The 71,927-nt window shown below is 42.4% G+C and overlaps 1 protein-coding gene and 1 long non-coding RNA gene across 3 annotated transcripts; one reads left to right on the top strand and one right to left on the bottom strand.

The window, feature by feature from the left end:
* Nucleotides 1–21,686: 21,686 nt before the first annotated feature.
* Nucleotides 21,687–34,751, bottom strand: PDIA4 (protein disulfide isomerase family A member 4). Of its 2 annotated transcripts, none has more exons than XM_075142927.1 (10): nucleotides 34,325–34,751; nucleotides 29,412–29,577; nucleotides 27,457–27,662; nucleotides 26,656–26,794; nucleotides 25,930–26,135; nucleotides 25,093–25,251; nucleotides 23,807–23,958; nucleotides 23,247–23,403; nucleotides 22,919–23,152; nucleotides 21,687–22,352 (listed from the first exon to the last, which is right to left on the bottom strand). In XM_075142927.1, exons 1-10 carry the CDS (start codon nucleotides 34,425–34,427, stop codon nucleotides 21,937–21,939), a joined length of 1,938 nt encoding a protein of 645 aa, XP_074999028.1. In that variant the 5' UTR covers nucleotides 34,428–34,751; the 3' UTR covers nucleotides 21,687–21,936. The 2 variants fall into 2 exon arrangements, with proteins under 2 accessions (XP_074999028.1, XP_074999027.1); XM_075142926.1 differs by having other exon boundaries at nucleotides 23,247–23,406; nucleotides 34,325–34,479.
* A 7,770-nt stretch (nucleotides 34,752–42,521) lies between these two features.
* On the top strand, nucleotides 42,522–56,580 carry LOC142079182 (uncharacterized). Its single transcript, XR_012672560.1, has 3 exons — nucleotides 42,522–42,611; nucleotides 45,384–45,558; nucleotides 56,462–56,580. It is a non-coding gene; the product is annotated as an uncharacterized LOC142079182 (long non-coding RNA).
* Nucleotides 56,581–71,927: the final 15,347 nt, after the last annotated feature.

Below are 71,927 nucleotides of genomic sequence, written 5' to 3'. Positions count from 1 at the left end.
TTAAGGGTGAAAACAGAGATGACTTCCAATGCACATTCACTTGCTAGCCTCTCTAAAATGGAATGAGAAGACCAGTGAAGGAGCCTGCCATAGCAATGGCACAAAAGCACTGAGACAGCTGAGAGTGGCCTAATTTTGCAGCCTTTTGAAGGAAATAAATTCCACAGTAAAACAGATTTTGAAGCAGTAGCAAGTGAAATGGGTTCCAACTGTGATATAGTCCAAAAAGATGTTGTTAGATTAAGAAATAATCTGACAAGCTTGAATATAATATTACTGATGTAAAACATGTGTGAGTGAACTGTGTCGAATAAACAAATCCCTGACCAAACATATTTACAGCATTATCAACTTATTTGACAAAGAAGAGAGGTAGCAAATAATCTTAGGGATCTTTCCAAGTTCTGTGTGCATCCCTTGCATTGCATTTTAACTGATTTTATACAATGACATGCTCTTTTTTTTTCCTGCCTCCCTTTCTGCTCAGTAGGTTTATGTAGCCAAAAGAACTCTGCAGGAGAAAAAAAAAAAATCACTTATAATTTCCTGATAAATCAGGAAATGTAAAAAGGTCCTCAGGTTGAGAAGGAAGACCAATGACAAGATCTGGCTGTTGTTGCTAGCTGGGTACTACTTTCCCATGAAAATGACACTGCTTCAGTGCCCCTACATGTGTCATACTAAGCTTTCTCCAACCCAAGTTGAACCTGCTGGGTCTCAAGTACAATGGACTGATGTGCCTTCAGAAAGAACAATTTGGATGAAGCTATGACTCTTCCTGGTTTATCTGGTTCCAGAATATAAAAATTCTGGGGGTTAATGGGTATTGGAATGAAAGCGCAGTACTATTCTGAAGAAATTCATCCATTAATCGTGGTGCCATCATGATACCAGTATTCCTCTACAATTTTCTTTTGGTTCTCACCTAGTATTATAAATACAGAGGCCAAATTTGGCCAAATAGGCCAAATTTTGAACCTCAAACATTATTCCAAATTTTAGAAAATAATTCCATTTTCTGTTCTGGCAGCCTGCTTGGTTTGAGAGCAAGAAATGTCTGTATTTTCACTTTTTATAGCCCAAAGAAGCCTGATAGATGATAGACATCAAGCTGAATTGAGCCTCTGGAATATTTTAAGCCAATCTCTCTGAAATCAGTAGGAGTGATATTTGCTTTCTTTAGGATTATTTAACCTACTCCTCAGATGAGACAGTGAGCTACTGCACACACAGTTTAAAGACAATCTAACATCAGGCTCCTGAAGATTTACCAGGGCAATTCCATCCTTTCCTTGTTTCCTCACTGCCCCTGTGCAATTGCACAATGAACTCGTTGGGCTGAAAAGGTAACATCTGAAGTGTTATTTGCCACTACATCACTTTCCTGGATTAGCTGTGTTGATGCAAGGGAGAGGGTGGGATGCAACCAGGGCATCAGGGAGAAAAGGTGTGACCTCAAGAGCTTAGACTTAGGTCAGCAGAAGAGGCTGTAGGACTGTTTGCAAGGTCTCTTTTGCTAAGCAACCAGAAAGGGGACAGTGAGAACTGCAATACAATGAAATAGCAGTGAGTGAGATGCTGAGTTTGGAGGGTAGAAGAACTTCTGCCCTGGTGCTGTGGATCATTGCCTTCACAGTTGTACTCTTTGGGGAGCTGCACTGTGAACTGTATGGCTGAGCTGATCTGCCATAACCAAAGCCCTACACATATTATATAGGGTTTTTTGTTTTTCAAAACTGAGGCCACTGTCTCCCTGGGGTGTGGGGTTTTACTGTAGAAGCAGTTATCCCAGCCCTGCTGAGGGGCAGGTGGATGTGGAAGTGGCTGGGGAGAGGAGGGAGATTCTCCTTCAGCCAATTTCATTTGCAAGCAGAGCATTTCACTGAAACTCTACCTTTTGTATGCGTTCTTTCCTTGATGCACTTTGGCTTTAACATAGTCAGAAAAAAAAAAAGAGAAAAAAAAAAATTCTGTTTTGCAAGAATAGTTTCTTAGTAGCTGTTGAGATCCAGATCTCATCCATGCCCATTTGCTACTGCCTGTCCGTCTCCCATCTGCAGCACTGATGTGCAGTGTAGCAGGGAACTGCCAAGAGTGAGAGGCTTCAGCAGCCCCTCTCGAAGAGAGAAAGGTATTTGTGGTGCTACAAGCTACAGCAGACATAACTGAAAGAATATATTGGTGTAGACATGTGCGTGAACCTGCTCGTCTGCCTCTGGAGGGCTGCAGATGTAGAAGTGTGGGTGCAGAGCGCGGTACTTAACACACGTGCAAATCCTGCACGCTTGTTAAAGATTATCTGAAAACAGTTTTTTTCTCCTATCAGAGACCATCTGTAATGCCTGCTTTGCTACCTGAAAAAGAACAAGACAACAGCACTCTTCTTCAGCAATTTTCAATTTATGGCTCGAGGCTGCTTATTTGCATATCACTTACCCATCATGCAACAGTGTCCATTGTTGCTTAAAGGAAAAGATCCACACAAAATATATTACACATTGGATTTTAAGAGAGATGCAGTGGCATTATTTTTAAAAGAGAAAACCACAAGCATTTTGTTTTGCAAAACCAGAGTGCTAGCAGTATCATCATAACATTAATGGTGAACCATTCTCAGGGATATAAATAGTGTCCCTAGAGCATCTATGTTTCGGCTGGTCCGATGGCAGTGGTATTTATAATTAATTGATCACAGTCAGTTACAGATTTCTTTGTTCTTTCTCCACTCCCACTGCTGCACTTGACTAGTCTTTTGCTGCTGAAGTCCCACATATTTTTTAATATCACTTGCAATTGAACATTATAGAAATAACGTTTGTATAGAGCTCCAACAGGCAGGACAAAGCAGTGATGCAGCTCCTCGGATTCAGGAATATTTCCAACACTGCTCACGTGTAATTCAACCTTCCTCATCCTGCTTCTGCTTTAGTGAGTTTAACATTTCCCTTTAATTTGTGAGCTGACGGTCTTTTTTGTTAGCCTCTGATTTTCTGGAATAAATGAGCATTGAGTCAAGAATATATTTTTTAATCTTAATCTCTCACGGAATATGCTTTCTTCCCCAGCCTCTTTGAGAAGCCAGTGCCTGCTACTTACTTGATTTTTACCATTGTTAACAACACCTGCACTGTGCTTCAAAGGCATTTGTGCAATGGCAGTTGAAAATGTTACTCACTGCTGGGGGCAGAGGAAGAAGGAGGAGTCACTCACCTGAGATTCTGCTTTAATTATATAGTTTTCATTTCTAATACATCATGCTTACAACTTCAAGCATGCTTTTCACAGATTAATGAAATGGAATAGTCAGAAGGATAAATAGCAAAAATTAAGTCATGACTGCCTAAACCTTTCACAGACAAGACACAAGAATTTCTGCTCTAGGTGCTTTAAGCAAATGTGCATTTGATTATCAGAGAATATAGCAACTGCGTGAGGTGGAGGCCCTCGTTTTATGCAGAAAGGTATTTAATTTTCGGTCATCATGAGCCTCAAATATTTCTTTGATGATCACTTCCCACAGGTGGCGGGTCAAACCTCGTAGCCTGGAGCCATCTCAGCCCCCTCTTTCTAGACTGGGGGGTTACGTGTTGGGTTTTTTTTTTAAAGTTAGCTGTGAGATGTTAATTGTGCTGAGAGGAACATATCCTCAGCCACTACAGATTAATTTTCCTGTAGGTTCTTTACATCAGCATTTCTCATCTATTTGAAATCTGCATTTATTGTTCAATTATTGAAGCCTGTTGGTTAAAATGCTATTATTCCTGTTTACTTTTCTTTTCCATTACCCTTTGGTTTTTTCCACTGCCTTCCTTTCAGCTATGTCTACCTTATAAATGCCTTACAGCCCCACAAATACATAGCATACAAACAAAAGGTTCCTTTTGTGGATTGAGCTGCAGAGGCAAAGTTGCACTATATACCATCTCCACAACCTCACTCTCACTGTGTCCGCAGGCCAAGCGTGCAAAGGCGGTGAGAGCTCACTTGTGGTCACACGGTGCAGCTGCACCACAAGCTCTGCAGACAGAGCTCTGGAAATCAAGAACCACATTCCCCTCCATAAACCCAAATGACATACATATACTGGTAGAAACCTGCATGCTGTCATAGATTTAAATCCAATATATATATATATTTTTCCCCCTTCAAGATTTTCTTTACCAGTTCCCGATTTCCCCCCTACAGGTATTTCACTACTACTACCCCTTCTCAAAGGGTGTGGAAGCTTTTTCTTAATGAGGGCCAAAGATAGCCTTCCAGTAACACTCCTTTGCCACATATTAATATTTAACTTAGCAGTGTTAATCAATGTGGTGGTAATGGTGCTCCCTTTCCCACCCCGGCAGTGGGTATGGTGGTTGCAAATACTCAGCTCTGCCTCCATCACAGGGCCCCAAAATCTTGCCCACCCGCAAGCCCTCCCCTCCCTACCGCAGGGACATGGCCCTTCAAAATCCCAAGGGATATGCACCTCAGAGATAACGCTGAGAGCCTGGTGGCAATTATTGGAGTTAATACGCAAGGCATACCTCTGCCGAGCTGCTGACCAGGCGCCTGCTGCCCATCCAGTCGTGCCCACCAGGATCTCAGCAGAGAGGCCGCCTGTTTGCTCAATGCTGCGACATCCACCTTTGCCTAACAGGTGTCCTGTCAGCTGTTTGGCCAAGCAGGCAAAAATTATGAAGCCAGTTCCAAACTCAATATCGTGCCTTTTCTGGGGGGGGAGGGGTTGCAAACGCCTTGGGGAAACCCTCAAGTCACCCTCACGCCAGGCCCCCCGCTGCTTCAGCGTGACCAGCCGATGCTGCAGGCAGCCATGTCTCAGTGGGCCAGCCCCACGAGTAGTGCTGCAGCGGGTAGGGTGGCAGCTGGGAGCCGACGGGAAGCAGGGCACCTCTGTGAGGGGCAGGAAGTGTCCCCCTCTTTTTTGACATTGGCTCTTTTCACTGTCATGCCTCCCTGCTTGTGCCAACAGCCCACCCATCCCACTGATGGCCCCCAGTTGCTCTTTGGCGGTCAGGCCTCGCCGCCATTTTCTCTTCTCTGCCTCATCCCAGCTTTCAGCTGCCTCCTCGGACCCGGCTGGGGCCTGCCCCATCCCGGGGTGCTGCCTGCCTCCCCACAGGCCTCTGGGCAGCGCACTGCCCGAGGACCTCCCTGTGGGGCCTCTCCCCTCAGTGCGTGGGGCTGGGAGGGCTGTGCTTCAGCTTCTGCCCAGCGTCAGCGCTGCCATGTCTGTGGTGAGAGAGGCCATGTCTGACCCGTCCCACTCCTCTGCAAAGCGCTGTGTAAAATCTGTGTTACCGCAGAGATATTTAATAAAACCTAGGCAGTATCCAGTGTGTGAGGAAAGACGCCTGCATTATTCATCACTGCATTCAGAGGAACTAATATTTTTTTTATTATTTTAGAGTATATGATTCTAGTCTGCTCTGCTTTCACAGGGAGTTTTCCTTTTCCCGCTTTAGAAACCCAGTCTTGATTCTGTTTTCTAACCACTTCTCCTCCCACTTGCCGCATCCTCTAGGCAAGCACACTCCTTTTTAAAGAAAGCCTCTTAAATAAGCGAGACCCAGCTGAATCCACCCCAGGGCCCCCGCAGCAGTCGCATGCAGGGTCAATCTCCTTTTTTGTTTCAGCATGCCGTACATGCCTGCCATCCCTCCCAACACGTCAGTCCTGTTGGAGAGAGTCATCCCAACGCACCCACGCCGGCTGCCGTGGTTGAATAGGGATCTCTAGGCATAAATAACGTATCGGTTATTTTCTTTTTGTCATCGCTGGTAGTTCTTTTCCTTCCATCCACTTTAATTGCTGTTACACTCAACTTCACAGGGATTTGGCTATGAAGACAATATACGGTCTCGTTTCTTAAGACTTACTGCTATGTAAGTGCAAGTTTCTAATGTCTTTTCCTATTGGGTGCAGGCAGCTTAAAAACCATCCCTCTGATGTCCATACTCTGTCTTTTGTCTCTTCCAGTTGTGGAGGCCTTTTTTTAAACTCAGACACATTGAGGGGTGAAAGTTAAATATTCTGCTAACTCTGTCAGCGCAGCACCCGTTCCCGCTGCGACTCAGTTCAGCAAATCTCTGAAGATACAACCATGCCAACATTGTTTTAAAAAGCCTCAACAACCCACCTTCCTTTCAAACACAAGCAATGACTAAGTTTCATTGCCATCTAGGAGGCCTGTACAAATCTTGGGGTAGTATGCATGCCCTAAATGTAGAGTTCACTCCGTTGTTTCCCAAAAATGTCCTGGAGGTCACAAATTTTGAGCGGAAGAGGCAACCACTGTAAACAGAAAAGGCTGCAGGTATGCTGTTAGAAGAAATGTAGGAAAAGGTCAGCCTCAAAGCATTTCCTTCAAAAAATAAGCTGTTGTGAATTGAGGGGGGATTTAAAATTTAAACTTTTAATTTTTAAACATTAGGACTTTCTGACTTTAATATTTGGGAGTCCACTAAGAATGTAGCAGTCAGCTCTGCTGATTACATCTCATGGCTGGCTTTGCAGTCACTGGATCAGGAGATAAATTCCTACTAAATACGACTCTCAGCTCAATGTATATTTTGGACAGCAAGTCTTTACACTGTACCTTATGTTTTTAGGTAAGAATGCCACGAAGTGTCTTATATTTGTGTGATGATTATTTTTCTAGAAAATTCCTTCTCTTCATAACATTTTGAACCTGTGAAATTTGTATCCAGCTGCTAGATTTCAAATGAAATTTTATAGACTGATTTTATTAATTGCTCAGAGTATTAATTATTAGAATATTAATTACTAGAATATTGTAAAGCAAAAGCTAGTAAACTTTTTGTTACTATGTGATATAAACTGCAACAGCTGAGGCTCACACAAATGAATGCGATATAAAGGTCAGTGATAGTGAAAGAGGTATTGGCACACACAATCATGTGCTCTTAGTTTGATCACCCAAGTGGAAATTTCATTAGGAATTTTTAATCACTTCTCCCAGACTCATAGGTCTTTTTAGGATCAGAGTAGCTTATTTACAGAGCCACTGGTTTTCTCCACCTCAGACCCATGGAGTTCAGCAGACCAAGAAAAAAAGGTTAAGGTAACTCAATTGAGACCACTGAAATTTCCACCGGGGAGAGACAAAATCCAGTTATCAGCCGTTAGTCCCAGTTCTGGAGGTGGATGCTAGAGAGCTCCTTCCCCCTAAAGAGAAGGAAATGTCCTCCCTCCTGCAGCCCCACGGAGTCGCACCACGCTGCAGTCGCACCACGCTGCAGTCGCACCACTGCCTATCGGGACAGTAACTCACCGGGGGAAGCCCTTGTGTAGCGGTGGGTGCCTTCCTCAAACTTACAGCTGATGCTTTCAGTGCATCCCTGCCCCTCTACAAAGGTGCGGTGCCTGCCCCACCAGGCACAACGCCTTTACCTTCTGCAGGACAGTCTGCCTTTGCGCCACAGAAACATTGCTATTTTTCTGCCAAAGGGTTATCTACACCTGCGCAGGAGGGAAGAGGATTGTCCCCAAAATAAGCTGCAAAAGGAAAACTGTTGCCTTTCTAGCCTCCACATCAGTCTTTAGATACTATCATAATCGTTTTGGCCACACCACCTACACTATAAGCCTGTAAGAGTCAAATGTGGTAAACAACAATATGTAAAAATAATCTTCCTCACGATATGACGAAGTTTCTGGTGAAATTTACTCAATTTCTTTTAGCTGAGTGATAGGGAAGTAGTGTAAGGCTAACGGATTACAAAATTCTCTCATTAAGGGAAAAGAAACATTTTGAACAGAACATAGCTCAAAGTACATTTAGACATAGTACCTTCTCTCTAGGCAAAGTTATCCTTTCACTAGAAGTTTGTTTTGTTGTTTAAACTGAATTCTGGAATTATTAACTTAGATGCTTAGTGTAGGAAATAATAATTGCACACATGCAACATCATTACCTCTGCTGAAAAAGTTGAGCTATTTCTTCAGCAAGCGTTCCCTAGGGAAAGGTGTTAGAAGACTCTGAATATACAAATACCTATAGTCCACAGAGATTAAATAAAGTTATTTTAATTAATTCCCAATGGGGAGAGAGACTTCCCAAACTCTAAATTGTATGGAAGCTATGCAAGAAAAAAAAGACCTGTTGTGTAATTCCAAATACTTGACAGTTTTTTTCCACCCCAGAAAACATGAAATGTTTTCATAGTGATACAGGTTCTCTCTCTTAGGACTGAAACCCTGAGTAGGGGAAAAACAAGTCTTACTTGGCCTCAGAAGGAAGTGCTGCTAACAATGTCACATGAAATCATTTTCTCTGCTGCCTTGAAAATACAGATCTATAATTTAAGAAGTCGTTCCCCACCAATTTAAAACAATGGCAGGTTAGACATCTAAAGGAGACACGCTTTAACAATGCACTGTAGTAAGTGTGTATCATTCCCTGTCACTGTCCTAGCCCTGTGAGGACTGTAGCTGATGTAAATCAGAACGCATTAAATCTCTGCCTTAAGGACCTTGCAGGCAGTGTCTCTTGCCTGTTGTTTGTACTGTTTGTCTGTACATTGGGGGTGCTGCACTGTCTGTCAGAGGGGGTGCAGGTTTTGTGGAGACGTGGGTGCTTTTTTGATGTAAATAATCTAGCTAACAGTCATTGATGTTAATAAAGCAATATTGATTTACACTTACTGAAGGTATGGACCTAATTATCAGCAAGTATGAAAATAAAATGAAATGGAAACCTACTGCACATGGTAGCTGGAATAAAACAGCTACAGTACAGTGAAACATTCCCTTGGAAAAAAACAAGTTTAAGAGAAGCAAAACAGTATGGATAAAATAAATCAATTTGCAAACAATTCTTTTTTTATGAAAATTTCTGCAGCCACAATGAATGGCACCATGGACTCCAAATAGTTTCCAATACTTTCTGCTGTTGAGGAGAGTTCTCGTTGTAAGCAGGAGGACTAGGCAACAAGTCAGACCTGATTTGTGTTCCTGTAATCGGTTCCAGAAGAGAAAGCTGGTCAGATAAAGATCTGAGTCTGTGATCTTCTAATAAGCAAGCAAAAAAAGAAACCCAAACTAAATCAAACAGACTGGAACTTACTCAGTTTGTAGTACTGACACATAATAAAGCTTTCATAGAAGAAAAGAAGAAAGAATAAATTGATATCAAAGTGCAGGAGCTTAGCATCTCAGTGATTATCTGTGACTATATTTAATTGCAGCCCATGCTCTGAAAATGCAAGATAAAGATCAGATATGAAGGTTTTAGTTTTGGATAGCTAACAATGCTGCAGCTCCTGCTCCAAAACACAAAGTCAAAACATTGCTACCAGTAATCCACCCAAACAATTAAGCACCTATCTTTTGCTAATCCTCACCCTTTTACTACATATCTTCTCTACAGATGGGTATTTTCAGCATTACAAAAAAAATGAACATTCAGGGGAAAATGCAGGGAACATTTATCATATGATTCCAAACCAAGTACGGCAAGTGTAGCCCTTGAAGGATTTCTCTCTGCTTTACCATCTTCTGTATTTCAGGTGTTACTGCTGCTGCAAGAGTTCATCTAGCTCATTTCTCTATATAACACAGAGCTCTTCCGAAAGCTGTCTTTTTGACAGTGGTGAGTTTCCTTTCCTGTTACAGTCAGTCTTACCTATCTCATGTTTCTGTCTGTAATCATGGGTCACTCCAGGTCCAAGGGAGCCGCTAGTTTTTTTAACAATCCACTTCATCAGACTTTCATACTCATTGGGGCTCCTCTCAATGGGTCATGCGATAGCAACTGCAGCAGCAGTTTGCAAGGCCACGGAAGGGAAAGAGCACCTACTGCCATGGTTCTGGGAAGGGACAAGGAGGAGACATTCTGAAAACATAGTAATGGGTAGTCAAGTCTCCTCCTGCGTATGTATTGGGAGCTTAAAGAATCAGATACTTGCGTCTTTTCTGCAGTAAGCACCAAAATCATGTGCAGCTCGGGCATGTTACATCTTACCATACACTCACCAGAGGAGGACCACTGGGATAAAACTATGTTCTCCTGCTCATCCTTTAAGCGGGAGAGATTTTCCCCAGAACGTATGCTGGCACCCGAGGAAACTTTCAAGTGTTTGAAGAGACACTTGTCTGGGAAACATTTGGTGAAGTCAATTATGGAAACACTCCCGATGTAGAACTACACCAGACCTAATGGCCAATGAAGACAGGTACCCACAGGCCTTTAGAGAAAAATCCGAGAGAAGCCCTCCAAGTCCAGGAAAACCCAGCTTCCTTCAATAATCACCGGCCTTTGGAGAGGGAAAAAGGTAGCAATTAGAGAGATTAACTATCAGTTGCTTCCACTTATGGAAGGAGAGAACACAGCTGTGTCTGGCACAGGGTTCCCCCAGGCAGAAAAGGGTCAGGTTGTGTTCCTAGAGCAACAGCAACCCTCCTGAGAAAGGGGAGAGAAACCCAGGGGAAAATAAGTTATGTGAATCAGTGCTTATTGATACTTTTGTTTGTTACATGCAGAAGGAGCTGAAAAATACGCTGAAGGGAGGCTCTCAGACATGAAATTCCTTTCTGCGGCCGAGCAGATCTAACAGCTTGCTTCTGGGAGGCGGGGTGGTCTCAGATTCGACTTGTCCTAACCGAGTGCTCCTGCTGCTGGCCTCGGGCTACCTCTGGTGCTCATCAAGTTTCTCGGTGAGCTAATGCAAATTTTCAGTATTGGGCAGTGCTGACAGGAGCTCTTCTCGTAATTGATGCATGTACACAGGCCTTTTCTGAAATACCTTTTTTGAAAACTGTGGCGCTTCCCTCCATCGGGGTGCCTAGGAGCTCCTTTCTTCCAGTCGGACATCTCTTTTCACTTAGCTGATAGGAACAGAACTGTTTTTGCGATTCCATCCATCAAACGCCATTAAAACCAGCTAGTGGAAGAGACACAAACAAGCGGCAACTGCGCACGTACGCAATTATGATGCTGGAAGCTTTATTTTCTTAAGAAAACACAGTAAAACGACGGGGGGGGGGGAAATGCCAGGCTCCTAAAACAGTTTGCCAGACTTAACAACAGAAAACCAAAGAAAGGAGAGCTACAGGCGGGTTTGGTAGCTTCCGAGCACGCGGAGACGAGAGCGCAAAGACAGAGACCACCCCGCCACCGCCTCCCGCCGCCCCTCCCTGGGGGCGGGGCTTGCGCGGCCGTGCAAGCACCGCCCCCCCGCCCCGCCCTCAGGGAGGGGCGGCGGGAGGCGGTGCCGGGAGCAGCCACTGCGCGCGGCGCGGCGCCCCGCCCCTCAGGGCGCGGGTCCTTCACGATTTGCATACCGCCTTCCCAGAACGCAGCGGGGCCGCCCAGCGGGAACGAGACGGATTTTTTTGGGCTGTTTCTTTGCAATCGTGGCTGTCATCGCGTCGTCGCGATTAGAAGCGAGAGTACATTGCCAGGGAAAAACGAGGGGCCCCGCTCCTGACTAGCCGTAACTTAAGAAGCATAGAAATGGACACAGTATAAATAGCAGGGGAGTGAGGAGAGTCTTTCGGCTGGTCCGAAGGTAGTGGGTTATCTCAATTGATTGTTCACAGTCAGTTACAGATTGATCTCCTCGTTCTCTCTTTCCCCCCTTCCCACTACTGCACTTGACTAGTCTTTTAGCACTTCGAGCAGGCCCTGCTGCATTTTTCATCCACCACTTAACAGTCTCTCCCAGTTTGATTTAGTGAAAGGGAAAGCACCCAAAAAAGTAAAAAAAAAAAAAAACTTTTACATTTATAAGAATCCAGCATCTGTTATCTCAATATCCACACTTCCAGCCACATTCTCGGTGGTTCAGTTTGCCTGGTGGTGCCTGCAGCCTCCAAAGCACAGAACATAATCTGCTAATTTAGATTAGTTTGGTGACATGCCAAAAGCACAGCAGGGTGCTCCTGACAGAGATGACCCTTGGAGACAGAACTTGCTACATGAAGCGCAACTGCACCTTACAGCTCCTGTGTTGGGATAGCTGAGTGCAATGCACCGTGGCCAGCATCGCTCCTGCCTGTCTGGGGACCAGGGTGACAGAGAAGATGGAGAGGTGCTCAGCCACAAAGGACCCACACATTTCTTGCAGCTGCTGCCCTGCCTTTAGCTGGGCATGTGAGCCAAAATGCCTGCTGGCCTTTGCACCCCTTTTCCCAGGGCTGTGTGCAGGGAAATGGGCGACAAGCAAATCGACAGCGTAGTGCCGGTGCTAAATCTGGCTCTACTGCAAGTAAGGGGTTTAATGAGCCAGCAATTGTGGGGTTTTAGAGCTCCAGGGGAAACCCAAGAGCGTATCAGGTTTGCATGTTTTAGGAGAAACTGTGAGTTTTTGTGGGAAGGGAGGGTTGATGGATGATCCAAAATCTGGGCTTGGGGAATGTGGGCACCTCGGGAGAGCCAAAGACTGAGGAATTCAGGGCATTTCTAAGCTAAGGGTGGTTTGGAGGAAGCCTGGATGGCACAGAGCACTAGAAATGTAACATTTTTTTAAAAATTTTGAAGTAATGGGCAGAGACCTGTCTGTTCTTCCTCAGAAAAAAACAAAGGATTTCTGAGGAAAATGGAAATATCTGCAATAGTTAACTTGTTTTTGAAAACTAACTCCTTCTTTATGAATACAAACACATTTATAAATACATACCATTCAGCACAATTAGAAGTATTGCTAAGTATTTTTGTGAAGCAGTATAAGAACCTCACCTTTTAAAGTATATCTGGTCACATAACGGGAGTTTCAGAGCACATTGGAGCAGTTCTAAAGGTACATTTCGTCAGGTGATGTATCTCAAATCATCAGGAATGGGGGGGCTGGAAATTAAAGGTGTCAATAGTTTTGGCATATAAGGAGGAAAGAAGGATGTGTGCTAACAGGGTTCAAAATTACTACATAAAGAGTGAATTTACATTTTAATGCAGATAAAGAAATAATGCAGATTTACAGAGGGGAAAAAAAAAACCCAAAACAGAAAATGACATTTCATTTTTTGGGGGGAAAAAACCTTGTCTTTGGAAGTTGAAGTAAGAAGTGACAGCTGATTAAGTATTGCATTACAACACTCTCACTACCTTTGTTTTTCCTAACTCTTGGTTTCTTCATCCCTCCTTACATTCCCCTTCTCACTGGTGCTTTGTTCTCTTCCATCCATTTTTTCCTTTCTTTTCTTTTTCTTGCTCTCAGCTCCGCACTGCCTTGCCTCATCCCCAACTCTTTCCTTTAAAGCCCTTTACCTTCAGAAGCTTTTCCCCCAAAGCAAGTAGCAGGGAGAGGTAGTTCTCCAACCACCCTTTCTCCCACCTCATCATGGGTAAAACAGACTCGACTTGGGGAAAACTAATTTAATTTATTACCAATCAGAGGAAGATAACGAGAAATAAAAACTAAACCTTAAAACACTTCCCCCACCCTTCCCTTTTTCCCGGGCTCAACTTCACTCCCGATTTCTCTACCTCCTCCCCCTGAGCGGCGCAGGCGGACGGGGAATGAGGGTTGCGGTCAGTTCATCACACGTTGTCTCTGCTGCTCCTTCCTCCTCAGGGGGAGGACTCCTCACCCCTTCCCCTGCTCCAGCGTGGGGTCCCTCCCACGGGAGACAGTTCTTCATGAACTGCTCCAGTGTGGGTCCCTTCCACGGGGTACAGTCCTTCAGGAACAGACTGCTCCAGCATGGATCCCCCACGGGGTCACAAGTCCTGCCAGCAAGCCTGCTCCAGCGTGGGCTCCTCTCCCCACGGGTCCACAGGTCCTGCCAGGAGCCTGTTCCAGTGCAGGCTTCCCATGGGGTCACAGCCTCCTTTGGGCGCATCCACCTGCTCCAGCGTGGGGTCCTCCACGGGCTGCAGGGGGACAGCCTGCCTCACCATGGTCTTCACCATGGGCTGCAGGGGAATCTCTGCTTTGGCACCTGGAGCACATCCTCCCCCTCCTTCTCCACTGACCTTGGTGTCTGCTGAGTTGTTTCTCTCACGTATTCTCACTCCTCTCTCCAGCTGCAGTTGCACAGGGGTTTTTTTCCCTTCTTAAATATGTTATCTCAGAGGCGCTACCACCATTGCTGAAGGGCTCAGCCTTGGCGGGTTCATCTTGGAGCCGGCTGGCATTGCCTCTATCTGACATAGGGGAAGCTTCTAGCAGCTTCTCACAGAAGCCACCCCTGTAGCCCCCCCGCTACCAAAACCTGGCCATGCAAACCCAATCCAGATGGGTAGAGAGCTAGAGCATCATCTCAAGAGATGCACATCTGAGCATTTTTAGGAAGAAAAGCGGAATGTATCTCCTTGACCTTGGGCAGGTGCTATAACCACTGTTATAAAAACATGGAGGATCACTCCTCCTGCTTAAAGAGAAATTCTTTGATGGAGCATGTCAGTCACCGGCTTTCCAGAGGGAGTTTTATGCTGAGGATCACAACAGACTGCAAGCACATTCCTGTGACCTCAAGAAATCTGCCTAAGCCTGAAAGAGGTGGCTTTCAGGCCCTTTCCTCAGCATTTCCTGCTGGCTGGAGCTTGACTGCTCCTTACTCACCATCCTGTTTGTTTTGGATCTTGTCTGAGGTGCTTAATTCTCCCCATCCAGGAGGATTTTTCCCCTGTAGGTGCATCCCAGATACCAAACTTCAGACTTACATTCCACTGCAGGGACCGGTCACCCAATTTTTAGGTACTGAGACTTTTACTAGATTTAATAAATCGTGACTTGTTGCCACCATAATGCTGGATGTATCCTTATTCTTATATCCTTATGTAACCTTATGAAAGATTAATACTGGATTCAGTTTAATAAAAGAGAAAAAAGAAAAGTTGACCTAGGAGAGAAGAAATGTCATAGACAGCAGAGAACCACATAATAACCACTTCTTTCTGGTGGGAAAAATGAGTCCAGCAGTATATTTTTGAATGCATTTGATGGATTCGCTGAAGGCAAAGTCTATGAAGCAATTAAATTTAGCTGTTAGTTTGCCTATTAGAGGAGCACCTCTTGCGTCAGGCAACACTCATTCATTCTTTTATCACCATTAAAAATGTGTGGTCTAAATTGGTTACTTATTTCAGCTAGTGATAACTGAAAACAAGAAAGATTTCAAACCAAACCTGTTTTGTGGGTTTTGGTTTTTTTTTTTTGTTTGTTTGCAAGATCTACAGTTCCCACTAGAACATCTTCATACTATGTCTATGTCTGAGCTGATGCATTTCTCAGATTAAATGTTTTCCCAGATTTTCTTGCACTCACATAGTTATTGATCTGTATTTACTAGTGGCATCTACAGATCATTAGCTGTATTGCCTGGTACTGCCTGTTATTCATGGTTACATATGTGTAGTGATCTTTATCCTAATTTCCTCTTTCTTTTCCACACAGTACGTTTTCTATCAAAAAGTTAGGTCTGGTCTTTCAAAGTGCAGAGTGTCACAGCCAAGAGGATGACTTGTTCCTTATATATCCATAGTTCAACAAGATCCTCTCAGGCTGAAGTGTTTAAGGACTGTATGTCTGATGAAGGTTGACCATTCCTGCAATTCTCAGCAAAACAGGTTGCATTGTTAGGAAAACAAACCAAAGAACCAAACACTGAATTGCTTGTACCACTGAAGCTGTTGTCACATCACTGTGACCAAATAAAGACTTTTTGATCCTTACCCATTCTTTTAGACAGCTTCCAGTATGAGGAAGTGCCACCCTTACACTCACTGCTCTGCTGCTATAAAAAACAGCATGCTTCAAGGACCTCATTAATACTTGTGGTGCATCTTGGAGGTGAAAGAATGAAAAACAAAGCCACTGTGACCTTTTTTTTTATTTAAAATGTGACTTTTCTACTTAAAGATTGGCTGCTTTGTCCAAATTGAACATTAAGCATGATCTCTCAGAAAAATAAATAGGCAGGCAGATTAGTAAGGCCACTTGCATTTCAATGGACTGGTTAGTTCACCAACACACACCTCTCTCGATTTGCATCTGCTGTAGTTAGGTGCTCTATTACTGCTCCTTCAAGCTCCTTGAAAGGATCCTGTCCCTAGACCCTCTGTGAAGATCTGCTGGTTGGGAAGAGCTACAGCTCAATTAAGACAGTAGAGTTTTACTGGCTATCCTTTAGTTGTTATACCATCTTGAGACTGTAAAATACCAAAAACAACTCAAAGCACAAAAGAAGAGCCACACCCCACATTAAAATACATGATTAAAATCTACTGTCCAAAGGCATTAGCAAAAGTAACATGAAATGTTTCGCATGGCAAGTGAATGCAAAACTGCCTTCCTTACTCAAAGCAGTACCACTTTGCAGAGGCATGTTCCACTTCCTGAATCATTCTGTGGTGTAATAATATTAGTGTAGCATCAGCACTTAACAAGTTGTGGAGCTTTGGTTGCATTGCATACTTTTTTTCCTGGAACAGGTGCATAGGTTAAATGCAAATTATTAGGCTGAATATGGAAAGTAAAGAGCTGAAAACTTGTGGCCTGATATGTAAAGCAATCAGAATAGGTGAGTAAATGGTCCTGTCTAGCCTCGATTTCTCCAACCTTGTGGAAATTTGAGTTTTCATTTGCTTTTTTGTCAGCCCACCTTCTACTGTATTTTCTTTTACTCCGCTGCTGTCATTCTGAGCAGCAGTTTACCAGGCTGTATTGCAGAACAATTCTCCCCCATTGTAGGGCAAAACATACTGAATTTCAGGAAGGCTACTGTAACTTAGACAAAGCAAGTAGGAGGGCATTAATCAAGAACAGGCTGACAAGTGTCAGCTTTCACTGTGAAGAAACAACTGGCTGTTCAAAACCCCAGCATATGGAAATCCATCAGAGGACTGGGTTACTGATTGTGATAAGGGTTTTCTTTGCATGATTGGATTAAACATAGCTTTATCTCCTTTACCTTTTTGTTAATCAAGCCACACACAGCTTGGGATTTGAACAAACAGCATTTCTGAAACTGAAACTTCCCCTTTCTAATGTAAGGATTCATGGTAATTCACAGAGCAGATCTCCTCCTCTCTATATGCAGAAATGAAATGGCAAGCAAAATGAAACTGGAGAATGGTCATGTCCTTCTAGACCCAAGTCTCACCCAGCCTCTGCAAAGACATGATAATTTAGATTTCATGATGCGTACAGAGCTTGTCCAGACATTCAGGAATGGTGCAGAAAGCAATGCTGCAAAGGTTCAGGTAACAGCACAGTGGCTTCCTATAAAGCCAGCTGTTCATGGCGCAGAAACTCCAGCACTAATGTTAACATGACATCAGTCTGTGGCCTCAGAGGATGTACCACCATGTCTAAAGGAGCTGGCTTCAGTGCAGAGCAACCTCCAAAGAAGTTGAAAGAAAACAAGCTGACTTGTGAGTTCTGTAGGATTCTGGGCACAGATGCCAAGACAGGTTGCACATGCCAGGAAAACGTTTCTCCTGCCCACGGCTGCATGGCTTCATGCAACCTACCACGGGTCCAGGCAGGAAAAGAGGAGGAGCCCTCCCTTGACAAATGCACTGCAGTGATGTGCAGCAATTCCTGCAACACCTCCGCACTTCAAGCTGTGCAGCACTACTAGCTGAAGTCTCAGAAATGCCTGGCAACTGAAGCAAAATGCTGCAGCATTTCAGTGCCTTTGGCTAGGGTCGCTCACAGATCAACCCACCACACCTGCTCTGCACTGAAAAGGGAGTTTTGCAACTTAAGTACAGCAAACCAAAGCCAAATAGCTTAACAAATACAAGGCTCTGTACCTTGACTAAGTGGGTTATATACTTGTTTGCACAGGGCTTGATGTAGTCATTATCCCACATCAAGGGCTGAGCGTAAGGACTGCAGTACTCAATCCTCTGACCCTTGTTCAGTTCCAATGCAGGCTGTGACCAAAAAGCCTTTTGGAGCATGGACAGCTTGCAGTGGCTTCTCTTGCCTACCACAAAGGAAAAGACAGAAGTCTGACCACTACAGTTAATGCTACTTTCTGAAAAGCCTTTAACCCACATCATATATTCTTATTCATGTTCTACTTTTCAGAAGCCCATTTCCTCTCATAGCCTCACGTACAAGAGGGAAGATAAACTTTGTAGAGTAATCTCTGGATCTGCAGCACCTTGCTTGCTTGCTACCAACCAGATCTTGGGCCATACCCAGGCACCACCACAATTAACAGTTTTGAAATATAAAATTGTTTCAGGTAGATACCAAGCAATAACCTTGATTGCAAAGACACATGTTATCAATCCCTTCCAGTACTAAACAAGCTAGCACTTAATGCAGTATCAAGATCCCAAGCCAGTATTTACTGTCACCTTGAATATCCCACAGACAGAGAACAGATGAACTCACTCCTCAGGGAGCACAGACTGTGCTAGAGTTGCTGCTTACCTTAGTCCTTGACCCTTCAGGAAAAGGAAGTGGCCCTGAAGAAGTCTTTAAGTATTGAGATGTACTGCACTTTACAGAAGATTTTTTATTTTCTGGAGGATGCATGCGTGGGAGATATTTACACCAGGCCAGGCTCCTTGGAGCCTACCTGGGAACGGCTGGTCCTGTGCTGAAGCATAAACTGCAAGCTTTCTTCTACTGGAAGTATAATCAGAAGTGATGCTATACGCTCACGCAGCTGTGGGTAGGTGCAAGTAAGGGGGGCTCCCTTGTTCTTTTACACTGCATGCAATTTATTTATTTTTTTCCTTCTGTAAGAAGGGGACACCAAAGCCAATCAGTGGCACTCAGGTAATGGAGTTCAGGATGCTTAGGAATGCATCCTAATGCACCAGGAAGGGAAAAGCAGACATGCATAATGCATTTAATAGAAATTCCAAAAGATGGTATGACCCGTTCCCCTTCAGAGGCATCAATCACATTAAAATCACTTTTCAGGTAGAGAGCTTTATCCAACAGAGGCCTAATGATGTCACCATCCCAGTGAGTTTCACAAAGTTGATGTGATGTTACACACAGCAGGGGATAGGATACCAGAGCTAAGGAAAGCAGTTTGCTTTCCAGTATGACTTTGCCCAAAGCTGAAAGGCAACAGTACTCTTTCATCGTCCTGGGAAGCGATCAAGATAAATACATCAATTATGGGGTGCAGATGCCAAGGTGTATGGCATAGTCAAGGACTCGCAGGAAATGCAGCCAGAAAACACCAATGTAAGGATGGATCAATTCCTCATTCCCTCTACTGCTCATACCCCAAACCCATAACCTACTTGAGGTAACACTGCCCACTCTTGCAGCTCACAGTTGTCAAGAAATTAAGTTAGCAATACTACAATTACCACATTCTGCTTCCTTATTCAGCTCTGACTAAAGCACTGCTCCTCCAGAACAAAATTTAGGTCTTTGAGCACAGCCCCAAAGTAATGTGTACCAAGCTGCCTCCACCTGCAAAGGCAGGGAAAAGAAAGCCGGCAGGAGCGCCATGCAAGCACACCTCGGACACTCCCCTGGGCTTTGTGCCTTTGATTGCCATGAGGGCTCCCAGCAGGCTGGAGAGGTTGTTTTCAACCCGGAGTGGTGTCAGCTCCTGCTGGGAGGAAGAAGTCTACAGAAACAGCACAGCATTGGCAATGACAATGTTAGTAAGTTGCAAGAAGAAAGGTGAGAAACCAATCAACTTTGACACTTATTGTCCCAAGAAGAATGGAGCTTCAGCCCTGACTGTAGTCCCCACCACCAATAAGGGACTTTTCACCATCCCTTCTACATGTTTCATATTTATCCATGTCCTCCTGTTGGTTAGACAACATCCCTACAAGCCTGCAACTAACTAATAAGCAGGAGCAATTTAGTTCCCTGCAGTATTACATGAGGTATTTGCTTAGAGATAGAAACTGAACTATGTTTAAGAACTGATTTAAAAAATCTGTGCCTACTTCTTGAAGAACTGAGTTGACCTCAAATGGTAGACAGGACAGAACTTGCTACTTGGCTTATGTATACTTTCTAAAGCTGAAAAAAGTCACCTCTAATGTAAGCTGGTGCTCAGCTAAGTCTGATCTCAGTCCTGTTGCCTATGCAGACATTTAATCACAGATCACAGCCTTCGAAGGCTCTACAGAAAATCTGCAAACAGAAATGGCAAGTGGTGGGAAAATAATGCACTTGATAAGAGTCTTGTAGCTGAGATATTGCCTAAGCTTAACACATCTGTACATTTAAAGGACAGTAAGTAAAAAGCCTTCTACTATGAAAAGAGGAGACTGACAATGCCAGGGCCCGAAGTGAATTATTACACTGCTTTAGCACAAAGCAGCAATTGAGATCTGATCCTGAATAGTTGCTTAGCACTTCCTAGCTTTTGCTGATAAATAACATGAGCTGAATGGCATTCAAGCACACCCCAGCACTCCGTGGAGATTTGATACTGTCCCCTTCTTTCATAATCTGCTGGTGAGCTCTGTTCACTAGCTTCAGATAAATTGTTAATTAGGAGAAAGCCTTCAGGTAGTTGCATACACCTCTGCAAGAACAATTCAATTACAACCTAGACAGCGAAGCGTGGTTAACAGTCAGTGGGGAACAGTCGTCTGTTAAGACAGCAGGGAGGCACATCCCTTCAACAGTGATGCAAAGTGCAGTAGGAAAGGATAAGGATTACGTACCCCTTTGCTGGCCCTTTTGGGTCCTTAGTCTATAACTTAACAGCCACCTCCTGGACACCAGTTTACCCTTGCTACACAGAAGACTGCATCTCCCCAGAAGAAAAAAGATTGGGTGGTGGCTTTAGATTTGCACACCCTCCAAAAAGTTGAAAACTAATACAACAAGGAAACGCTGAAGACTGATATTTGCCTTTTGCAAGACAGAAGACAGTACTGCTAGGAGAGAAGCACTACCCCTAACATGAAATATGTATCAAAACTGCCTCAGTGACACTCAAGTCGCACACACTGCAGCATCACAGCTCTGAGAGGAGGCAGACGGTGCTTCTGGAGTATATAAGTGTGCCACCCAAACATGTCCCATAAATTTATGGACGTATCTAAACTGGGACATTCAAGATGAAAATCCACTTTTAAATGCACATACTGCCAAGTGGAGCATAAAGTAGATGTGATCATCCTCTGCACCTGCAGTAACTGCCATAGGAATAAAGTCCATCAGAAGGTCTCGGTCTGCTTCCCCAAAGAAGAATCACTACCACTTTCCTCTGCAAAAGGAAAAGAAATGGTAACACAGATCTGATACCAGAATCCAAGCATTACCACCCACTAGATGCTCCTTCTACCACACTCCAATTACTCCAAAATATACTTGGGAAGACTAAGATATAAATGGGCCAATATGGACTAGTAAAGAGAGGTAAATTAGAAAAACTTGCTATTTTAGCATCATCCTCTCTACAGAGGGGTACAAAGCAAAAGCAGACAGGTCTAGAGCACATTTAGTTAGCAAGTCACTGTGTCTTATCTCAGTAGGACTGAATAATTCATCCACACTTTCAAAAACCTCCATTCTTACCCTCAGCAATGAATACAGTAATATAGTCACGTGAATAGGTATACAGAAATATAACAGAAGAGAGATTGGCTCAAAACACCCTTCCCCCCAGTAATGATACTAACAAATAAGAGAAAGAAGTCTGTTTGGCAGAGGTATTTGGTTCTCCCTCTCTTTTTGGTAATATCTTTTAACTTAAAAAAAAACCAAAACAGAACAAAAAAACCCCACAACAGTTGCACTGGAGTCAAAGAATCGAGCTTAAGATAGTCACAAAAAATAAAGGATGTATTTTTCTCCAAAGATCAAAACCATAACTAACGTAAGACATTCATATCAGAGAAGAAGTTCAGTGTCCAGAAAAACTTCTGCCATATAAAAAAAGATACTGCAATTGCTTTACTGCTCAAGAATCTCCTTGCTCAAACTGCTTAATTCTTCTGATACTGAAGTTTTGTCAGTAACTTGCTTTTAACTACAGCGTACAAACAATTTTTCTTCACCACCCTCATCTTATCTAAAGCTCTTCTTTTGTTCTGGAGAGTTTTGTCGCATGCTCCTCTATAAATTTGCTCAAATGCTCTAAATCTCTGTCCCCGCCTTCAAATTTAATAGGGTTGTTCTTCTTGTCCCTTGGAGCAAAGTAGATAGTGGGGAATCCCTCCACTTTGTAGCGGTCACTCGTCACGTCGTTGGCAGTAGCATCCATCTTGGCTATGACTAGATTTTTCTCATTCTTGTATTTTTTGCCTAACTCGGTATACACTGGTTCTAGTTTCTTGCAGTGTCCACACCATGGGGCATAGAACTCTATGAGAACATCATTCTTTGGATCCATTACTATGGTATCAAAAGTTTTACCCACTACCACTTTCACAGGCCCTTTGTTATTTTTTGGCACTGGCTGGGACTTCACAATAGGCTTCAGTTTTCCTAGAAGGAAGCAAAACACATACTATTGTTAGAATACAGTAAGAGCAGTCCTTACGATCTCCCCCAAGAAAGGGCAGAAGTACATCCTCCCGCCAGGGAAAAGCACCAGTAAACGACCTTACCTCTGCATGAAACATAGGCTAGCTTCCTGGTGACCTTTTAGCACAACAACTTTGTTAAATATGGGCAACAATTTGTTTCACAGTTCCCTAGAACCTTTCTCCCTCTTTTTATGGCTGTCCATCCACAATGTATTAGGCAGTGATTTATTATATTAGTCCCAAATATGAATGATCAGCTCACACTTCAAAGCTGAAGAATATTTTAGACTTGCCAAAACCGCTCAGTTTTAGAATATAGCTAGATGCCACAACATAGTTCAAGCAACAAAGTGAATGAACTGAGATTAAAAAAAAAAACCATAAGCAAGAAACGTCCTAAAGCTTTAAGGCACAGAGCACTGTAAGGTTGCACGTACGACTTTATTGTAGCCATTGCCTCAGGAAAAACTCTTGGAAGGGGAAACAAAGCAAATGGCTTAGAGAACCCTATTTTAGAAACTGTACCTTTTTTGAATGCCAGCACAAATTGCCTGAGTACGTCAGAGTCAAACTCTTCTGGCTCCATGGCATATTTCTTGCCACCTTCATCCAAAATGGCAACATTGACATCCTCTCCACTCTCTAGCAGGCCCAAATCTTTTATTTCAGAAGAATAATCTTCCTCATCAGAAACAGCAAACACGTATTCAGGAAAGTCTTTGGCCACTTCCAGGACTTTGCCTCTCCAGTACTGGGTAGCTGAAAAACCAGAACACAATGAGATTAGTAATTTCTAGTTACTTACTGCTTGCTTTCTCCCAAAATGGAGGAATAGTAATTTTAGCGAACTTACCAACACGATAGTCGAAACTAAAGTCTACAGAATAATAGACAACCACTAAAGGATGCTTAGCATATCTTTTAGCATCATTGGAAGGCTTGCGATGACCAACTAGAGGCAAAGCATGTTTTAGCACATGCTCTTTAATCTCCGATCCATCTGTAGAGTCCTGCTTAAAAAAATTGGGAAAAAAGTTCAGACAAATGGATTTAAGTGGCATTTCTGTTACACACTACTGAAAACTAATATTGATGCATGCATGAATGAGAAAGAGGGGCATGTTATAAACAATGCTGTCACCATACTCTTCAAATCCTTGAGCACTAAAGATAATTTAGTATTCTACCCTTAAACTGAATATTGTAATGGTACATTATTATTTGAATACATAACCTCTGGATTAATTTCATAAAGCTTTCTCGAACAAAGCAATACAGTTTCAGGGGACAAACAGGTTGCCTCAAGTATCTAGTGGAGTACCTCCAACAGGAAGATGCCAACTGCTCATATATACAAAGAAAGAGAACCTTCAATTCACGCACAAACTTTCTAGTTTTGGATCAGCTACTCACTTTAAGATCCAAAACATGCATCTTGGGCTCGTGCTTTGACTGAAATTTTTCTGGCTGCATGACGACCAGTTTTCCTGGAGATGCTTTCAATAGTTTTGCAATCTCGTTGCTGAAGGTGTGATGGAACTTGTAATCTTCTCTTAAACCATTAGCTGAAAAATTAAGGTTAGGGAGAAGGAAAAAAAATCAAGAAGTGAACTGACAACCTCTGACTGAAATCTTGAGACTGCACTGCAAGGAAACTCTCTTCCCATTCTTAATGGGACACGGAACAACCCAGAGTCTTGGAGAACAGCTCTCCAAGGGGTGAGAAGCATGTGAAAATACATACAATTCGAGTAGCACTACTTGAATGTTGTTCAACAGCCCATCTACTTGATGATTTATTCTACATATTCAAAAACCTTGAACAGCTTCCAAAACATATACAGTGAAACAGCTATTTATCAGTCTCCTACCTCTTGACTTCCCCCCAAATAACAGAAAGTAGAGCTGGAAAGGAACTCACAAGGTCACCTAGTCAATCTATTTGCATTGGGGCAGTCTGGGAAACAGCTCTCTATCTTGCCATGCTGGAGCAACCAAATCAGCTCCTAATCCAACTATAAACGATGGCAGCCCCAAAAGCAGGCGTAGCCAGGAGGAAAAGAATTGCCCACACTGCTCTCAAGGCCCTGGCAGAAACTAAGAGTGGCTGCGAGTGATTCAATCATGTGAGACACGGGGATTGATTAAAGGGACTGAGCGCTTCAAGTGCTTAGCCTCTTCTGTGAGGTAGCAAATATCGTTAACAGGACTGTCAAAGTGTCACATCAAAGGGGTCTTTAAGAATAAACATTGCCAGGAATGGTCTAGCTAAACTGATCGAGAGGTGGATGACGATTCTTTCTCCAGGCCCCCCATCCCAAACAAGTTTGGCAGAGCCCAGTCTCTGGAACTGTCAAATATGAAACACGCAATAGCAGATGGCAGAGCTAGCAAGGCTTTAAGCCAAGAAGTTGCGATTTGTTCCTCAGCTAGGAATTTTCCCTCCTCTGTAGTTTGCATGTTTTTAGGGACACAATACCAAAAGGAGGTATCTCCTGTGACTGGCTGATACTTTAGTTATAGCCTCAAAATCTGGTGTGAGCTTTTTTCTTAAGCACAGGTGGAAGATCACCCTTCAATCTCCTTCCTCTTATTCCTCTCCAACCTCCCCCATTGAACTAAGAGCAGAAATAAAGGATCTCTCCATGCAGAATCTCAACAAAACATACATTTCATTAATATTTTAAAACATTCTTTACCTGCTTCCTGATAGAGCTGATAGGCTTTGTCATTCTCTCCACTAAAGACACCAATGATGATGACATCATCCCCATCCCTCAGAAATTCCTGTACCTGCTTGGTAGCCTGAATCTGTTTGGATGGAGGACCAGCCTGTTCAATCATGTAGTCGACAATACCTGCGAGACAAACCCGCCCCCCAAAAAGTTGCTTAGAACATTTATTGAATTGAAAGGTTCAGGCGTTCCCTCTACAACATTGTTTAATACCACATTTCCCCTGGACACCTTTCTTTCTGTGCAGCCCTCCCACAACAACTAAAAGGTCAAATCAGCAAAACCTCGGTCCAAGTTTTTAAAGCTGCAGTTCTGGATATTCTCTTTCAGGTTGGTTTCAGAAGAGATGACCAAGCACGAGTTCCATGGATATCAGCTGATCTTTCAAGTAACCATCCTTTCTGAAATTCCAGACCCTTCACTGTCTCCGGACCCTGCTAGGAGCCAAAGTTCTACTTGGATAGTCTTAAAGTCTTCCCTCTTACTAAAACCTAATATTGCGCACTTTGCCAGCCCTTATGGCACATTCCAGCGCAATTAAAGGCTCCCCACTTACTCATACTGCCACTGCTTCACCATTTATTTAACTTACTTTATATCGAAAGGAACTTACGGTACCACCCTAAGATGTTATAAAGATTAGAGACAAATTTATACTGCTGGCACAGTATGAGAGCACAGTTTTTCAGGTTTCCCCAACTACCATTGCTATGATGTTAACAAGTCTGCAAGTCCTATAGATATGTCAAAACATTTGTGGTCAAGCCCTCAGAAAATAAGAAAAAGCAGAGGTTGCAGTACCGTATTTTTCCCGTGGACCACTGTAGTCATAAGGTTTGCCCTTGCGGAAGATTTTCAGAGTTGGGTAGCCAGTAACATCAAACTTCTTTGCAAGCTCAGTTTCAGCAGTGGCATCAACTTTAGCCAGGGGAATAGGAGGTGTGCGCTTGCTGAGCTCCTGGGCAGCCTTCTCATATTCTGGAGCAAGCCTTTTGCAGTGTCCACACCTAGGGAAGACGAGGGGAGGGCAGTTTTTACAAGCCATGAGTCCTACTAGGTACCTTCTACCTCTGAAGTGGAAGAGTTAAGTCTTCCAGAATGGAAAAAGTAGAAATAGGGTTAATCAATCTACAGAGGACACTTCAGTCTAGGAAGATGTGTCTCTCCAACCTGAAGCTAGCCTCTATGTCTGACTCCACATTACTATAGGTAGTTTTTAGAGGCCGTTTTTAAACTAAGGACCGACTCCCTTTAGTTTTCAGTATCTCTCAATGTGTTCCCAAATTAGTACAAAGTAGAATCTTCAGTGAAGTTTTGGAGACCATCCTTGCAGAGACAGATCCAGTCTAGTCATCAAGTGATTTGTAATGTGATCCTAGGTCCAGATTAGAACTAAGGTACACCAGCGCTACACCACCTGCACGAGGCAAGCCTCTTTAAAAGAGGCATAACAACAGAAAACAGGTTCACCAAGCATGTTCAGGCCAGCTGTGCTAGGAAAGTATAGGTGACTGTCTTCTCGCTTACCATGGAGCATAGAACTCCACCAGGATTATGTCAGCACCATTCACGACGTCATCAAAATTATCCTGGGTCAATACAAGGGTAGCTTCTGGTGGAGGGGTCCAATTGGGGTCAGAAACCTCCTTGACTTTGGCCACAATTGCTGAAATACAGTTCAACAGCCCAATTAGCAAGTTTGCGTTATCATACCAGTAGCATATCGAATGCAAGAGTTGATATCAAGAATTTAAAATCAGAGTGGCAAGCATGGTCTTGGACCAAAGCTTACATGTGAAGCTTACACAAGAACACTTTCTTAATCAAGCTTCTTTGTGCTTTACTTCGTTGTTGGTATTGCCAAGGTCTTCCCTTAACCCCACAGAACATTTTACTTATGCAGAGCACACATCTGTACTTTGCAGCACTGTAGCACATGATTTCCATCTCAAAAAAGAGAGAAAAGATAGTTTTCCCCCTCTGACTGAAGCTGGACACATTAAGCAAGAAACAAGTGGTTTTATATCCAGTCACTATACAGATCAGATGTTTCTTATTAGCTGATCCTTCAGCAAGCATGAGACTACCTCCTCTTCTAGTCAAGTCGTATTTCTAGAAACCTTCCGTCAGTAACACTACCCACTCTCTGCAAAATTGTCCTCTAGCATGCAGCCAATTGAGAAGACAGGCAAAATTTCAGCCTTCATAATATTATTCTGCTTAAGATAAAGTAACTGGAGATCAAAGCCCTTCAAAATAGTCATTAAGAAGCAAGACTGTATACTTCTTTGCTTTCTCACAGACAATTGCAAAGGATCTGGTGCTTACCATCTTCCGTCCGAGAACCATCATAGTCAACAGGTTGGCCTTTTTTCAGGATTTTGATGGTTGGGTAGCCGCTGACATCAAAACGACTTGCTAGTGAAGTGGCCGCAGTAGCATCTATTTTGGCAACTGGAATAGGAGGGTCATTTTCCTTTAGAGTTTTGGCTATCTTTTCATATTCAGGAGCAAACTGCTTGCAATGCCCGCACCTGTCAGAGGAAGACACAAGTAGATATACATAAATGTATGACAGACCCACAAGGGTGTGTTGCTATTCTGCATTTCCAGGACGCCTTCTGACAGATGTTCACAATATCAACATAAGAATGTTTGTCTTGCTATGTTTTCAGATCATGGAGAGGTGGAGAGTAACTGTACCTAATGTGCTGTTCTTTCAAATACCAACTTTTTTTTTCCCCATTCAAACAGCAACACATTTCCATATATGTTTTATAAAGGCATTGTAAAAAAAATTAACAATTCCTTTTTTGCAAGCCTTGTACCATGCTTCTCCTTCCTCCCTGTCGTCCCGTCCCCCCTCCCCCCCCCGATATGGTCTCACTCAGATCAGCTCCTCCCTAATCTAGCCAGCACTCTAAACTGAACTAAAGGGAAAAATGAACCAGTACTTAAGTTGGCCTAATGAAATCTCACACCCACCACGGTATCACGGCACCTGCTCTCTCTCTGGCCACACCAGAACTCTTTGGTAAGAACAGAGGCTCCTGATGCAAAAGCTGGCATGACAGAGGATACCAGCATAAGAAGAGCTGAATATAGCTTGATGAGCTGAAGATAAAACCAGGAAAATGAAGAGAAAAAACAGGGAAAGTTGTGTGTAGCAGACAGCCTGTACTCCTTAGCCTCTCAACTGGCAGGAGGGGGAGTAGAAAAAAGAAAAGAGGTGTTTAGTCTGTGATGACCACACATCTTTCTGCTTGGATAAATGAAGCTTCATGTTCAGTTTTCACACAGGCAAACTACAGTTGCAGAAATAGTATCTACAGCCAAGCAGGGATGGGATTCTCTGTAATAAGAGTGGCATTAGTTAAAATGCAACTTCACCTCAAGCAAGATCATATTCTCCCCTCTATTCAAAGACTAGAAAAGGACAAACGAGTAAGTCATCTTTATATCACTAAGCCACAAACGAAGAGAGGTTCCGGCTGCAACACTAACTCAGCAACTTGACTGCAAATATATTCTACTTTTTTTTTTCCCCACTAACCATCCCTATTATTTTTGTCCATAAGAATGCATGAAAAGATACATTCTGACCTAAATTCTTTGTTTCAGTTCTGTGCGGGTAAATCCATTGTAGCTCCCCTGAGCACACTGGTGTTACTCTGTGTACTCTGATATGCCAGCAGAATTATCATCATTAGGCACTGTTTAAACTGGTAATACAAACAAGCTATGTCCTTACTCACACCACACCCTTCTGGCAAGGACAAAGATTTGAACTTCAGAAGGAAAACCTTCTAACAATTCCCCTGCTAGGGAAGCCTCCTCCATTCCTCCATCTAGATGACCAAGTGCACAAGTTGTCAGTGGGCCAGCAAAAGGACACAATAGCAGGCTGTGAGACCACACCGCATGACTTTTCTGGGGCTCACTGGGACCATCTCTGTTCCCTGACAGGCACAGAGCAGGGATGGAACCAGGGCTGTGCTTCCCTTGGCATGCAATCCCTCAGCATGACCCACATCTGTAGAGAAAGAACAGGATGTTGTCTGTCGCATGGTACAGGTGCAGGGAAAAGGGTATCTCCCACCATCAGAAGCACCCCCCACCCTGGACTACGGCAGAGTCCAGTGCTTTTCCTGCAGGCAAGCTACTCTTACATCATCTTTAAAATTGCAACCCAAGCTCACTTTTTAGGAGTGTGTCTTGTCAGAGAAGCCTCTGACAGCCACCTCATCCTGCACCTAAGGAGGTACTGCAGGCTGTGAACCCACCATGGTGCATAGAACTCCAGCAGCACAGTGTCCTTGTCTGCAGTAAAGGTATCAAAGTTTGCATCATTCAAGACTAATACGCCATTTTCTTCTTTAACTTCAGAATCATCATCATCATCTTCATCATCCTCATCACTGTCATCATCAACTTCTTTTGTAACAGATTCTGGAAAAGTAAAAGTAAAAATGCAATATGGATTAGACTGTGTCAAGTTTAGCGTTAAAATAACACTACCAGGTTAAAGATGGATTAAGTATATCCTGTGGTTAAAAAAAGTATCAACACAGGTTAGTTCCTGCCTCACATACAATGAGAGCTACCTCAGTTTGCAAAGAGCTTGGACTCTGATGTTTGACCAGTCCCATTTCACTTCTGTCCACACTATGCCAGTTAACAACATCAGTATTTCAGTACAGCGTCAACATGTATTTCACTCTTCAGGGCAAACTAACAAAATGGACATAACAAGAATTAATGCAGAGCTATGTGACAAGTGCAGCAACTTATGGTTGGAAAAATTAGGTATCTTGTACCAAAAAAGCAGATGTTATCTGTCCCCAATGCTTTCATTGTACCCTTACTCATTACACCTGTAACACCACAACTGCTATGCTCTGCCTGTCTGAAGGTCTAAAAAACAGACAGGCTTGCTATAAACTCAAATGGTATCATTTCACTACTACCAAGATGGTTTAGAGGCAGCACTTCAAAATTATGCTCTGTTCCTGACTGCTCAGTCCCACCCTGCCATCTCAATATGTCTTGCTTTCAGTTACAGTGATGTTTCAGGTCTGCAACTAATTGAAGAGGTTTTTCACCAACAGGAGCATCACTCTGCTCTGGATCAGCATCAGGCTGCAGAGTGAGTGTAAAATCAAATTAGTAAGTGACGGTCACAGAAGTCCCATCTAAACCCACTCCCATGCACTTGGCAGATGCAAGGCACTCTTCTGAAGTAAATGGAATGAAAACTTCTTTCAAGAACTTTTGGGGAGGCGTTTGATTTAAGGTCCAGAACAGGTCTTTCAAGGAGAAAGCAGATTCGCTAAATTACCAAAGTAAAGTTAGCACATAAAATCTGAAGCCAGGAAATTTCAACTGGTTCAATCTTTGTTGGCTTGGAATTTGAGATGTTTTCTTTAGCATTTGATCTTTCACATGTTCCTTTAAAGTTTTTTTTTTTTTTAAACTGCTATCATTCAAGGCAAGCAGACTTTCCTGAATGACTTTAAAGGTATTTCAGTCACAGAACAAGTCATGAAAATACCTCATCCCAAATGAAAACTGTACAACAATGAATCTAAGGCCCTTTCAACCACTGGGAGTTCCAGGATTTAAAAAAAAAAAAAAAAAGAGATTAAGGTTTCTTACTCAAAACTATTCTCTACTTAACTTTAATTGGCTTTTGACTAAGCTGACAAGAATTACTGCAGTAGGACTGCAAACCATGTACATGTAAGTTACTTACTCAGGACAAGAATTCTGAAGATACTCTGATTTCACCTGGAATTTGGAAGTCAAGAATGATAAATATGTATCACAGGAGATCATTTATCACACAACAGTATTCACTGGATTAAGTTTCTTTAATAACTATTACTGTTTCACCTGATCTATGAAGCAGCTAAAAGCTGCAAGTGGACAACGCCTCCCGTGTTGCTGCTTCTGAGCACTTGCAGTGAAAGGGCTGAACTGTCAAACACTCTTGAAGTAAATCTGCGGCAGTCATGTACCTACGGGACTGCATTGGTGCAAACCCTAGTTTTCAGGGGGTTTCAGCAGTCAAAAATTCTGCTTACATGTGTGCCTCGCAGTTTTGAGGGTTATGTTTCACCGCAGGGTGTTCGTGGTTGGTCTGTGCCTGAATTCCCAGTGAGTTGCGCAATGCCCATCGCTTTTCCAAGCAAATCACTTCAGATTTGATTTTTCCTGACACAAGAGAATTTGAGCAAAAACTAGCTGGCCAATTCTGCTCATGCATCTCCGAAACTAACCACCAGGCCGCGACTCTCATTCCTGCTTACAATGCTAACTACTCACCCCCAACAGAGAAAAAGACCACCGCAGCTTCTGTGGCATAGGCTCACAGTTTAGAAAGCTGGGAACAAAGCATCACCTACAAAAACATCCTGCACAAGTGGAAAATGTTACCACTAGATCTAACATCCATCACTGAAATAATTTTGTATCTTTCACTGCAAGCATCTGTATAGTCTGCCATCATAAAACTTCCTTGACAGTGATACATTGTCATGGGCATTAGAGACCACTTGCTCCTCCTCAGAGATGGAGGCAGGACAGCAGCACATAACAGCAGGACTCCAGCTTTTCCCAACTGGCTTTCAGAGGGCATGCATTTCCAAAAAAAAAAGTTAACCACACCTATAAATTGGTCCTTAAGAGTGCCAACTTACCCTCTGTAGTCTCCAGCTTCACCAACACTTAGGGTTATCATAGCTACCTCTAACGTCCCCTTTAGTGTTGGGACTGAAAGACCTGTTTCAAGGACCTGACCGAGTATGGGAGAGGTAAGCTGGACTTTTTTCATTAAGAGCAAGAAACTTTCCTTTGCATTAATGATTTACAATTTGAATAGAGGAGATACAGAATGAGCCTCACTGTGACACCTGAAATGGCAGAAGTAGCTAATAAATATTTACATAAGACAGCTCATGAAAATAAAATAGCTGCATCCGAACTGAAGTGTCTTTTTTTCTTAAAGCTACTTGCAAAGCAGGTGGACAAACCAACAAGTGACAGCTGTGGCTAAAACCTGCCCTCCAGTAAAATACAGACCACTCCCTTTTACTCCAACAAAGCATTTCCACAAATTTCAACATGTTATTACACAAGTCAAAAAACATGATAGAGATGACACTCATTTTAAGACTTCAGGTACATGATGCTGGCTGACAGGCCTTCTTCAGGATGACAGCTACTCTAACCAAAATTAATTCTTAATAGTAACTTCACTGAACTTTCAGCATGTGTTGGTAGTCTGGCTTAGTAACTTTTTCTTAAGCAGAGTGAATCCCGCGTGAAAAAGCCACATCCAGACATCAATGACTTCTGGATTCTGCCTGAAAGTTTCCTTCTGAGGAGGGCACTGCAGTGTCTGTTTCTCAGTTGGATGAGCTCAGTTTTCAGAAACACAGAAGTCAAGACTTGTAATCTGTTGCCAGGGCATTCAAAAGCCTTTTTATGAAAGCAGTCTTCCTCAGTCTTTCCTGTAGTGGATCCTCTACACAATCCCTCCTTTTCCTTCATCAGGATGCAAAGGGTGTAACGGTCATGACCTAGGCTAACCTTGCCGCGAGCACATTTGCCTCACTGCCTTAGTCAAACTTCACTTCCAAAACCATACAGTGCAACTAGCCTTTCATCTGAATTCTTCATCTTCTGAACAACCAATTTACATACGGTTACTTGCTTGTTGCAAAGTAAATTTGTTCCACTTCATACAGATCTGCATTTCAAGGGCAAAACTGGAAATCCCTAACTACATGCATTTTTAAAGCAAAGGCTTGGTAAAGCCTAGTTCATGATTTATATACAATTTTGAGATACAAAATAGAAATAGGAAAATGGAATGGATTAGTGTTCAACTTGCACACAGGAGGAAACACTTTCATCACTGTGCATCTTTGACCCCAAGAACTCATATAATGAGAAGAACAGCACACGTGGGAAATACTGATTAGAGTCTGGCCCATCAGAAGCTGAGCGACTGCTGTCAGCTGCAGGACACAGGCTTCACTGTAACATCACAGTAAGGTGTTACTTCATCATTTGAAGGTAGTAGGGGAAATCAGTACTGGGCTTTGTCACATGCTACAAAGCACTGACAACCAAGTATTCTAGCTAAAAGCAGAGAAACAGACATAATACAGAATCTTCCTGTGAAGCTCTTTTTTTTTTTAATTCTAAGCTGAAATATATGTATCTCCTTACTGCAGATGCTATATCCTATAAAAAAAATCTTTTGGTCTTTATTCTACAGATCACACAGTTGGTCACACAGATAAGGTACCTGACATAAATGCAGTTCTTCAAGTTTCACTGCCTGTTCACTGAGCAAGAATTTGCAGGACAGGAGTTCAGCAGGCCACCCATAATCTGGTTTCCCTGAACACCCTCTAATACTTAAATGCAGCAGTGTTAATGCAGAAAATACAAAAGATGTAGGATTTCTCAAAATCCACGTGAAAGACACTTAAACCCAAAAAAGAAGCACCTTTGAATGCCTGCCTCCTACGTACAGACACTAAACTTGTTAAGTCAGAGCAGCTTTGTTTCTGCTAATTTTGGAAAGGAGAAGACACACATCAGTGAAATTCAAAGACAAGGGGAAGAAACACCAAGAAACTAGCAACACACGGTCTCCTTCTGGGAAAAAATAAAAAATCAGTTTGAAAGACAGAGAATGCACAGATCCCCTGAACTAAGGGGTAAGGAAAAGAGTGCTCCATTGGATTGTGAAATTGCAAACTTACTGGTAATTTAGAAGTCAGTAACTGCCAACATGGCTAATTACTAGCTTTTAATTCCGTGTTTAGAAGAGGCGAGGCAGAGCTGCCGCGCAGCGACGGAGAAAGGAACACCGTGGTGACAAGCAGGCTCTCCGAGACATCAGCGCCTTCACGGAGAGGGACCAGCGCCCTGCCTCCGCCGGCTCGGCCCAGAGGCCTGCGGGGAGCAGCCAGCCGCCGCCCGCCAGCCCGGCCCCTGCGGCGCTTCGCGGGGCCCGGGCTCCCCGCAGGGCCCAGTGCCGGGGCCACGCACCCGCGCCTCGCGGGGGAAGCCAGGCCGCCCACCGGAGGCCGAGGCACCCACGCCACCACCAGTCCGTTCCCCACCTCACTCGCACGCAGCCTGCCCCCTGCCCGCGCTCACCCCCGGCCCCCGCACTCACCTCCGTCATCGTCGTCCTCCTCGGCCGCCGCACCCCGCGCCAGGAGGGCGATCTGGGCCAGCCCCAGCAGCAGCACCAGCACCCACAGCCCGCTCGGCCTCATCCCGCCGCCGCTCCCCGCTCCGCTCCTCGCTCCGCTCCCCGGCCCGCACGGCCCGCCGCGCCCCTCGCGGCACGCCGCGCCCCCCGATTGGCTGCTGCCCTGCGACGCGGGCGGCGCGGCCGCCAATCGCCTCGCGCGCCCCTCCGAAGCGGCTCCGCCGCGCAAGGCCCGGGCGCGCGTCACGAGGGGCTCGAGCGCGGCGTTCCCAGCGCCCCCGGCTGCACCACGGCGCCGCTCCGGGCTCCGCGCTTCGCCGCGGCGGGAAGCGAGCGCGACCGGCACGAGCGGAGGCGTGCGTGCCTCCCTGCGTAAAATCAGACTCCTGCTCTGAGGTGCCTCTCCCCCATTGGCTGTCCGCGGCCACCAACCGCCGGCTGCCACGCGTTTCAGGCGCAGCCGCCCTGAGAGCGGGGGGAGGTGGCGAGGGGGGAGGGAGGCGGGGCTCCCGCCCCCGCCCCCAAGGGCTGTAGGCCACATCGCCTTTCGGGATTGGCGGGCTGCCGCCAGGGGGCGGGCGAAAGGCGGGGCGGGGGAGGGGGTGGGGCGGGGGCGAGGGTGGGGCGGGCGGGGCGGTGCCAGGGGGCGGTGGCAGCCGGCGGCGGCAGCCTGTGAGGACGCGCCGCGTACGCCCGGCGGGGCGGGGCTTCCCCCGCGCGGGGGCGTGGCGTGGCGTGGGTCTGCCTTTGGAGGCGGGGTGAGTCGCTGTCCGTCGGGCGCCCGGTGAGGGGGCCCGGGGCGGGCCTTTGGTGCCGTAACGGCGACCCGCCGCCGTTGGGGCTGCCGGTGGCGGAGGCCCCAAAGACGTAGTTATTATTTAAGTAATTTATTGCCGCTTACCTGAAGTGTTTGACAGCGCCATTGCCCTTGGGGGCTCCCGTAGGGCTCAGGGGGATCGGGCGCAGCACGTCCATCTGTAATGCCGCAGTTAACGTCTGTGAGCAAAGGTGTTACAGGCCTTAGGCAGAGTAAGGGTGCGCGCTGCCGCCTGTCTGAACGCTTTATGCTTAACTTTCTGTATCTCCAAAAAGCTGTGGTGAAGTTGGAGTCGTTTATCAAAGTTATAGGAGAGCCGTAATTCGCCGAGTCAGGTTTTTCCAAGTGTGTCGGCTTCTCATTGGTCAACAAACCCACAAACGTAAGCAGGCCTTGGGATGGTTGATTCCCTTTCCCCTTCCCGACATAGCTATGGCACTTCTCTTTTTTGGTAATAATTGCATTTCTCTCTTTTGCTTGCTGGTGGTGACTGTGGAGAGATGTATCAGCATAACTTCTAGCAATGATTGTTCCAATGCTTATTCGGTGAACATCTATTATCTAACAAGACAGTGCTAAAAACTGGGCTTTTGGTGCTCAAATTGCCAGTTTGGCCACATACTTGCACAGATCACAGCTGTTCATAGGTTCATGAAACTTTCTGGTTTTAACAAAATTTCTGGCCCTCGAATAGAAAGTTTGTAAGCATAAAGCACTGTTAAATTCAGTGCACAGTACTCATACTCCAAAGTGGTAGCAGTAGCTTGTCGTAAGCGAATATCTTCAAGAACTTAAAGTGCAAGCTTAAAATACAAAAACCACAATTTTAGGGGACTGAGAAGGCATTGCGTTGTTCTGACAGACTATTGATGCATCTAGGTTGGAAAAAGGCATTAAAAACCTACCTTGTTCTACATTGCTAAGCTATAGAATGGGAGTCGGTGCCTTCCCTCAACTCAGCAGCCAAACAAATTATTTTGAACATACAGTGGCTGATACAGTAGCAATTTTTCAACTTACCTGCATACTACTACAATCAAGTGAGACCTGATCTGAACAAGGTTAAAGCTGTCTTGATCCTGTCAAGATCTTGATCCTCATCCTCTCTGGTTTTGGTATCAGTATAAAAAAAAAACCAGGACTTGTTTTGATTACTAGTTTGGTTGGCATAGATATTCAATAATTTGATGATAGCACATAATCAGATTGGACACTCAGTGTTCTGAATGGGAAAAATTAAGAGTATGGAAGGTTTTTACAGTCTGTTCACTGTTTCGTTAACAGGGATTGATCTGAATGTTGTGTTGGTGTGTGAGATATTTACTGCCTTCGTCATCAGAGTTTGTAAGAGAAATAGTGGCTATTGTAATCCATTTTATTCTGATTTAAGTTGGAGATTATCCACTTGACAGTGACCTATCAAGCCCAGTACTTCATGACTGACATTGTCTAGGCCATTGGAAAACAGGTTAAAAAAGCTTGCAGAAAAAATAGGCATGTAAAATGGGGAAGTGATGCGAGTATTGCTTTTGTCTGTTAGAACATAAAATACAGGATTAAATACTTTTTCTTTTGTGATGGCTAAGTTTTATGGTTATTTTGTTTTATGTCTATACAAGTTAACCAAGTTGAAAAATGAGATCAGTAGATTTGCTAGGCAGTCAAAGGTGTCAAGCACCAACATCCAGCTAGACTGTGAAAAGGAAGTGCAAGTAGTACAGTGTTTTTTTTTTTTTTATTTGTTTGAACTGCAGGACGAAAGCCTGCAAGACAGAACCCCTGTAATCCCTGTTCAGCCAAGGACAGCCTGATCATCTAACTGAGAGATTTGCTAAATTGTAGGTTCATTGCATGGGTAGTTACAGCATTGGTAGCTCGGATCTTAGGCACGTCCCACTAGACAAACAGAGCCTTGGCAAAGGACCATAACCTGGTCTGTCTTCAAGCCAGCAGGGCTGTGCTGTCTTCCTACTTTGGGGTAACAGAGGATAGCATGGCGAGTCATAAATAGCGCACCAAAAAGAAGTGTAATTCATCATAGACCAGCTGGGGTGTAAGCTCAATGCAATTGTGAAATACACTGGGCACTGGAAAAAGTGTGCTAGCTGTGTAGCTTTTCCAAGAGATTCCTTCCTGCTCTCTAAAGGCTTGCAGTGGGGATAATCATATGAAGCTGAAAATCCTCTGAACTAAGTACTACCGGTAAGAGCAGTGCTGCCTTTTGCCAAGTACTCATTCTTTACATGAGTTAATATCAGGAAAACCCTCCTCTTTACCAGGAGGGTCTCTAGGCAGAAGGTAGGTGGAACAGAGCCTAGAACAGATAACTAAGTATAGGGTCATCTGTAGGTTAGATGCGTGGAAAAGTGAATGGCACAGGTCCCTTGCAGCATGTCTGATGTGAGAAATTGGCCATACTTCCAAGTCACTTCTGCCCCATACATACTAGAGAGCAAACAAGCACTGAAAGTACGAGATCTCACAGAACATCTATGGAACAATTTCTGGGTAACGGCATTTCTATCTGGTAACATCTGCTATGCTGCAGAAAAATCCAGGTGTTGGCATGCTTTGGTTACTTGAAAATGGATTACATTTTGTGCATACTGTGTTTTCATATCCTTATGTCCTGGTTTTGGCTGGGATGGAGTTGATTTTCTTCCTATTAACTGGTACAGTGCTGTGTTTTGGATGTAGTGTGAGAATAATGTTGATGACACGCTGATGTTTTGGTTGTTGCTAGGTATTGTTTACGCTAGTCAAGGACTTTTCATCTTCCCATGCCCTGCCAGATGTGCACGGGGCTGGGAGGGAGTGTGGCCAGGACGGCTGGCCCAGCTGGCCAATAGGCTATTCCATACCATATGACGTCATGCTCAGCATATAAGGCTGGGTGAAGAAGAAGGAGAGGGAGCGTTCGGAGTGATGGCGTGTGTCTTCCCAAGTAACCATTACGCGTGATGGAGCCCTGCTTTCCTGGAGATGGCTGAACACCTGCCTGCCGATGGGAAGTGGTGAATGAATTCCTTGTTTTGCTTTGCTTGCGTGCACGGCTTTTGCTTTCCCTATTAAACTGTCTTTAATCTCAACCCACGAGTTTTTCTCACTTTTACCCTTCTGATCCTCTCCCCCATCCCACCCGGCGGGGGGGTGAGCGAGCGGCTGCGTGGTATTTGGCTGCTGCCAGGTTAAACCACGACATCTTATAAGCTGTTAGCATCACCATTGACAGACTTGCATCCTCAGGAACAAGCGGACGATCATACTCCTTAAATATACTTTTCCTCAGGAACATTCAGTAAGTGTCTTTCCTCCTTAAATATGCTTTTCCTCAGGAACATTCAGTAAGGTTTAAGTTGTCAATGGCTACCTTAAAATCTTCAAGGGTTGCATCTGTGTTTTCCAGCATCATTAAGTGGTGGACTGTGGAAATATCTCTTTGTACCATACTGTAATTTTCTCCTTTGAAAGGTGGCCTAGATGCTAGTAATCTTCTGTACCTCATTCTGCAAATTCTGTGGGGTACAGTTGTTGATCTTAGAAGAGGCATATTTGGCAGTAAACGTCAAAGAAGAAAAAGCCAATGTTCTTTCACAAAAATCATGAAAATTGCAAGGTATGCCGAACTAAGCTACATTAGTCTAACTTCTGCTATTAAATTATATTACAGTCTCAAAAGTAGATTTGAACCTACTTGCCCTTTCACAGCCTGATGATACTGAGTGGCTACCTGTAAGGATACTGAGCAATTATAATGGTCTCACATATGTGGTAGCTGCTTACATTTATTATAATCCTTGATATCACAGAGTGATACTGACTAGATGCTGACTGCTACTGTCTGAATAGAGGTGCAACAAATTAATTTACTATTTTTAAATATGAATTTGGTGTCTGGGTACTATAATAAGTTGCTGATGGTGCTTAAAGGATTGGAAATTCATGTTAATAGGATGCGTGCAGCCATAGCACCATGCCAGTTACCTAAGGTGTTGGACTGTGATGCAGGGCATTTTCATGTGACAGACCACTTTGTCTTTCTGTGACTTTTTAGACTCTTTGTTCCATACAGCATGAGCTGATGGTGCTCTCGATGCCACCCACTGGCAATCTAAAATATGGCCAAAATGCTGCTAACACACACTTGACACGGCAGCACGTGCACAGTTCTGAATAGTTTTGGGGGAACGCTCTCAAAACTTGTTTTCTAAAAAAACCCATTCAGTTGCAAAACCTCTCTTTTATGTGATCTGCCGGTTTTAAACTGGCACAGTGTCACACAGGTGTTTTGAAGACTTTTCTGGTCGTTTTCTTGTGAACCTCAGTTATCTTTTTTGCATAATAGCTAAACTTTCACAGCAAATGATGCTGAGTTGCCTTGCACATAATCTTCATGCAAATCACTTCAGTGACTCTCCGAACAATGCTTAAAATATCCATCCTGTTTTGCATTTAACCTAAATCCAGAAACAATTTAGAGAACAACAGAAAACACTTGTAGAACTCGTTTTTTTTTGATCAGTGGTTGATTCATGTATTATGATGCTTAGTTTAAAATACCTTTCAATAATTTTCAGTCATCTTTGTAGAAACGTGATAAAAAGTTTGATGTGAAAATGTTCCACTTCAATACTACTAAATTCTCGCAAGTTAATGAAATATGGTAAGTTGCAGTAATATAAATACTATTGATTCCTATATTGCACTCTTGTTTTGCTGCAATGATTTTGAGTGTCTGTCTGGATAACTTCTTTTTTCCAGGTTTTCTTATGAAAGTTTTTTTTTCTCTCTCTCTCTTTTTTTTTTTTTTTTTTTTAAGGGACTTGCTGCTTAGTATTGGATCTCTGTGCCATATTAAGTGAGTTCATACTTACTATCATTTGATGTGCTCAGCTCAAAGAAACTTTTACAAACATATCAGCCTAAGTTTAGCATCTGTCTTGATAAAATTCTGGATCATTCCATCTGGAAGTGGAAACTTTTTAAGAATGGTGTACCATCTTGTCTAAATTAGAAGGTGAATATATTGGTAGATAATATTCAGACCTAATTTCAGAAGCAAATGATACAAGTAAGTAAGTTTTCAGATGACACCAAGTTGGATGGGAGTGTTGATCTGCTCGAGGGTAGGAAGGCTCTGCAGAGGGACCTGGACAGGCTGGATCGATGGGCTGAGGCCAACTGTATGAGGTTCAACAAGGCCAAGTGCCGGGTCCTGCACCTGGGTCACAACAACCCCATGCGACGCTACAGGCTTGGGGAAGAGTGGCTGGAAAGCTGCCCAGCGGAAAAGGACCTGGGGGTGCTGGTTGACAGCCGGCTGAACATGAGCCGGCAGTGTGCCCAGGTGGCCAAGAAGGCCAACGGCATCCTGGCCTGTATCAGAAATAGTGTGGCCAGCAGGAGTAGGGAGGTGATCGTGCCCCTGTACTCGGCACTGGTAAGGCCGCACCTCAAATACTGTATTCAGTTTTGGGCCCTCACTACAAGAAGGACACTGAGGTGCTGGAGCGTGTCCAGAGAAGGGCAATGAAGCTGGTGAAGGGTCTGGAGAACAAGTCTTATGAGGAGCGGCTGAGGGAACTGGGGTTGTTTAGCCTGGAGAAGAGGAGGCTGAGGGGAGACCTTATCGTGCTCTACAACTACCTAAAAGGAGATTGTGGTGAGATAGGTGTTGGTCTTTTCTCCCAAGTAACTAGCGATAGGACAAGAGTAAATGGCCTCAAGTTGCACCAGGGGAGGTTTAGATCGGATATTAGGAAAGATTTCTTCACCAAAAGGATTGTCAAGCATTGGAACAGGCTGCCCAGGGAAGTGGTTGAGTCACCATCCCTGGAAGTATTTAAAAGATGTGTAGATGTGGCACTTAGGGACATGGTTTAGTGGTGGACTTGGCAGTGTTAGGTTAACAGTTGGACTTGATGATCTTAAAGGTCTTTTCCAACCTAAATGATTCTATGATTCTATGATAAATACTGCTAAAAATAGCATATGTAAACTGTTTACCTTTAGTTATTAGGGGACATCTTTTCCTCAGGTTACTCAGAGCCCGTCCAGCCTGACCTTGAACACTTCCATGGATGGGGCATCCACAACTTCTCTGAGCAACCTGGTCCAGTGTCTCACCACCTTCATAGTAAGGAATATCTTCCTTATGTCCAATCTAAATCTGCCCTTTTTCAGTTTAAAACTGTTGCCCCTTGTTCTGTCACTCAGGCCTTGGTAAAAAGTCTCTCTCCATCTTTCTTATAAGCCCCCTTTAAGTACTGAAAGGCTGCAATAAGGTCTCCCCAGAGCCTCCCCTTCTCCAGGCTGAACAACCCCAACTCTCTCAGCCTTTCTTCATAGGAAGGGTGTTCCAGCCCTCTGACCATTTCTGTGGCCCTCCTCTGGACCTGCTCTAACAGGTCCATGTCTGTCTTGTGCTGGGGACCCCAGAGCTGGATGCAGTGCTCCAGGTGGGGTTCACAAGAGTGGAGTAGAGGGTGAGAATCACCTCCCTTGACCTGCTGGCCATTTTTATGCAGCTCAGGAGACAAGTGGCTTTCTAGGCTGCAAGCACACATTGCTCGCTCATGTCCAATTTTTCATCCACCAGTACCCCCAAGTTCTTCTCTGCAGGGCTGCTCTCAATCCATTCATCACCCAGTCTGTCGTGATGTTGGGGACTCCCCAGATCCAGGTGCAGGACCTTGCACTTGGCCTTGTTGAACTTCATGAGGTTCACATGGGCTCACTCCTCCAGCCTGTCCAGGTCCCTCTGGATGGCATCCCTTTCCTCAAGTATATCATCAAGTGTATTTGGGTAAGTGTTTTATATTACATGTATCAAGTGTATTTTTGGATAAGTGTTTTATATTACATGTATCAAGTGTATTTGGACGCTCCCTGCTAGTAGGATTTGGCAACATTTGCGGTAGTAAGTTGAACAGCGCCTGGGCAAGGGAATGTGATTACCTACTCTAGTAAACTGTGCTATTTTTTTTTTTACATGGCTCTCTGGCACAATGCTGGCCTGTGCCAAGTAGAGCACTTTCAAGGACTTCCAGACATTCTTCTGGAGCTGGCATGTTCCTGGGAGTAGTTTGTCTGCAGCTAGTCTGCTTGGAGAATGAGAGAATTTATTAGCACAGACACAAGCAATTCCACGTTGGTTGGCCTGAGTGCCTAGAAATATCCCAGACATGTCCAATTTACTGGTATAGATGTGGCATTTCAGTGATCTGTTAGTTGATGCCAAGAATAGCAGAGAACATCTGTGAAAATATGTAGTCATTGAGATAAGTGGCCTAAATGCTGTCCCTTACATTATTTTCTTCAGAGTTCTATATCGTAAGAAGTAATGGGTAATGGATCAGAAGAGGTTACTTCAGGTGTCTGTGAAGTTACAAGGCTCCTAAATTTGGATGACCATGAATTCAATACAACTCTGTAAGTGTAGTTTATATCTAAACTGTAGTTTATAACATTTTTTTTTCAGCTGAAATATATATATATAGATCACTTTGATGGAGTTTAATGGTAAATGAATATGGAATAAAAATTGGAACCTTTCAGCAAGGTCACATTCTAGTGCTTTCAATGTGCACAAGCAGTCTTATAGGTATCAGCACCACAACATGTTGACAGCTTGGATGTAACAGAATGGATGTAACAGAACCTTGATGGTGACTACTGCTAGAATTAACTTTTTCACAAATTGTTTTTCACCTTTTGTGTAGATGACTAAATGTTTGTCCTGCCTCCTGTAAGGGACATTTAAACTTGGTGAAGTTCAGTGCATTGCTGGCTCTAATGCTTTTTAGCATATGGGGATCTCATTAGTAAAAAATGTAGCAGGCTTATGCGTGCGTATAGCACAATGGAGGTTTAAGAGAACAGTACTGTGAAAGTACAGAACTGTATAGTAGTATCTTGATAATGGTTGACCTAACAAGATGAGAATAGTTAGTTTTTTTATGTTGGAAAACTGGAAAAAAATAGTAATTACCTTGTAGAGGATGTTGTAACTTTTCCAAAGGTCAGAGGTGCCACAGTGTTTGGGCACATCTTCCATCTGAAGAAGCAAAGAAGGATGAAATAATTTCATGTAGAAAGGAAAAAGTTTCCTAGTTGGTTTCACATGGCCTGAGTCCAGCCTGGAAAGTTGAAGCACTTCTTTGCAGACAGAGAAAACTCTATTGCTTCCACTGTGACCTGCCACAAAGGACCCTAGCTTAGGCAGGATCTGCCTGATAGATGCTGCCCAAACAGGGAGCAGAAAAGGCTTTGACAGGCAGGTATTGAAGGACGCATCTTAAATAAGCAGCAGAGGGGAAGAGGAACTGCATTCTTCTCAGCAAAGGTGCTGGTGAGGGACCCGTGTGGAGGAGTGGTTGTGCTAACGGTGCTGCACAGCCACTGGAAGCACTGGCTTCATTTTGGGATTGTGTTTGGGGTTAGTAAGGCTGATGGAAATGCAGATTTCCCAGCATTGTCTATTTACACCTCAGCACCTTCGTGGATTTGTTTCTAGTCTTCATTTAGCTCTGACGCTGATCCGCCTGGCCTGTTAAGAGATCCACTGATCCCACAGGAAAAAAAAAGGGGATATAACATGGAATGAGCATCCCCCTGAAATGAGAGTCCCATCTCCATCAGAGCAGGAGTGTTGTCATACGCACAGTTGGCCATAAGATGGCGGTGTCAGAGAGCAAGTCGGAGTGAAGGGCCTGGGAGGTTGAACATGGAGTGATTTCCCTGTTCCCCATTCTGGGAAAGCTGCAGGAAACAATTGCTGCATTGGGCCCTGGTGTTGGAAACCCGTGCGGTGTTGTTGGGGCTTGAGGCCAGAGTGCAGGTCAGGAATTTTTCCAGCTCTTTGTGGGGTGCTTTCGGTTGGTTTGTGCATCAGACCCAGCAGAAAGCTGAGAACTCTCTGAGGCAAGGTAAGAGGAAGAAGCGGGTATCCACACTGCAGCCCGTGGAGAATCCAACAATCTTGAAAAGGAGCCTTCTTGAACGTGTGATCTTGAAATTCAGAGAAAGCACTTGTGCAGCTGTTCTGTGATCCACTCATAGGAGACATTGAACCAAAGGCATAAACACTTCTACCAATTTATTTCATGGATCGTGCTGGTTTTTTCATTAATAAGTTGCAGAAGCAGTGCAGATGCCACACAAAAATCTGTTTGTTAGTGAACTCTGCGTTGTCACCTTTTTTTGGCTACTATAGTGGGAAAAATTGTAGAAGTTTGGTATCTCTTGTAATGTCCTCATGGGTCTGTTTCTGTGGTTGCCATGTCGCTATGCCGTTTACTCTTGAAATGCACTACAAATCTTAGCCCACCAAATTTATCTGACTGGACCAGAGAGTTTTCTCTCCCTTATGCTCTGATTGCTATGGAGAAATGCACTTGTCATGTCTCCAGATACCCCCTTACTTCCCTGAACTCCATTGTGATGGCCCCAAAGGGTTCTAGCTGTCCCTCAGAAAATATGCTACAAGGCACCAGAGCTCAAAATACCCTTCCTGGTAAGTAGTTGCTTGACTGCGGCTTTTTTTGCTCCCTTTCTTTCCTGACTGGTGACTGGAAAGTGTGGAGTTTGTCCTTGCAGCCCCAGTGACTGTCATGGTAAAGAGGACACTTCTGCATAGCTCTTTCCCTCCCTGCCATTGGGACTTCTTTCTTCCGGGGTCCTCTGCGGCAGAGGGGAGAAGGCCATTCAGCTGGAGCCCCAGGGGTTTATGAAGTTTTCAGCCAAAGCTATGAGGTAAAGTCAGGGCCTGGGAGATGAGCCAGCTGAGGGGATGGGATCACCTCACGGGAAAAGGAAAAGCAAGAATGACTTGGTGTCTTGCAGAGAGGGAGCAGCACTGGCTCTGCACAGCATGCAGGTAGTAGGTGAGGGGCACACAGTGGCTGGAAAGAGGAGGATGCTAAGAAGGCACCTTTTGGGCTGTCTCCTGAGAGAAAACGGAGGGATACGTTAGCCCAAGGCAGCCCAGATGCAGTAGTGTGGGAAAGGCTGGGCAGCATGGGAAAGGAGGCCATTGCTTCCCCAGTGACCCCACTGTGATGGGACTCCTGGTTCATTTGAGGGGCAGGGCAGGTAGCAATGCAGGAGCTCCACTGTTTCCTGAAGCTCTGGAGGCAAAGGGGGCTTTTCAGATGATTGTATGTATGCAAGTCCTTCTCTTTCTTTCCATTACCCCGGTAACAGAGTGCTGTAGCCAGGTTCTCTCATACCTCAGGCGAGGACATGAGCAACGCTGGGGGTTTGCTTCGTCATCCTTCTGCTGGCAAAATGGAGTGAGAGGAGAAATCTAAAACTCATTTCAGGACAACCCAACCCCTGCAGCCTTACCTCAGCCAGCAAAGCCTCTCTTTGCTTACAGGTGGGATGTTGCAATACGGCTTGCTAAGCTTTATACTACTAATGGATATTTATGTTAAAACTTGACTTGCAACAGCTTTAATGTGATTGTGATTAATAACCTGGCATCATGACCATTGGAGACTGCTGGGTACAACTGACTTGTGAGAAGTCTGCAGCTGAAGCGGCTTTCAGAGGAAGCAGGAATCCAGCAGGGGGAAGTGGTGTGCCATTATAAAATTAACTAAACAGCAGGCTACTCTCCACTAGCTATAAAGCAGGGATGATGCTGAAGCATTCCTTTGGACATCCGGGAACAAACTGTAGCTCGAAAAAAATATCCCGTGGCTCGTTTTGATTTCTGTTTTGTTCTTGTGAATACTTTTTTCTTGCTCATTGTCTCCCTAGGACATTTCTTTCATCAAAAATGTTTGATGATAGTTCATCAGACAAAACATTCTGAAGGTCATAGTGATGTTTCCTAATGTCACCTGGAAGCATTTCAGGGACTAAGGAAACATTGTTCAGTACTTGGAAAAAAGTTGTGTTTCCTTAGCAGTAAAAATCTCTTTATTAGACCTGTTGGAGTTTTATGATAGGGTAAAGGAGTTGCTTAGTCTTTTTACGATCATTAATTGCTCTGCCTTTAGATTCAACTTCATGACATGATCTTACGCTGAAATTCAACTTGATTTATGTTGTGTGGACTATGTATAAGATTCTCTGCATTGACTTATTTGGCAATGTCAGAATAAGTGGTTACTGTTAAATAGCCTTCCATTGTTGTCTTCATAAATGAACAGTTTCTTATTTGAATAACACGTTGAGTAGTTTGTCTAGTTTTTGCATCAATAGCTAGCTGCTCTGTAGGGTTTTTCTAATGTATTGCTTTACAATATATGCTTCAGGATTTTTTTTTTTTATCCAAACCTTTTATTTCAGGATGTGATGCCTGACTAAAATCCAGGCCTTGCTTACTTTTCTCAGGCCACTAGATGCTCTTTGCTGTAGCATAATAATCAGATAAGCCACGTCTGAGCAGGGGAAAATAAATTAACGTTTCTTTCACATTGTGTTTTTGTTCTGGAGGCTGATATGGGTGAACAACTTTCCTATAGTATTATTATGGTTCTGCCAATTTACTTACCACACCTTAGAAAACAGACTGACAAGCTTTTGCTTTTATTAATTGATCAGTAGTTCAGTTGGTTATTTAATATTAGTAATAATGTCTCTGATGATACTAGAGACAAGATTTGAATGGTTGCACTTGTAAAAAGTGAAACACACTTGCATACATCTGTACTTTCTAATTTTGAAAGTATTTAAAGAAAAAAATGCCCCTTTCCATTGTGTATTATGCAAATTGAGAGAGGAGAAGGTTCTTTAAACAAATAAAATGGTTACTGTCAGCAACCTGAATATCTCTCTGCTGGCAGAGGAGTCAGTGGCTACGGTAGGATCAGTCTCTGTACACACAGTTTTCCACGTCACCTCTGTTAAAAGTAAGTGTGAGAGCATGGAGGAGCAGAGAAGGGAAGAGTGAGTCATGTGAAATCCAGTTTGGGGGGTCAGTATAAAACACATTGTGTCTGTAGAAATTTGCTCCGAGTGGTCTAACTCCATCAGTATTTCTCTGCTGCATATCACTGTCATTTTGCACCTCCAAAGCCTTCCCTCAGCTGCAGGGTGCTTTGCCTGTGCCTAAAGATAACCCTGCGGCCAGGTGCCTAATGTAACTAGCTAAACAAGGAATGCAAATATTATATTGTATCAATGCTACAGGAATTTCAGAGGAGAGGGAAAAAAGTTATTTTACTAACTAAAATATTTCAGAGATATAAATATTTTTTTAGTATAGCTTTCACTCAGGGGTTCCGTGTGACTGGTCACAGTCCTAGGTAAAAACAGAGAAGTCAATATTGTGTGACAACATCCATGATACAAGATTACGATAATGCTGAGAAGATTTTTCAAAAAACCAAGACTTTGTTCTTTGTGAGCTCTAAGAAATGGCTCACCCTATAAGCAAGTTGGTGGAACTGATCTGTTGAAGTTCATTTCATGTTCAAGAGGTTTGTTGAAAAGAGTCAGCTAAGGGTGTGTTTTTGAAGTCTTGGAAAAGGATCTTGGAAGTCAGTTCTCCGGTGCTAGACAAAGAGCTCACAAGTCAACTTCATCATACTCTTCAGAGCAGACTTTGCAAGTGGGAAGAAGTTGAAGTCATTCTTCAAAATCATGACTTGATTTTGAAGCTTCAACTTTCTACAAAACCAGGTAACATAACTAACTGGTGTTGAGATACGTTAGTTTTGATCATGTTTCTGCAGTTTCAGTTTACTAAGATGCTTGGTAAGTTTGTAAGAAAAAGGCATAGGCATTTGGAGTCCCACCGCTCCTCTCCTAGATGAGCAGCAGCCAATTTAAATCCCTCAGAAATCTAATAAACTCTTTCCTAAGAAGTCCTCTTAAGACATTTTTTACAGCTCAACCATCAGTCTTCTGCATGCAGTAACAATTTTTTGGATGTAGTATTCAACCCTGGAAAAAAAATTTAACAATACTGTGATCAGCACATCCTGGGTTACCATTTTTGATGAGAGTAGCAGATTTCATGACCATTTTGTAACATTTGTTAACTTTTAAAGATTCACTGTGAAAGGCTTCCTGCTTAAAAAGATAATGTACTGTTTGGGCTTTATTCCATTTATGCCTTAATAGCCCAACAAAGCCATATCACAGAACTTGATTTCTCTTCTAGAAAGTCAGATATAGTGCCAAAGCCACCATATTAATCTATGGCATGATGAACTACTTAAAAAATATTGGCATTGTTACTGAGGGTACCAAGTAGCAATGTAGACCAGCTCTCTTTTGTATGACAAAATATTTGCTATTACTTATATAAATATTAGCTCTTTAATGTTTGTGATATTTGTACTGTCATCAAGGGAAAGAGAGAAAATAATATTTTGTTACTATAGCACCTGAAATTAACTTGAAATGTGTTTCTTCTTATTTGCAGTTTTTCTGTGCCCGTTTCTTTTGAAAGAGAAATATGAAAATGCTTAGCAACTTTGTTTTCATTTACATGTCATGTCATTCTATGACAGCCCGTAAAAAATTAATCATAGTAGTTTTATTTCTCTTAGAAGAGCTTATACCTTCTGCAGTCTTACAGAGGCTACAAACATGAGGCTATTCCTGTAGCTGTTTTTATGAGGATTTTTTCTAGCTGCTGAATATGTGTATTTCTAAAATGCAGTCGTGTCAGCATTTTGAGATTCACCAGAATACTGTGCAAATTTGAAGCAAGGGTAAATGATATCATGTCTGTTGAAACTATTCCCTGTATCTGGCAAGTTCTTGTAAACACACAAGACTCTCAGTTTGTTGAACAAAAGGGATATTAAATTTCTTTAAAGTCATTGAGATCATTGAGGCTCTTACTTCAGTATCCATGTATGAATTTTTGTTTACATAATTCCTTGTTTCATTTATTGTCACTATCTTCTATAACAAGTACACAGCAAAAAAGATGTTTTGAATCTGTAGTTCCAGTCCGGTTCAGCTATATGACACTATTTCTGGCTTTGGAGTGGATTATTACAGAAAGTACACAAAATACAGGCTGCAAGAACCCCTGTCTTGCAGCAGGAAAAAATACATCTAATGCCATTATTTATTTTATGATTCAAAATCTATAATGAGGAGAATGTTAGGGATCTGGGAGGAGTTGTTGGTTAACGTCAATGAAGAACTTGGAAAGGTGGAATGCAGTTAGGAAGCCTTAATTTTTCTTCTTGGGGATCCTGAGGGAAAAAATGAACAAAAGCTAGAGAAGTTCAAAGAAATTGCAGCACCATGCATGACGCCCTGTCGCGTAGAAAGGAGATGGCTGAAGATTTCCCAGAAGCTTTCTGTGCTCCTGGTGTTTAGTTTTGATCTGAGTCATTGCCAAGAATCCCAGAGAAATCCACTTACAACAGCAGTACCAGCAGCTGGCTTAGGGTGGGTTAAGGTGGAAAACAGGCTTGCCTTTAGTGGGAACCGGACCACCTCTGATGAAGGGGCAAACTGCTGTTGTGCTCTATGTAAAAGCTTCCCTCATACTCTCTGGGTAGAAGCCTCACCAGCCCAGCTAGGATTGTGCTAGCAGAGCTTCTGGTTTGAGCTCAGGAAATGATGATGATATTGTTAAAACCTCACTACCCTGGTTTGTTGTCTGGACCCCTGTAGCCAGGGGCAAATAGTTCTGCAATGGAAGTTTCTTGGCAAGGCTTATTAGAGCGTCAAACAGAGCATCGCCGCTTTTGGCAGGCAACAAATGCAGAGGCGATGACTGCAGCAGTAGTGTAGGTGTAGTATTAAGCAGCACCGCAGAGGACCAAATTATTATGGCCACAAACAGGAACCCGACCCTAGGGAATCCATCAGTTTTGAAACATATGCCTTCCAAATGTCATGGCTGTCCCAGCGTTCGTAACCATAGCATGTCAATCATGACTGGGAGCTTGCCCTTATACTTTTCATGATTCAGTTAAGCATGACTTTGTCTTTTTTTCAGGCAGAGCCTGTGTGATTGCATCAAGGCAGTTTGTGTACCAGTCAAAAATTTTTGCTGTGGCGTAGCTGTCAAATATTTGAAAGAAATATTTTCTCTAAAACCATCTAATTTATTCATCACAGTTTTAAATTACCTGAGTCTTTCTTGGCTTTCAAAGTGAGAAAATCCTCTATTTTCTTCATGGTGTATATCATGTCATTAGGTTGAGAATTTAGTATTTAAAACAAATTCTCTTTTGGTGCATCAGGTGGTGAAATTTGTGAGTGTAATAAGCATTGAACTCTTCATCTTTGCTTGTCTGTTATAACAGCAATACCATCAGCAGTTGTATTAAGTTGTATTAAGTATTCTTAGAGGTATTTTGCTGCCTTTCCTCTGGCCTGTAGTGGCTTGGATGAAGTGCAATTTAACATATACAACACACAACAGTGCAGCTGTTTCTTTGCCACGTGCTATCACTTGAATCCTTTTCACATAGTTTCTAAAACTATCTGAAGAAATTATTGCAGTAATTTCTTTTTAAAAGGGAAAATAATACAACTTTCAAAAAACACATTTCCTGGAAGCAATTTATTTGGTTTAATTTCAAATTCTCCAGAAAAACTAATTTTTTACAGACGCTTAAAATGACCTAAGTAACATATAGTAATAGTTATGAAAACAGAAACCAAATAATGGAAAGAATTAGATTTTTGTTTTAATAAATCACAAACCATGTGTGAGTGTTAATTCAGAACACAACGTATTAAAATTGCTGTGACATGATAGCAAACTGAATTTTCTGCTAAAATGCCAAACTGTCCTCTGAAAAAGTTGTAAATACATGGTCAACTTCAGAAAAGAGTCAGTGCTTATGAATTTCTTACAAAAATCATATGAACTACAAGCTTTGCAGCGTTTTCTTATGAAAGCTCAGGAGGATTCCTCTGCTTGATATTCTGCCTACATTACAGAATATTAATCTACCTGACAGATATTTTTACTATGAATCTGTTTATCACAAAATTTGGTATTTTAGTTTTTCTTTGGTATTTGTGTTATGGAATATTAATTCAGAGCTTAAACTTAGTGAATATATGAAATTAAATCAAAATAAAACTATTTCTCCATAACTTTCTGTCAATTTAAGAAAGCAAGCCTAGCAATTGTTGTCAGTAAGGACTGATTATTTTTTGTTAAGTATCTGACCAAAATCTTATCTTGGGCTGCAGCACCTAATCTAAAGTTCGCACTATCCTAACTCTTGTTGTACCTTTACAGACTGCAGTAGCCCTCTGGGCTGTACTAGGGCTTTTCGTTGCTGACAGTGTCTCCTGCTGCACTGCAAAACCTCCTTCAGTCTGCTACAGGCATTTGTAACCCAAGCAGGTCTGCCTTTTGGGAGCGCTGAGCAGAGTTTGCTGGCTTTGGCTAGTCAGTGTGAATTAGAGAAGTTATTGGATGATCCCAAACTACAAGTGTGCAAGAGCAGTCTGACTGAACAGCTAAGGATCCTTTTTCTAATTAGCTAATAGTTTTTGTTTGGCTCATAAGTCAAGCAGAGATGGTCTGTGTGCAATGCAAGTGTTGATCTGTTGGCTAAAGCTGGTCAAACCTGAGGGTTAAAGTGTCTGTCAATGCTCAACTAGCTAATAATATAAGAATATGGAACAGGAATAAGTTAGTTTATACTTGAATATTATGTATTGGTTGACCCTATTAAGCTGTTGTTTGACTGTCTTTATCTAGAAATAAAAAAATGTCTAGAACAAAGTATAAACTAAGAAATTCTTTCTGATTGTTTTGAAATAAAACACTGATCTCAATTAAAATTGCAGAGATCAAGACTGGGATTGGTATTACATGGATAAAATCCTATGTCTGAAATGGAAATAGAGGATACCCCTTTAAAAGAAGATTGATTAAAAGAAGATGAATGTACCTCAATGTCCAGAATGAGAGAAAATTTGGGAAAGCATCCATTTTCCTCATACATGTACAATTTGCTGAACTAAGAGTCACATTATTGTCATGAGAATACCCTCCTTGCAATCCAGAGCTGCTGTTCCAGCCCATATGGGCATACCCAAGCTCACTGGTTTCGGTACCAGCAGTGACAAAGCTGTTGAGAAGCTACCGGTGTGAAGGCCTTGGCTAGGCTTCTACAATTTGCCCTGACCCAGCTTCACTATTGTGCAGCTTAAAGCTACTGGAAGTACAAGCAAGTTTGAATTTTCCTCTGAAAGCCTGCAAAATCATACACTACATTTATGTGAGTGTTGCTCACATTGATTTCCACTTCTCCCTTTTCAGAGCCTCTTGCCACTGCAGTACAGTAAGAGTCACCTCTGTAATTCTACAGGTTTCAGCCACAGTTTGCCTGTATGTGAATCCAGGTGGTGAAACCATTTTTATGCCTAGAAATTTTTGCGTAAGAAAATTTCAGTGGGTGCCAGCTGCTACCGATTTGTGGTTAATCTTCTCAGGTGGATTGTGGTAGGTGAGCAAGAATTAAGGAGAGCGTGTCTAAAATGCAGTCACATGTAGGCTTGGAAGTCGTAGGCGTTTACACTTTGAAAAGCAAGAAGGGGTCCTGAGGTGTATCCTCTTCTTTCTTTTTGCTTTCTAACCCTCAAACTATGGTTAAAAACAGTTCTTTCTTCAAAATCCTGCCTGCCTCCTCCTGTCAGGGAGTCCCAGCCTCACCTGACCCGGCTTCTCTGGGAAGAGCTCATTGTTTTGGCAGATGAGCCAGGAACAGAGGCAGAGTCAATCATCTGTGGTAGCATTGTCATTAAAAACCTCCAGGCCATGCCATGCCATGCCCCATCTGAATAGGACTTGACTGACATTTTGAGGCTTTGTTGCTTTTAAATTCCAGAACACCCACTGAGTTCAAACTATATTAGCACCTCAAGCAGGAACATCTTTCCCAAATGTGGAGCGCAGTGCAATTTCAGCACAGAGTAGACAAGAGAGAAGTTTGCAGAGCTGCATACATATGCAGGCTGTAGTGAAATCAGGGTTGTTTTTTTTTTTTTTTAACCTATTTTCCATTTATAGGTATTGTGAAGTTTATCACCTTTTTCTTTACGGTTTGGAACTGTGGGGTATTACTTTGCATATTAACAATGCAAATCTGTAACAGAGGAAAGCAGCATATGAAATTTAGGCTAGAAAATATTGAGGCAAGAAAGTGGCGATATACTTCATATCATACCAAGGCAAGGAAGTCAGATTATTTGTGATTGTCCTATAGAAATTAATCATAATCATTAAATTAATCATATCTATTTACTTCTGTAAAGTGAATCTCATTCTTGGGTATTTTTATCATTCAAATTTCTGGCTTTCATTTCCCTACTTTATCCATCTGAAGCAGTTGAAATGACTCAAATGTTTTAAGAAAATGATTCATCCTCCACTTTTACTATCTTGTTTGTGTTTTTTTAACATTTACAAGGGTTGAATATTTCTGCTTTTAAAATACTTGGCACAATTCTAGCTCATGCAAACAACAATACACTTAACAAGAAATAATAGGAAGTAATTCACATGTAAAACGATAAGGAATAGTTCTGTCCAGTTTGACACTATGTGATTATAACTTGGCCTCCAGAAGAACTGTCTGAGAAAGTGTATATGCCTTAGGTTTCAAAAATATCTATACAACATATAATGGAAGTAATCGTATTTGACCCACTATTGTAAAAACTGAAATAAACTCAGAATTCTGTTACACTGACTGTATTTAAAAGCACTGACAAGCTCTCTTTGAACTGAATTTGTCAAGCAGCTGGAATAATCAAGATTTTCTGCTAGAGCTGTTTTCAACAACTGAATAGTTAAACCAGTTAAATGAAACTATGACATGGTAGAATAAAGGTAAACTGAACCTAATGGAGTATATTCTGGTGATTCAATCATAACAGAAACTGTTAGGAGGGCTAATATAAAAATGAGTGATTTTTTTTTTCTTTTAGGAAAAGAACGTGGTTTTAGATCATCTGTATGAGGAGGACCTATGTAACACACTATACACAGTTCTGTTAGGTAGCATATTTTACAGTCTGGCAACTAAACAGATTTTTACATTTAGTGATTAAACTATTTCAAAGTCAAAACCACTTTGAAAGATTGTGTGCGCACGAAGGGAAATTCTTGCCATAGTATTTACATAGTATTTACATACTCACATGGGTGGGATTTGGAGCAACAAAATGAATGATGAAAGACAGTCCTCCTTTGGGAGGAGTTTTAAAAAAGACAGTTATCGTAAGATGATATTTGCATCTGCAAGTCCAGGAATGTAAAGAATTGGGCTAGGAAAACAAAGGCCAATGTGACAGTTCATTATCTGCATGGCAAAAGAAAATTACAAGGATAGGCGAAGGCAAATTATTTTAAGAGTTGCATATGCTCTCCTTCCTACTCCACACAAATCACTTACCAAGGGTAAATCTACTGCTGGTGTGTGAACTGCTGCTGTTTTCAGTCTGCCTGAGAATCCTTTACTTGACATTTCTAACCTTGACATCAGGGGCTTAAGTGCAAGTTTAAATAATATACTTTAAGAGTGACCATTAGCTCTGTTTGACCTCGCTTTTATTCCTTCCTTAAGTTGCTATGGGTCTTGACGTTCCTACGGGAGTATTTAATAACATTAGCCAGGGCCTCCTGACATATGAGACTGAGCATTTGGGCTGAATCCTTGGGCTGTGTAGACGAATACAATGCCAGATGTTCTGTCCTTTTGCAGGGTCCACAGGCTCGGAATAACCAGGGCCTACAACAAACACACCTAGTTTTGGTTATCACCTACTGCTTTGCTACCCTATTTCCTAAAGACCTTCAAAAATCATAGTAGGACTGTGAATGGCCATTAAATCTTATTTTATTTTTGTTCTTTGGGTCCTGCTGCTTTCAGGAGAACATGGGGCTTATTAATGTGGTCTGCAGTCATATTTATGATCAACCATGTGTTGAAAAATTTAGTCTATGCTTTGACATCAGAGTTGATGTGAATTAGATTTCTCAAGAGAGGTGGAAGGGTTCTGAATTATAGCAAATGTAGATAATCAATAGCAAAAATTCCAGTAAAACCTTTTGTATTTTTATTTACAGTAAACATATCCCTGCTTACACCAAGAATTGGCAACATGAAAAAGGTCAGGGTGCTGCTTTTTTCCTGGGTTGCTTTCTTAGTTAATTTGATAGAAAGCACCATCTGAGTTTCTGCTAAGAGAGCAAAAAACACTTTTGGTAATTATTATAATGTCCTTTCCCGAAGTCTTTACTATTCCAATCCTGAAAATGAGCTAAACTCAGTGTGCTGTTTTTGGCTGCGATAGAGTTAATTTTCTTCATAGAAGCTAGTATGAGGCTATGTTTTGGATTTGTGCTGAAAACAGTGTTGATAACACAGGGATGTTTTAGTTACTGCTGAGCAGAGCTTACACAGAGTCGAGGCCCTTTCTGCTTCTCACCCCACCCCACCAGCGAGTAGGCTGGGGGTGCACAAGAAGCTGGGAGGGGACACAGCTGGGACAGCTGACCCCAACTGACCAAAGGGATATCTCATGTCATATGACGTCATGCTCAGCATATAAAGCTGGGGGAAGAAGAACGAAGGGGGGGATGTTCGGAGTGATGACGTTTGTCTTCGCAAGTAACCGTTACGCGTGATGGAGCCCTGCTTTCCTGGAGATGGCTGAACACCTGCCTGCCCATGGGAAGTAGTGAATGAATTCCTTGTTTTGCTTTGCTTGTGCGTGTGGCTTTTGCTTTACCTATTAAACTGTCTGTCGTGGTTTAACCCCAGCCAGCAAAAATAAACGCCACGCAGCCGCTCGATCACCCCCCTCCGGTGGGATGGGGGAGAGAATTGGGAGGGCACAAGTAGGAAAGCTCCCGGGTTGAGATAAAAACAGTTTAATAATTGAAATAAAACTAAGTAGAACAGTAATAATAACAGTGACAACAATAACAGAATACACAAAGCAGGCAATGCACAACAGAACCGCTCACCGACCGCCGACGGCGTGTCACGAACAGGGCGCGAGCCCCAGCCCCCCCCCCCCCCCCCCCCCCCCCCCCCCCGGTTTTTATACTGAGCATGATGTCACATGGTATAGAATACCCCATTGGCCAGCTGGGTCCACCACCCCGGCTGTGCTCCCCCCTCCCGGTGCAAGCATCACCCAGCAACAGCCAAAGCATCAATGGGCCATCAACGCTCCTTTCACACCGAACCCAAAACACAGCACACCCCCAAGCTACTGGGAAGAAAGTTAACCCTGTCCCAGCTGGAACCAGGACACTGTCTTTATCTCAACCCACGAGTTTTCTCACTTTTACTCTTCCGATTCTCTCCCACCAGGGGGGAGTGAGCTCGCGGCTGTGTGGTGCTTAGCTGCTGGCTGGAGTTAAACAACGACACTCAGTAATGAAGTTGCAGACCTTTCATTTCTCTTCATGAATATCATGCCTTTCCAGTGACTCACGAGCTGGTATGTGAACAAAGGTAAGAGAAAGGATAATGTACTACTTTGTTTTGAGTGAAAGTGTTGTATAGGGTGGTATCATAATGCGAAATTCAGTTTTGGTGAATCTGTGCTCTGACATTAACAGGCCAAAGAAAGTTTCAGTGTGTAGAATTCAGTGTGTTTGTGTAATATAAAATCACCACTAGATGGTACTTTTCAACAGCTGGTTCTTTTATAGCTGCCTTCAGGCATGAGAAAAGCTTCCAAAGGGTTGTCCTTGTTTATATATGTTTATTTTTTACTTAAGTCATCATTTTATCAGTAATGTACAGGTTTGAGTCTTGGGAGAGTGGAGAGAATGTTATTTAATCCAGAATTTGCAAATGGTCTGCATGGTGTATTTTAAATCTGTAACGCTTTGAAGGGAAAGACTTAGGCTTTTCTTGTTTCTTTTATGGTGTGAATAATGTTTTAGATGCCCTCTTCTTTCCTCTGTGTTCGCGAGGAGGCCGTCAAGGCATGGTGCTGTGAACCACATGGGCAGGTGTGCTGCAGCTAGGATATGAGTCCACTCCTCTGAGCCAGAGTCACGACTTGAGCTAGCAAGGTTCAGCTCAGACAGGAGGTTTTACTCGCTAACTAGTGAAGCTTCTTGGGCAAAGGAAATGTATGTGTTGTATTTATTTAAAGGATGGAAAAGCAATTTATTTCATGTGTAGCAACTTCTTTCCTGCAGCCTTGTTTAGGAGTTGTTGGTGCCTCAGACCTTTTTCAACACTGCTCTCCTTGCAAGCTGGTAATGTTTCTAAGCTAGGCGCAGTATTCCGCTGTTTTTCCCAAGAACATACCATCTCTGTGTGTGTGTGTGTGTGTATATATATATGTTATGCAGTAATAAAACACTTCTATCTATGTAGTTTTTCAACAGTTGGTTTTCTCCTATACAAGGAATATTATTAGTAAAGCAATGAAAACAGTCTCAGGTATGTATGAGGTATTCATGCCCATGAGATTGACTCTTAAAGCTGGTTTAGATTCAAAATATCTATTTCAGATAATTTATTTTAATCTTGCTCTTTAAGGAACAGCAACAGGCCTTGACATTTATTTCTATTTCATTTGTAAACCTCACCATCTAATCACTTGTAGGATTCACTTAATAAAACTCAAACTCTACTCTTTAGAAGAAGCTTTTTGTGATTTGTAGCATAGGTTCTTTACAAGAGTAGTTTGTTATTCTTGCAGTTAACATTGCGTTAAGTTTACAGACGCTCATATAGAGATACCTATTCAGTAAGAATGCAATTGCTGTGCTGAAATAAATTATTTAATAATAAATATTATTTAGCACCTTCCTCTCTGGTTCACAGCACTTTACAAAAGTCAAAATGTTTTCTTTATTTCCACGTCGAAAGTGCAGAAGGGTTAAGGATCTGTATTCTTGAACTGAGATTTTCCAACTAAATGACTAAAATCACAATTACATTTCTACTTGGAAATGGTGGAAGGTGCTGGCACAGATTTGCTCTTGGAAGGATTGGAAGTGCTAATTAGGCTGTAGCCAAAAGGGTTATCTCTTGTCTCTCCAACCACTTCTTAAGCAAAGGGAGCTCTATGGCATGAACAAGGATGTAATTTCCCTCCTACAGAGCAAGTAGGACCTGCGTCAGGTTCATTTCTGATACCAAGTGGGCCTTAGGAGGAAAAAAGTTGCTTCTTAGGACTGAAAGAAAGAAAAAGGGGCATCTGCAACTAATGCTGCCAGAAGATACTGCACTTCTCAAGCTATTTACACTACTTTATTTTATTCTGGAGATGGAAATTTCACTGAAAACAGTATGAATCTTCTTACCATTCTATCTTGATAAATCAACTGCAGTTGTCTCTCCAGTCAAAGAAGCTCCTGTTCTGTGCTCGTGTGTTTTCAGATACTTAACTTTAAAAAAAAAAGGTAAATATTGACACCATCACTTTTTATTTCTTTGTTTCCAGTGCTTTGTTCTCCTTCGCTGTCCTGCTACGTTTCATTCATGTGTCTTCAATGTTTTGATCATCTGCAGCACAGTTTCTCCTATAATTCTAAGAAACATTAAACTATTATAACAATTATCCAAGTGATTTAAATCTGCCTTTCTCCTCCACTGAAATAAGAGTCTTAGTGAGAGAATAGCTTAAATACACCACACTTGTAAAGAAATACCTGTAGAACTGCAGTGTCGCACAGTTCTATTTCTCCCTTCCAAAATTGCTGTGAAAATGGCATAAACAAAATGCCATGTTTCACTGGTTTTGTTTAAAATGTAATTATTTTCCAGGATTGCTAGGGAAAAAAAACCCAAACCTGAATTAATAAAATAGATAAAAATTATAACTCCCTATTGTATTTGTACTCTTACATGTTGAAGATCATAAGTTACAGAATATTTACTTTTATGAAAGAGCAGGAAATTATATGTATGTCCTCACTCTGTTTTGCGTTACAAAAGCAAATAGAAGTTGTTGCAATGTCTACGTGGTATTTATTTGTTTTTCAAATAATGTGAAACATATTTTTCATTATTATTTTCCTTTCATGTCACAGGAACTCTCTTTTAAAAACAAAGACATTTATGAAATTACTTTTGTTTATATGATGTGCTGGATTTTTATAAAACAGACATAACATCATATAATAAGCCAATACTCTAGTATTACCTTTTTAGAATACATATTTATTAAAAGATTAATTCCATAGCACACACAATTTATTATTTATTGCCTGTGGAAAAAAAAATCTTTCCTAAATATAGATACAATTAAGAAATTTCCCTCAACTTGAAAAAATAAAAACATAAAAGATATATTCTGCACTCTAAAGAAAAGCTAAAAAACATTTGTTAAAAATGTAACACGGCAAAATGTAAATGATAACTCAAGATTAATAGAGATCTACTTAATGAGATGGTGGAGTTCAGGATCCTGAGGGAAGGGAGGAAAGGAAAGAGCAAACTCACAACCCTGGATTTCAGGAGAGCAAACTTTGGCCCCTTCAGAGATCTGCTTGGGAGAGTCCCACGGGATAAAGCCCTGGGGAGAAGGGGGGCCTAAGAAAGCTGGTTAATATTCAAGGATCACCTCCTCCAAACTCAAGAGGGCTCCATCCCAATGAACATGAAGTCAGGCAAAAATTCCAGGAGCCCTATGTAGAGGAACAAGGAGCTTCTAACCAAACTCAAACACAAAAAGGAAGCATACAAAGGGTGGAAGCAAGGACAGGTAACCTGGAAGGAATACAGAAACGTTGTCCAAGCATGCAGTGATGAAGCTAGGAACGCTAAAGCCCAAATGGAATTGAATCTGGCCAGGGATGTCAAAGACAACAGGAAGGTCTTCTGTAGATACACAGGTGACAAAAGGAAGGCTAGGGAAAATGTGAGCCCATCGCTCAACAAGATTGGGGACTTGGTTACACAGGACATGCAAAAAGCTGAGGTACTCAGTGCTTTCTTTGCCTCAGTCTTTACTAGAACGACCTGCCTTCAGGAACCCCAGACCCCATGCACAGGGAGAGACTGGAGTAAGGAACATGTACCCTTGGTGGAAGAGCATCCGGTCAGGGAATACTTAAGCAAACTGGATATACATAAGACCATGGGCCCTGATAGGATGCACACGAGTGCTGAGGGAAGAAGGCCACTCTCAATAATCTTTGCTCAATCATGGTGATTGGGAGAAGTGCCCAAAGACTGGAAGAAAGCAAATGTCACTCCTATTTTCAAGAAGGGCAAGAAGGAAGACCCAGGTAACTACAGGCTGGCCAGCCTGATTCTATCCCTAGGAAGGTAATGGAGCAACTAATCCTTGAAACCATTTCCAGGCACATAAAGGACAAGAAAATCATCAGGAGTAGTCAGCATGGCTTCACCAAGGAGAAGTCATGCTTGATCAATTTGATAAACGTCTATGATGAAATGACTGGCCTGGTAGATGAGAGGGGAGCAGTGGCTAGTGTCTGCCTGGATTCAGTAAGACCTTTGATACTGTCTCCCATAAGATCCTCATAGAGAAGCTGTTGCTGTAGGGGCTGGATGAGCAGAAAGTGAGGTGCGTTGAAAACTGGCTGAATAGCCAGGCCCAGAGCATGGTGATAAGTGGCATGAAGTCCAGTTGGAGGCCAGTAACTAGCGGTGTACCCCAGGGTCAGTACTGGGTCCAGTCCTGTTTAACAGCTTTGTTAGTGATCTGGGTGATGGGGCAGAGTCTACCCTCAGTAAGTTTGACACAAAAGCAAGATGACACAAAACTGGGAGGAGTGACTGATATACCAGAGAGTTGTGCTGCCCCAGAGAGCGCTGGAGAAATGGGCTGATAGGAACCTCATGAAGTTCAACAAGAGGAAGTGCGAAGTCCTGCACGTGGCGAGGAACAACCCCATGCACCAGTATGTGCTGGGGACCACTCAGCTTGAAAGCTTGGCAGAAAAGGACCTTGGAGTCCTGGTGCACACCAAGTTGACCGAGAGCCAACAATGTGCCCTTGTCACAAAGAAGGTTAATGGTATCGTGGGCTGCATTAGGCAAAGTATTGCCAACAGGTGAAGGGAAGTGATCCTTCCCCTCTATTCATCACTGATGAGGCCACACCTGGAGTACTGTGTCCAGTTCTGGGCCCCCCAGTACAAGAGAGACATGGACATACTGGAGAGAGTCCAGCAAAGGGCCACTAAGATGATGAAGGGACTGGAGCATCTCTCCATTGAGGAAAGGCTGAGAGAGCTGGGACTGTTCAGCCTGGAGAAGAGAAGGCTCAGGGGGGATGTTATCAATGTCTATAAATACCTGAAGGGAGGGTGTAAAGAAGAAGGAGCCAGGCTCTTTTCCATGGTGCCCAGTGACAGGACATGGGGCAATGGGCATGACCTGAAATACAGGAGGTTCCCTTGGAACATCAGGAAACAGTTTTTTGCTGTGAGGGTGACTGACCACTGGCACACATTGCCCAGGGAGGTTGTGGAGTCTCCATTCCTGGAGGTATTCAAAAGTCTCGACACAGTCCTGGGCAATTGGCTCTCAGTGGCCCTGCTTGATCAGTGGGGTGGGACCAGATGACCTCCAGAGGTCCCTTGCAACTTCAACCATTGTATGCTTCTGTGATTAATTTCAAGATTTTCAAGAATACAATCATTTAAAAAGAATGTGCAAGATAATGTGGAACACAATATTTTGTATCCTTAAAGCTAGTTATTTTATAAGTGCTTTGTGTATTTAGTTTTTTTGCTGGTATACTTCTACAAAAACCCTTTCTATCTTTTTTTGCTTTAGATGTATTCTACATTAACCTTTTACATTTGTGAACATTATTTTAATGTGTCATTGCAATGCAAGTTACTTATCAAATGTATAGTTTGCTTCCAGTATCAGTCCCAAATAATTGTATTTGTATTATTTGCACAAAAATACTTTTTGCTTAAATTCCACTTTTTAAATGTCTTTTAATGTGTTTATCAATAGTGAACTAATCACTAAAACATATAGCCTTAGTAACAACAGCTAATAAAATAGGCAATTTATTCAATAAATATACACAAGATTTTTTTCATTCGAAAATAATGTAATCAGAACAAGGAATGGGAAGTAATAAACTCACATTAAATTAGAGATATAATAGGAAATGTGAAATCTCTTGAGTGCTTTCCCCGGCAGAAGAAAGGGAAAACAGAGACTGAAAGCAAGGAGGACTGACTAACACCATGTGCAATTTGCTTCAGATGTCTTTTTGGCTGGCCAGCCAGAAAACCTACCATTGGCTAAGGCTTCACCTTAGAAGGTTATTTTTCTTGTGGCAGTGTGGCAGGTGTCTAATCTTTTCCTGAGTTTGATATGATTTGGGCTTCGATTGCAGCTTTTACTGTTTTGAACCAATTTTTCTCCATGGGTGCATTTATTCTGTTGAAATTCATGGTGCCTATTACCTCAGAAGCTCAGACTGATGAATGTGTGACAGCTTGAAAGCTGAAGGGCATGCCAGGAGTGCTCAGTTCAGCTGCAAATAGTGGCAGTTCCTGCTTCAGTTTGGCATGAAGGTGTTCCTTGACTGAACAGGCAGGTGGACTAAGATACTGGTTCTTGGAGATACCAAGGTTTATGGAAGAGGTTGTGAGTAAAATTTAAAAGAGTGGAAGACAGAGGGTTTTGAAAAGCATTCTGTTCTGGCTGAGCCTGCGCCACCTGAAGAAGTTATAGTTAGCTTAAACGGATGAAGTAGTAAGAGTTTGCTATCCCAGGTCCTTTTGGGTGCATCTACGTTACTGTTTTAGTCCGAAGGTAGAGCTCATGCACATCTCCTGACTGTGTCCCCTTACTGCACCTCAGTTCCCATTGTAGAGCAGTCTCAAAGCACGTGAGTTGGATTGCACCGGGAAGAAACAAAGCTGGAAGATGTGGTCCAGGTGCATACCTCCTGAACTCAGGATGCCAGTTGGCATTTGATCCATAGGATCAGGCTAGCGCTAAGTAAAACTCCTGAAAGGTGTGTATTGTGGAGACTGGGACCTTATCACCACCTGTGTCAGCCATTGGGCCATGCTGCTTGGTAATGCAGTCTTTGTTTTAGGAGTGGATACATAAACAGCTCAGCCTGCAGAGTTAATCTGAGGAGAGGAGGAAGAATAAACCAAGTCTGTTTATAGACGATATGGTGATACAGGTTTACTTACATGAGGGTTTTTGGGTAAAGAGCTTGCTTGAAGTGTTAAACTTAGGGTTTCTAAGCAAAAGAATAAGCTACTTACTTTATGTGTTTGGAGAAGCGGGACTTTGTGTACATTAGTTGTGAATTTTAAAATTCATTTGTTTTCACATGAATGGCTCTGAATATTGGCTGACTGCTCCATGTAAGACACAACATAGAAGACAATGAACACAGCAATGAAGAACGTAGTTAATACTTTTTCCATTGCTGTGTTTTCTTGTCCTGTATACCTTTAGCTCTCTTCTAGTTTGGATTTAAGATTTTTAAAATAGTGATCTTATTACATTTTTAAGTATGTTTTTGTTATTTTTGTCAAGCCTCCGAGTCAGGACAGGCAGAAAAAGCTGTCCATAAACATGCTTAGATATACCAAATACCAGAAATAAAAATAAGAGGAGAAACATATGAAAGAACACAAAATTGGTTTTAGAGAACCATCAGGTATTGGAAGGTTTATTTTCTCCTTGTACTGGGAATTGCAATTGTTATTATATTCACTTTTTCCATCATCTTGGTCAGCGTGAGCCAACTTTTTCAGTGGTGAAAACTAGACACTGAATTCAGTGTCTGATTTCACCTTTGGGTGTCCACGTGGAGATGACTGGGGAGGCTTTGTTCTCCGGGGTGTTCTACTTTTATGTATCAGAAAGCTTTTCCTCCCTGCTGTCGGTAGCACAGCTCCTCCGCTTGAGATAGATACCCAAATGCCAGTGAAAATAAGAAACTTCTCAGGAGCCTGCTCCTCAGATAAACTGAATCCTACCCCACTGTCATATGTGTTGGAGGGGTTGCTGGTGTAGTTTTTGAACCAGAGCACCTGATCTGTCTGCTTTAAAGTAGAAGAAAGCAAGTGTTTATTTGTAATGCAGTTTAAGAAGGAAACATGTTGCAGCTGATCAAGATTTGGGCTGGACCTGTTTTTGAAAGTGGGGCACAAGGGTAATATTTTGTTGTCATTACCTGTGCGCTTGCTCAGGATCCTTTGATGCCTCCATTCCCCTGGGCTCTGGCCTGGGTGAGACGTCAGAGGACAGCTCCGTGACACCAATCTTCCGCTGATGTGACATGGTTTAAATGAAGCCAGAAGCTCACCAGCACGGTTAGGCTGGGGGTGCTCTGCCCACTGCCAGGAGGAAGCAGGAGCCCGTCAGAGGGGTGGGCTCTCCATTCTGCTTGCTATTCCACACAGGGTCTGTCTTACTAGCTTGTTTTTCAAAAGTACTGTTGTACTCAGATGTGGGCAGAGATAAATATTAAGACTTCCTAGATAGCATTTTTCTAGCTCCTTTTAAGGGTAATATTAAAACTGTAGGCTTACCTAGCTATGGATTGGTTCCTGCTCAGTTACAATAATTTGCCGGGTTTACACTGCACTATCCTTAAGAAACAGTTATTTTAAAAAGGGTGAAAATGGTGACCTTAGAGATGCTTATGTATGTGCATTGAGTTTAGTTATCCTTGCATTTCAGTCTGTTCATACTTGAATACAAATAATTTATTTTTCTTTTTTGGCTTTCCGGGTGGGGTGAGGAGAGAGAAGACCATTGTTTAAGTGTGGTCCACAGTGTGTTTATTTTCATCCCATGTTCTTAACTTCCTCTGGCCAAATCTAAGGCAAAAGTCATGAGAGAGGTCATATATATGCCGCCTTGGCCTCAAAAAGTCTGCCAGTGAGTGCCAAAGGGAACTATGTGTCAATGAGAGGGCTTTTTGCAGCCAGCGTCATGGCTGAAATCTGAATGCTTGTACTCTTTCGGACTTGTGCTGAGCTGCTGTAGCTCTGTTCTTCATTACATGAGAATAACTCCAGACACATCAGCTGAACTAAAAATATTAATGAGTCATTTACTGTTGGCATTTTTTAAAACTTTTTTTCTAGTGCGCGCAGTCACTAAGTAAATGCATAAGATTATGCTACCCGAAGTAGACATATGTATAAACCTAATGCCAGTCAGAGTCATAACGGAATATACCGAGGGGTCAGCTATAGTTTTAATTAGGAGCATATTAGGCTAATCATTAAGAATCATGTAATTGAATAAATTATATCAGTTTGCCAGCCTATTCTGAGCTCACTCTGCACATCCAATTAATGCTAAAACCCGAGCTACTAATGAGTTCTATGGGTTAAAATTAAGAGTGCGTGGGTGGAAATTTTAAAACATTTTTCCTGCTGAGGTATAACACATTTCTCTGAGCATTTCAATGCTGTATATAAACAAACAAAGTAGCTCACTGCACTGTTTGATTTACATATCAACATTTATCCATTTAAATTGGAGACATTTGAAAGTATTGTGATGTTTGACAATTAGACCCATAGTCTATTTTGTTGCTTTAAAATATAATCTCAGGAATATCTACTTTTATCCATCAAGGATGACTAGAAAGAGTTATCCCTTTTGACATGAGGGGTTGGACAAAATTGTATGGTCTTGCAGGTAAACAAGGAGTTAAAGATAAAATCAAGTTGTTTGAGTTTGAAAATTTAAAATGCAACCATGTCCTTTTAAAAGGAATGTGCCAAGTCCTGAACCCCAGGGTAAAAGTCAGGTCTTTTGGTTCCTTGTTCCCCCAGATAATCAGTTATGTCCAAAAAACCCTCTTTCAAAGCTTCTTTTCAGAGCCAAGTGCCCTTTAGTAAGCCTGTGCCTCTTTTTTCCTTCTTTCTTCTCTTTTCTGCTATTTTCTTCCCCTCCTCGCTTGACCCAAACCTGCACAAAGCAACAGCCATGACAAGAGATGACAAAACACTCGCATGCGTTTGGCACGTGCTTTCATTCTCACTGGGACATGTGCTGATCTGGGGCTGCCAGCCTCTCTTGTTTTATGAAAAATGTTTCTTTTAGCTCTGTAAAATACAGGAAGTGGTTATCTCTGCGGATCCACATCTCTGAACTTTAGGGAAACACTGAAGGACCTAGGTTGTAAGCATTTGTTTCCTACTCTTCAGTTTTATAAGCATCATTTTTAAATCTAGAAAATCCAGTGTCCAGACAAAGAGATTTCACTAATCCTTAAGAAACCTCAAAATCTTTCTTTGATTTCAAGACCATTTCAAGTCAGGAACAACTTTTTATATGCATCAGCTGAAAAATCATTGGAAGCTCCATGCTGTTCTAACGCAGTTCCCACCCATCTGTGGCGGTAACAGATTACAGCAAATTGTCTTGCACTCAGTTTTCCCACAGGAAATTTTTGTGCTATATTTGAATCAGGAAACATTTTATGAACAGTTTTAAACCACAGTGTGCCAAGAGGTACGAATGGTGATGTATGCCATGGAAAATGTCTACAGTCTCAGCTAACGTGACTTTATCTTCCTCTACACACCTGTTTCTTACCACTAATATTTTCAGCAACATATTTTTGCGGTAACATTTCAGGCTTTTGTCAGGCTTGTGCCCTTGTGCTCTCTAAAGATTTAATAATCTTAATTTTGTCCCTCTTGACGGTAAACAGGTACACATTACTTACTCTTGTACTCAGAAAATTCAGTCAGGTATAATCACATTTGACTGAGTTTCAGGAATTAAAGATGCTCTGAAGCTTTTTATTGAAAATCGCGTTGCTGTGCATTCACCTATGAATGCAGGTGAATACAGGAGCATACAGAATACTTTATGGTATTAGTAGACCAAGTCCAGAGCAATGTGGTTTTCCTCAACAATATCAAAGCCACAGTAAAACTAAAAAAAAACCTCCTTGAGTAACAAGAGCATCACCTTCTGGCACTGAAGAACAGAGGTAGCAAAAAGCCGAGTGGCCTTAGGAATATCTCCTAGAGGTAATATCAAAAGCTTGCACCTTTTCTTGCACGTAGAATCTGTTTTCTAGTGAAAATAGGGTTAAAAGGCAGGATGTTGAAATAGAATGATGACCAGAATTTGTGTAAGAAAAGGGGAAAGGAGAAAACCACGAGGGTAAAACCTGGGGTCAGGGTGAGGAGATGCCAGTAGAGATGGGAAGCGGTAACAGGACAGAGACGCATGAGGTCTACAAGGGTCTACAGGTGCATTGAGGGGACTGTGAAAGCAGAGCGCCTTACAGCCAATGAGGGAGAAAATTTAGTGGGCTTTCCTATGGGGCAGGTGCCTGAAGGGAGTGCAGTGTTTAATACATCACTCCACCAAAAATGATTCCTCTGCCAGAGATATGTTTTTTTTTTTTCTTTTAACTCCCCTCTTTAGTCTTTCCATCCTACTATTCTGGTAAAAATCTGGTTTATATAAACTCTATATACATATTCATAGACATGCCTATGAGTCTATACTTTGGCTATACTATTCATATATAGAATCTGGTATGCTTTTGTTTTGAAAAGAATTCCTTATCATTTTGCATAGGTTTAATAATATAATATGTTTAGTAACCCGATTCACAGATCAGTGCCCTCTGTTGTTAAGATTGCCTGACTCACACCTAATAACTTGTGCTGCACTGTAACAGTTCCACACCGAAAACAATTTTTTCTTGTTTAAAGTATTTTTGTTATTTATCTTGTTGTAATAAACCCATCCTTTACCACAGCTAATGGTGTGCAGATGGATGTCATCATGCTACTTTGCTATTAAAACGATAAATAATAGAGAAAACAATGATTATGCTACTAGCTGAGCAATTGCATCTCAGTTTTCTATTATACTTTCCTGGGTTCTTAGTGTGTGTGTTTATTTTTATGTCTTAAGGCAAGCTTATTCTTTACTGCAAAATTTCCAGGCTATGTAATTTCTGCATTCTCATCACAATTTTTTCCAGTTACTTCAGTACTTTCTCAGCCAACACTTCTGTAATGCTTGACCCCATATGTTTTGTGTTCTGAGGCCGTTTAGAAAAGGAAGCCAAGGGACTGCAGATTCCCTAAGCCGGTTTGCTGCCCTTGATTTTGTGTTTATATACATCATGGTTTTAGGCAGATATGGGCTAAATGCCACCCTTACTGTAGCCACACAGCTTCTTGATTGCCTTGGAATATGGGCAGAGCAAACTCATGTCTGGCTGCAAGAGACTGCATAGGCTTTCCCTGCATGGAGATCTACATATTGGATCAAACTTCCCACAAAAACAGGACCTGGAACCAATTTCTTCTGAATTTTTATGAGTTTTAGCTTCCAACCCAGACTTAAGTGTGTGGCTCCATTTCTATAAAAAAGTACTGTATAAAATCATGTATTGCAGCTAAGGCTTTCTGCTTCTCCTGTTGTCTTCTTTATCAGCTTCTTCCCACACTTAAGGTGTTATCTTCTCCATCTCTTGAAAAGTTGTTCATGACCAGTACCCCAAAACATCTGACACTGCTATTATGTCCAATATATATCACCTCAGTAATGGATTAGATATAGTTTTCAGAGCTGACGTATTGACATACTAGCATTTAGCTTTCTGTGAAGTATCAGTGAGCTCTTTGTAAGGTCTTTTAACAGACTATTAGCACTAGATGTAGCTACAGCTTCTGGCTGTTTTCCAGTCTGTTCCCCTTATCAACAGTGGACAGCATAGGAAATAATGAATGTAGATTGCAACAAAAGGAAATTCAGGTTAGATTTGGGGAAAAACAGCTTTTGTGATAAAGATATTGAAGTATTGAAAGAGATTGAGAAGGTTTTGAAGCCTTCCTTTTTGGAAGTCTTTTACAAATGTGCTATAAATATTGTGGTTCCTGCCTTTGGGTACCAGAGAGAGAATTAGATCACTTCTGGATTCCAGTACTGTGATTTTATTGTATTTTAGGAAGAAAACTTCTGTCTTGTGGTTTTTCCCCCCCCCCTTTTCTTTTTAAGCAGTTACAGTAGTTTACAGAGGGAAGAAGGAAGGAGATGAGACAGTGTTCGTTAGAAATAGGTTAGTACTATGACTGGTGCGTATGCGTCTGGTAACCTGTCCTGCCCATACTGGCAGCCAGACTGTATTTAAGCAAGTAATTTTCAGGAAATAGGTTAGAAAGATATATGAGGTGAGACTGTCATATGGGTCAGCGTGGGCATTTTAAAACAATGTTTGAAAAGGTCAATGTGACCACTTCTTTGGGATGCAGCAGTATTTGTCAGCTGATCAGAGCTGAGTTCTTCTGTGTTTTTCCCTGGACATACCTGTGTCAACAAAACTCTGCAGCAGTTCTTGCCTCAAGGGGGGTTACCTGGAAGTGCTCCCCTACTTTTCTGTCGCCACAAGGGAACAAATCATTGTGAAGGGCAAAATAATGACTGCTTTCTTTAATTTGTCTTATGCCAAGGTTTGCTTTACACATTATCAATGGCAAGTCTGAAATATTTTATTAAATATATTTGATATCTATGATGAAGAGTAAAGCAGAGGAAGAAGGGGAGGGTAAATTCCCTCTTTGTAAAATGTGATGGTAAAGCTGTTTGAATCAGACCCTACAGGTGAGTCTAATAATTACTTATTAATGTCTTTCTATTTGGAATCATGGAAAGATCTCAGGGTATTTTGTTATCTGTTTGTTCATAATAAGTGAACAAAGCTTGCTCGTTTAGAATAAACAGGTAAAAGTGCACTCAGGTGTTTCTACTTGCAAACCTTCAGTGAGTTACTGAAGTGGTACTGCCCTTTCCTTCCTGTAGGAAAGCCTAGAAATCCCTCTGTTAAGCATTATGCTTTTTTTCTGCCTGCTGGGCTTATTTATTTGGTTCTTAATGACAGTGATGGTGTAGACTGAGGCCCAGCTCTGTAACAACGAAACAGCTCTTCAGTCAGACTCTGTTGTAACCCATGTTTTCAGAGCTATCACAGAAAGGATTTTCCATCAAGAGGAAAAGGACTTCTGAGATGTTGCCCTAGAGCACTTTTTCCGTACCGTGCTTGGATGTAGCAAACATTTATTGGGTGTGTATATTAAGTTTATGTTGCTAACAGTCTCTGCTTTAAGCCTTTCCCTAGTGTTTAACAGAAAATGTTCCTAGTTCCATTGAGCCACGTGTTTCATTATCCACTTCTCCCATCATAGCACCAATGCAAATGTGATGCTTCAGTCTTGAGAGGGCGGGCCAAAGTGTTTGGGTAAGAAGGCAAAAGTTGAGTAAGCGTAGCCGAGCGCTCCAAGATTGACGCTGGCAAACAACCGGAAGCATAGCTTAAACAACTTCGTGGTAATTCAAATACCAGACAAGTGAATTGTTTAGAACATCAGTTTCCCACAGGGACATAAAATCTCTTGGTTCCCAAGTGGAAAAAAAAGAAAATGCATTGTTATATTTTTAACTGAGGGAGGCAGGGAAGAGTTTACCGAGGAAGGCTGTAAGATGGCCATGTTGAGTCAAAAACTCAGTTGTCATTGGCCCTGCACTGATGATGTTTTTGCACTAAAAGTAGAGATTACTCTGGGAACCGCAGTCTGGGATTCAGAAGAGGTTTAGAAGGAAGGCTTTTTGTATCTTCACTTGTAAATGATTTGCTACATGACTCAAGGCTAGTTGTGTGACCTGGTTAGTTTATCTGCCAGCAAAATGGGTGTAATACTAAATTGTATGAATATAATATTAATTTGAAGTTCAGTTGCTATATTTATTTGAAGTCTTTTGAAGGAGCTGGAATCTACATATAAATGAGCCATTATAAAACACTTGCAAGATTTCTTCTGTATCTTTAGATTATAGCCCTGTTCTCTTTTTCTTTTTTTTTTTTCACCTTTTTTAAGGGAATTGTAGCCCTTACTCTAACAGGAATTTTCAGAGCAGAAAACTTTGCTAGATATGTTGTATCCATGCCTCAATTTCATTCACTTTTTATTCTTCTCTCAACATACTCTTTTTAGACCTGGAATTCTGTCAGATTTTTAGATCTCAAGCTTTCTGGTCAGCTATGAATGTACTATTTCAGGGTACCCGAGGGTGCAGAGCTCAGGGACTGAATCCTTGCAATTTTGTTTTCTGATGCCCTACAGACTGATTACTTTATTGCTTTCTAGCATTCCTTCAGAGTTTGAAACAGATCTGGTAAAAATTGAGTACCTTTCTGGTTTAGCCACTGGGTGGTACTGAATGGTTCTGGCATTCATCACCTTGACAGATACTCTTTGGTTAGTGTAATTAAGTATCGGTTGCACCTCCAGACTCCTCCCAGGGAACAGCGATATTTGTTTTCTGTGATATTATTCTTTCTTTTTCTGTCATGCAGTCTAAGTGAATTTCCTGTTTCTTAAATCTTTTCATAATTCTGTTTGGTTTTTCTTTCTATTAGATTTGCTAATAGGTTATATTTACTTCTCAGCTCTCTGAACTCTGTCAAACTTTTCGCTGATCACTGTGGATTTCTGTATGATAGTTACTTTCCTCTCTTTCCCTCCCTGCCCTAGTTCTGACTTTCACTGACCTCTCTTCAGTTCTCTTACCTGCATACTTTTCTCAGCCACCTGTTCCATGGCATAGGCACAAGGCCCGTGAACATCAGTTAAATAGAAAAGTGTGCTGAATGAACCTTACTGTCTAGCAGATGAAGGAAGCAGACCACACATGGAGTGACCCATTAATGAACAGAAGCACTTTTGCTGCTTTGCACTTTGTGAGCTACATGATCTTGTTGCTCCGAATTCGTGTCATCGGTGAATTGTCATTATTTATTCTGTGTGCAGCGCTCCTTGTTAGAAAAACTGTTTCCACCAAAATCAAAACTCCA

This window comes from Calonectris borealis, chromosome 2, assembly GCF_964195595.1.
Source record: "Calonectris borealis chromosome 2, bCalBor7.hap1.2, whole genome shotgun sequence".
In the NCBI taxonomy this organism is placed as follows: Eukaryota; Metazoa; Chordata; class Aves; order Procellariiformes; family Procellariidae; genus Calonectris; species Calonectris borealis.
Note: the sequence above shows the minus strand (reverse complement) of the source record. Positions and strands in the feature narration are given on the sequence as shown.

Coding starts and splice junctions, on each gene's coding strand:
- PDIA4 (XM_075142926.1), bottom strand. CDS start 34,427: ATGAGGCCGAGCGGGCTGTGGGTGCTGGTGCTGCTGCTGGGGCTGGCC. Junction 27,663..29,411: donor CTGGAGTTCTATGCACCATG/GTGGGTTCACAG, acceptor TTCCTCTGACAG/GTGCGGGCATTGCAAGCAGT. Junction 23,959..25,092: donor TCAGCTCTATCAGGAAGCAG/GTAAAGAATGTT, acceptor TTAATTTTTCAG/CTAATGGTTTAAGAGAAGAT.